The sequence below is a fragment of the Ursus maritimus genome, unplaced genomic scaffold, assembly GCF_017311325.1.
Source record: "Ursus maritimus isolate PB19 unplaced genomic scaffold, ASM1731132v1 scaffold_12, whole genome shotgun sequence".
Classification (NCBI taxonomy): Eukaryota; Metazoa; Chordata; class Mammalia; order Carnivora; family Ursidae; genus Ursus; species Ursus maritimus.
The window spans coordinates 49,313,984-49,386,072 of NW_024423564.1; the positions used below are offsets into that span (position 1 = coordinate 49,313,984).

The following is a 72,089-nucleotide window of genomic DNA, read 5'->3' on the forward strand; positions in this document are numbered from 1 at the left end:
CTGGCGTAGAGTCTGTTGCACTAATTCTCAGGTGTCTTTTCCCCAGGCAGAATTCACCACCCTTGCCAGGGGCCACGCTAAGTAATCTGCTCCAGTTTGCTCAATGTGGCTTTTGTTCCCTGAAAGCTTTCCACACTGCTTTAGAGGATAAGAATGAAAATTGTGGCCTCCCAATCTCCAGCCCTGCAGCCGAAAGCTCCAGGCCCCATTCCTTAGTGTGTCCTCAGGGAAAAGCTTTCAATCAGTCCTGTCTCCCTGGTCTCCATCTGCACTCGTGTTCACCCAGCCTGTGACCAAGCATTTCTATCTCAGGCATGCGGCCCTGCTATGAGTCTCCAAACCCTTCAGACTCCTGTGGCCCGCCCCCCATGCCGCTCCTCACAGGGAGTAGGGAGGGGAGTCTTGTCACAGTCCTTCCAGTTACTGGGCCCCTGCTCAGAGACCGGTTGCCCAGCCCAACTGTGCCCAGGTCATGGTTTATGGCAACACTGAGCTGAGAGCGCACTCCTGGGCTCACTGATTGCACCCGGCTTCCCCGTTCCAATGCTTGGGAACTCCACCACACTCAGGCAATCCCAGTCTTCCTAATACCCTGGGGATCCTGAGACCACACTGTCCCACCTAGGTTTCTTCTGCACTTTGCCACCTGAGCACCTTTCAGGCAGGGACATCCCTTTCCAGAGCAGACTTCTAAAAATTTTGATTTTGTGCTCCACTGCTATATCACTTTCCGATAGTCAGCTTTTGGAGGCTCCCTCCCCCTGTGGTTTATCTTCTAACATATCACCTTGGATTCACTTCTCTGCACCTCCTACCTTGCAGAAAGTGGTCGCTTTTCTACTTGTAGAATTGCAGCAATTCTTTTCTTTGATCTCCAGTTGAGTTCACAGGTGTTCAGAATGATTTGATACCTATCTAACTGAATTCCTGGGCCCAGACAAAACTAAGGTTTCCTACTCCTCTGCCATCTTGGAGCCAACCTCCATTGGAGGGTTTTAAATAGAGGAATGACAATGATTTGACTCTAGGGATTCTGGCCTAAGCAACTAGAAAGATTGGGTGGGGAGGCCATTGAGATGGGGTAAAACTTGAAGAGGAAAATATTTTGCAGAGGAATGGGAAAAGGAATTAGGAATTTGTTTTGGGACATATTAAGTTTAGAGTGCTTAATATGCCTCCAGACAGAGATGTTCAGTAGGCAGCTGGTCACATCAGGCTGAAATTCAGAGGAGAGAGAAACAGGTGCGATATAAAATTTTGAGTGTCACCTGCACATAGATGGAATTTAAAGCCACAAATATGAGTGAGATTACAAGAAAGTAGAAATAAACTAGAGATCGAAATGGGGGGAAGCTCTAGGACTGTGCCCAAAACATTACTATGCAAAGATATCAGGAAAAACAGACCAAGGCAAATTTTCTACCAACTATCCAAAGAAGATTACCAGGGAATGCATTTATTTATAGTTAGAAAAATAATTAACTGTCTATATCACAAAGCTAAAGAATCTTGATGCTAACATAGACCTTAACCTAAGGGATGATGACGTTCAACCTGTTGACATTTTGGCAATGAATACCTTGACCTTTAAAAAAACTAGCTGACTGAGTCATTCATCAAATTCTAACTTAGGGGTTTAATTTCAGTCAAATGATGAGCAATGATTGAAATATGAACTTCCTGTCTAAAGTAGGTGAATTAGAATAAATGGGCTTACTTCAACAACAACAACAAAAAGATCTAATTTTAACTCAGGGGTTTTGGGGGGGAACCACACAATTTCACAAATATTTATTCAGTGCCTGTTATCACTTGAAAGGGTAATTGGGGAAATACAGATAATTTAAATTAGACACTTTTTCTTTAGAAAGATTGCAACAGAAAAATGGACAATGAACTAAGTAAAACATGATAAGAGACATAGAGAGGCAAACACACTTCATGGAGGTTCATGCTCAAGAAGGTGATTCTCCATTGGGTGCATCTTAGAAGCTCCATAGAGGACATGGCATTTAAGATAGCCCCTAAAATATGGGTAGAATGGGATATTGACGGGTAGAAGATATAGTATGAGCAAAGGCCCTGAGGTGGGAAAGCTCAGGAGTATGTTTCACTGCTGGGTGGTCATGTCCCCAAACCATTTTTATTGTTATCCATATTTCTTTCATTTTTTTTCCTTCCAAAGTACAAAAGCAGAGATTGCATAAATAATTATTAGCTTGAATCCACTAAGAAAATAAGTGTGTATTTGCACACATATGTTCATTGCAGCATTATTCACAGTAGCCAAGAGGTAGAAGCAATCTAAATAGCCATCAATGGATGAATGAATAGGGAAATTGTGGCATATACATGTAATGGGGACATTTTGCAGTCTAAAGAGAAGAAAATTCCATCAGATGTTACAACATGGATGAACTTTGAGGACATGATGCTAAATGAAATAAACTGGCCACAAAAAGACAGATACTGAATGATTCCACTTCTATGAGGTATCTAAAGTAATTGAACTCATAGAAACTGAAAGTAGAATGGTAGTGCCAGGGGTAGAGAGGAGATAACAAAGAAGAATTGTTTCATGGATACAGCATTTCAGTTTTGCAAGACAAAAATGTTCGAGAGATCTCTTTTGCAATAACATGCATATAGTTAACACCACTGCACTCCATTCTTAAAAATGGTTAAGATGGTAAATTTTATGCTATGTGTCTTTTACCACAATAAAAAAAAGAAAAAATGTGTATGTGCCCATACTCCTTTGATTGTAATTAAACCCAACCCAGATAGTTTAGTCAAACAAAGGAGAATTTATTGGTTCAGAGAACCTAAGGAAGGGTAAGGATGCCACAGAGCCATAATAAAAACTGCCAACCAGGGACTTTAAAAAAGCTCCTAGGTGTCGCTCTTTGCCTCCTGACTCATTTTCTTTCTCTCTGCAAATGTACATTCTCTACAGGCTGATGATAACTCCCAGGTTTTACACCTTAGACTTTCTCCATAGAAAGAATGCCTGACGTTCTCCCTCTGAGTTCAGAATATTGAGAAGAGTTTTAAGTAGCCCAGTCAGTCTCTGGGCCAACCTATGACAGCATCTTGTAAAAAGATATTACAGATCTTATAAGAACTTGGTAAGTTTGGTGGGAACCATATGATTGGGAATGGAGTGGGGTGACAGGTGTATCACCTAGCTATTATCACTTTAATGCTGTATAACAAACATCTCAAACTAGTGGTTTAAAACAACTGTCATTTATTTCCATGATATGCTGTTTAGCTGGGGCAGCTCTACTTCAGGCCGTGGTAACCAGTATGTCTGTATTCCACACCTTGGTCATCCTCTCTGGGGCCAGTAAGCTAGCCAGGGCTCGTGGGAGGCCTCTGAAGTTTAGACTCAGAACCATCCTAGTGCTGCCACTTCTACTCGAATGCCGTTGGTCAATGTAAATCACATGGCTAAACAATAAGTCAAGGGGCAGAGAAATACTTTCTGCTCACAGTGAGGCTATAGTCAGAGTGGGATGTAGAGGAATGGGAAGGGTGAGATTGAATCATTTCATCCACCATAGTGGGTAAATGTGAGAAACAGCTCCCAGAGAAAGATTGGATGTTGGGCAAACAAGACAATAGGTATCTGATGTAGTATTATTACATAGATACAAACTTAGTAAAACCAAGTAGTAAATTTTACCAATCCCAAAATGCTAAAGGAGAGAGCAATTGGAAGAGAACTAGTTAGTCTTACAATGTAACAAGTACTATACTAAGAATTTTCCAGATAGAATCTCAAAGGAGAAACAGAAAAGCTATATTTAACCTGAAACAATGTCATTTGCCTATAAAATCTCTTAGGTTCCAAAGAAAGAGTCCTTGAGGATTCCAAGGTAATGTCTCTTTTTCTAGTTGCTGCTGCTTTAGGAGTAGGTCATACTTTGATCTGATCTTTATGTCTGTGAGAGAAAGGCACGAGCGTGGTGCTTCCTTTTTTTCCCCTTTCCCCATTTCCCCTTTTTTTCCTTTTGATTGGGAAATCAAAGTGTTCACACTCGTAAACACATCTAAAAAGGCAATGTCTAGTATAAGTTAGATTGTCAAACTCTTACTTTCTCATTTGACAGAATAAATCTTGGCTGATGAATTTAAGTAATTTGTCTTCTTTAGACACCTTTATACTTTACACATTTCATACAGCATTGTTTATAAGAACCTTTATATTTGGGTGAGATATCATTCTTCAGTTAATACTGATCGGTTGTTAGAAAAAAGAATGATTCAATGTGTTAGAGTTAAATCTTTGTTCATGTTTCATTCTAAAGTCAATAGAAAATTATTAAATCCAGAGCATAGTATTATTCAGTAGTAAAGAACTCTCAAAGAGTTTCATTACTTCATGTATACTATATTTCTTATTTTCTGGATGGCACAATTATAGATACATTCTTTTTTTTTTAAACCAAAATTTCAAATTGAAGTTGCAAGAGAAAATAGTAAAGCTGAGTAACTTTTAAAGTTGCCATTTTATTCCAAGAAACAAAGCACACATTTTCCATAATTTTTCCCATTACAAACAACTCTGAAAATCTAATTTCCTTTTCTTGTACAATCTGTGAATCACAAGATCATAGTAACCACAAGTTATATATCGCACATTGATCACTTATTAGATAACTCTAAATATGTGCAACTTTAGCTCTTTTTACTTTAAGTCATTTTCCTATTATGAATAAAAGGCAGATCATTTAAAAACAAAAGAGATATTTTATCACTTTGGCATGCTTGTATTTGCAATAGTCAGAATTTTTTTTCCTATACCTGACAGAAATCCAACTCAAACTCCCTAAGTAAAATATGAGAATTAATGGGAAAAGAATGGGGCATGTTGTAGAACTAATGGAATTTCTGTGGGGAGCAGATCACTTCAGGTATTTCAGGGAGAGAATTTCCAGCTTGAGATGACCAGGACTCATTCTCTTTCATATCATTCATCTCTCATCTGCTTAATTCTTCTAGACTTTCTTCTTTCCAAGTATCTTTCACATAGAAGCCCAGATTACAAACTTATTTTATACCTCAAGAATGAAGGAGTGGTCTTCCTGAAAAAAATCTCAAAGAAGAACTCTGATTGCCCTATTATGGGGCCTTTACTCATCCTTTAGAACAATCCCTTTTACCAGAGCAATGAAGTACTATGATTGACCAGAACAGGGTGGTGTTCCTATCCCTGTGGGCTAGTATCCCTGTACTATAATTGACAGTCCAACAACAGCTGATTGGGAAGAGGGAAGGGCAGTTTCCCTAAGCAGAAGGGTAGTGTTAGTAAATGAAGATGAGTAGAGGAGAGGTACTCTGCACTGATTAAACAAACAAACAAAAACTAATAAATGTCTCATCTTAATTCACTAGAATCTGAGCGTGTTGAACCTCTTAGTTTTGGCCTTCTCTAGATATGTCTGAAGGTCTGGTGAGCTTCTATCCTAGGATCTGTTTCCATGAAGGGCCTTGGTACCTCTCTGGGAAGATTCCAATCTAATGAAAGGGAATGTCATGGCACAGAAGTATGGTTTAAGGACAATGTCCAGGATAAGGGAAGAGAAATGATCATGAATGTAGCACTATTTCTGTCTGTCTCGCAGATTGGTTTTTGGCCATGCCCCCCTTGATTCATGCCTGAGCTCTAGAGTGAAAGAGGTACAATAAAAATGTGAGTCAATTAGAAGAGCTGTTTTACAGTGATCTCTGTGGGACACTGAAGCCAAGAAGTCAGCAGTATCCATGACAAAATTTCTGTAGTGACCTAAGACCACACCCCATTGTAGACATCTGCACTCTCAACATTAAGCAGCATTAGCAAAGACATTGGCAGGCACTGGTAATCAGTCTGGCATAGCAAGGACTTGGAAGGCAGCAGAATTTTTACTTTTGTCATTACTTGCATAGAAGACATGACCACATTAAGCCAGAATAAGAGAGAAACTGTTGAGAGGTTCTTCTGTCCCACATGATACTGATGGGGCATGCAGTCATCTTATTTCAATACGTCTGGAATATCAAAATGGCTCATGCATGGAGCTCATAGCTTGTGCTGGCTGGCATTTGGGAAATCAGCTGGGACTATTAAACAGAGTGCCTCAGTTTTCCTCCTTGTATCTTCTCCATGGCTTGGGCTGCTCAGAGTATGTTGCCGGGTTTCCAAAGAGGAGTCTCTGAAGCAGAGAAATTAGAAACTGCAGATATTTTAAGCCTAATCTTGAAAGCTTCAAGGTGTCACTTCTTCCACATTCTATTAACTACAACTAACCATAGGGCCAGTCCAGACTCAATGTAGGAATGGTTTACACAAGGTGTGAGTACTGGGAGGCATAGTTCATTAGGGGCTATTTCAGAAAACTGGCTACCACAGCGAGAGAATGCAGTTTTGGGGCTTTTGTAATGATCCTGCTTTTCCTACAAACTATGTAGGAAATACATTATAGCTAAAAATATTATTCACTTATTCACATATTCATTAATTCATTTAACAGATATTTAATTATCTAATATGTAATGAAGACATTAACATGAATCTGACAGTGAGATGAACACAGACATGGGAATAAAGAGCTACATGCCGTGCATAAGGGCTAGAAAAAAGAGGGCCATGGGAACACAAAAAAGAGGAGATGGAACAAAGTTTAGGGAGGATTTCTTTATAACAGGCAACAACTAAGTTGAATTTCTTTTTTTCCCCTAAGATTTTATTTATTTATTTTTTTAGAGAGAAAGAGTGCAAGCAGGGGGAGCGAAAGGGACACGCAGATTCTCCACTGAGCGTGGAGCCCAGCACAGGGCTTGATCCCACGACCCTGATCATGACCTGAGCTGAAATCAAGAGCTGGACACCTAACGGACCGAGCCACCCAGGTGCCCCCTAAGTTGAATTTCTAAAGATGCATAGAAGGGGCATTCCCAGGAGGAGCAACATATTAGAAAAGCAGAATAAGGTACCTTTGGGAACCTGAATGGGATGAATATGAAGCTGAGGGGAGTGGCCAGTGAGGTAAGTGTTATCAAGCTTGTCAAGGATCCCATAGCCCGTGCTGCAGAATTAGGGCATTATCTACTGGGGAATGGGAAGCCATTTAAAAATTTCAAGTGAGAACAGGACATTAATGTAATATTATTTTAGAAGGGTCACTCTGGGCTGCACTGTGGAGTATGGATTGGAGATGGCTGAGGATGGGGCAAGAAGATTGGTTATTTAGAGGGCTTTGGTAGCTGTCCAAACTAGAGAGACAATGAGGGCTTAGCCTCAGGCACTGTGGAAAGAACAGAGGGGAAGAAGAATTAGGGAGGAATGAGATTCGCTGATTGATTGAATGTGGAAATTAAAGGAGAGGGAGAAATTTATTGGCATAATGCCTGTATTAGTTAGGATAGGCTAGGATACACTGTGCTCACAACAAACCCTGAAATCTCCAGAGCTTACCAGATAGGTTTTATCCTTACTCATGTGGAGTCTCCTCCATCTTGTAGCCATGCCATCTGCAATTCATGGCCTCTAAGGTTGCCATAGCTGAGGAAAAAAGACATTGGGAGGAATACCAATTCTTAAATGCATTGGCCTGGAAGAGACATGCATCACTTCCATTCTTATTTCACTGGGCAGAACTAGATGGATGGCCCCAACCTAATTGCGAGGGAGGTGGGAAAAGGGATAGACACATCTGGATATTTGGTGCTGTTAGCATTACCAGTGTGGATTAGTAGTACAGACTCTGAAAACATACTGCCTGAGTTTAAATCCCAGTTCCTCTACTTACTAGCCATGTAGCTGTGGACAAGTCTTTGTTTCCTCATTTGTAAAATGATATTAACAATAGTACTTACCTCATAGCCTTGTTTTAAGCATTAAATAAGGTGATGCACATAAAACACTCAGTGCCTGGCACAAGGTAGGAACTCAATTAATAATATCAGGGTCCTGGGATCGAGCCCCACGTTGGGCTCCTTTCTCAGCTCGGAGCCTGCTTCTCCCTCTGCCTGATGCTTCCCCTGCTTGTGAGCACGCTTTCTCTCTGACAAATAAATAAATAAAATATTTTTTAAAATGATTTCAATATTTCATTCTCAATGACCAGGTGAAAGGGAAAAGGCTCTGGGATGGAACAAGTTTGGGAAGGGATATACATTACCTTCTGGGGGTGCCTCAGTGGCTCAGTCAGTTAAGTGTCTGCTTTCACTTCAGGTCAGGATCCCAGGGTCCTGGGATTGAGTCCTCCATCAGGCTCCCTGCTCAGAGGGGCGTGTGCTTCTCCCTCTCCTTGCACCCCCCCCCCTCCGTGCGTGCTCTCTTTCACTCTCTCTCTCTCAAATAAGTAAATAAAATCTTTTAAAAGAATAATAAATTACCTTCTGGACATGTTGAATTTGCGGTGTGTGGGACCTCTAGTGGAGATGTTTAATAGGCAATCACAAAATAAAACTGGAGCTTTGGGGACAGATGGGGCTAGGAATAAGTCCAGGAATTGTCAGTGCTGATGAACTTTAGACATGGGTGAGATTGCTTAGAGAAAGTGACTAGGTTGAGGGAAAATAGAAGTTTGAACACAGAATCCTGGATATCAACGTTTAAAAAGTGAGGAGAGAAAGAAGAGCCCACTATAGAAACAATCTAATTAGTAGGAGGAAACCAAAAGGGAAGTAGAAGGGGAATGTGAGAGTATATCAATCCTTTTAGAATTAATAACAATTTACCAATATTTAATTTTACATTTAGTTAAGAAACAATGATGGTATTTTATATAAGCTTTTAATTACATTTACTTAATAGGTTTTTAAATGAATCATTGTTAAGTAGCTTAAGAAGACATGAGTATAACACAGGAAGTGAATACAAAAATGGTTATCAGCATTTATGCTAATTCTCGGTCAGCATTTTGATTAGGAAAACAGCTCCTCTCTTACTGAAAAGAGCTTTCTGTTGCTATGAAGAATGCCAATATAAAGAGAAAAATCAAGGCCTCAAGTAGCAGCAAAGAATAAAGAGACATACAAAGAAAGTGGTTTAAGTATTAATTCAATAGTTTCGCTGCACTGTAATAGTAATTTCATGACTGTAATAATTGTAAAAATGGTCAGAGCCAGGGACAGAAGGGAAGCATTGAAGAACCCTTTCTGAAAACCCTACAGTATAGTAGTAGTAGCTTAATCTCCAACTGGAAAAGGGCACAATTTTGAGGAAGTTGTTTTGCAGCCATTATCATGGGATATTTGGTGTCATTTCAAGTCAGTCTTTCTTTTCAAGGCTGGCTTGCTTGCTTTCTTTCTTTTCTCCCTTCTAAACTTTGGTATACTGCCACCAAGTGGTAGGAGGATGTATGGATGTATACAAGTAAGAGACTATCCTTTTTCTTTTCGTTTTATTCTATTGAATCTACTTCTGAAACTGTGTTTTATTTACTAAAGTTACACACACATGCACAGACACACATGATATTATTTATTGGTCCCTATGGCCAACTCTGTCGATGTCCTGCCTATACTCCCTCAGTCGGCTCTTTAGGTCACCTGCAGCTTCATGGAGAATTCCTTTACATGCCAATGGCATCTTACCTCAAGCATACGTGTCTCTCTGCGTGGAGACTTTCTCTGGTTTCAAGAGTGAGCTCAGCCCATTTGTGGGCAGAGTGGAAGTGCCAGGGATATAATGACACAGAATAACCATTAATCAATGAGGATGAGTGTTGCGGTAAATACCCTAGCTTCCTTACCAATGGAAGAGACAATTCTGTTGTGTGTTCTGTATCAATTCCATCAACTCTCAGAGCTACCCAAGGGAACTGAGCCCCAGTTGCCAGGAGTGGTGACCCACTCATTAACATATTAACTTTTCTTCTTTGCTTGCCTTACTTCCTCATCACACTTTATAGGATTACTTGCTAAATAAATTCCTTATACCAAAATCCTTGTCTTCGCTTGTTCTGCTTTTGGGAGAACGCAAATAAGACGGTGGAATCCTTTATAATGATCTTTATATTTTCATTATCTATTCACCTTTAATTTTACTTTTGAAGCAAAAATTCTTCCCAGCACTGTATCCTAAGTTATGCTACTCATTTTCAAACTATCTAAAGATTATTTATCTCTTAGCAGACTGTCAAATTTGTCTTGAGTCACAGATAAGGTATTCACTCGGCTTAGGTTCTGCCCATGAAGCACACGTATAGCTTTTGATTTTGTTATGCTGTGGAGGGGAAATAGAAAGATCCTGGATTTGAAAGGAAAAGAAAAATTAACCTCTCACTACCTAAGTAACTTTCTCAAATTACTTAATCTGAGTGTCAGTTTTTTTCATCTGTAAAATGGGGATAATAATACCTCTTTCTTAAGCCTGTGGGGAGGTTGAATGAGCTTATGCCCTAACACAGTCCCATTAAAAGTGGTTTATTCCTTAATGAAATAATGGAGATAAAACGTCTAGCAACATACCTCACACATGCATCTTTACTCTTTCTCCCTACCCTCTTTCTCTTAAAGTTTTACCTTCTTTCCCTNNNAGTACCAAATTGAAATAAAAAAAGAGCTATCTAGGACATACGCTTATTTGTATCATAAAACCTTCCATGATTATTTTTTCTTATTTGTAAGTAATTTATTTGCTCTTTAATCCCCTCCCCCTCCCATTCAATTCATTCTGATTTCTCTCTTCTCTTCTTTCTACCTTACCTACCTACACTCCTCTGCCCAACTTTGAGTGTGGTTGTCATTGGTCTGTGAGGACTATATTAATAATATTTTTCTCATTTAGGTTTAAAGTATTTCTAAGTAGTTTAAAATACTAAGATTTCTGAGAACTTTTCAAAAAATTAACAGAATCCCTTTGCAAAATTTCAAAGAAAATGTATAAATTTATCTTTTTCTTTTTTAAAAAAAAAGATATTATTTATTTATTTGACAAAGAGAGAGAGAGAGAAAGAGCATAAGCAAGGGGAGTAGCAGGAGGGAGAGGGAGAGGGAGAAGCAGGCTCCCCGCTCAGCAGGGAGCCTGATGAAGGGCTTGATCCCAAGACTTTGGAATCATTACCTGAGCCGAAAGCAGACACTTGATGACTGAGCCATCCAGGTGCCCCCAAAATTTATAAATATTTCGAAATCATGTTAAACTGGCTTTCTATCATTGTTCTAGAAAAGTTGAAAACCTGATTTTGGAATTAGAATAAGGTTCCCAACGCTAAATTAATCTAAGGAGGAATTCTATGTTCAATTCAGCATTAGAGATTCTATTTTAATTCAATTGGTTGTGTCCTCACTAGTTTTTGCAATAAAAATACTTATATCTGATTTTGAGTCATAGGAACCACTTATCTATTATTTCCACTCTCGGATACAATCTATACTTAGGAGTCTTGAAGTCAAAATTAAAATGTCTTGCTCATTTCAGATTTTTCCAGCCTTAGAATTAAAACAGATTGTATTGTATTTGTAAACTATCTTGGAGAGCAGACTAATTGGTGAGGTTCCAACTCTTATTCACAGAAGTGTGTCTTGGTGCCTCCCTCAGGAAAAAGTGCCTCAGCCTGAAACAGAGAACAGAAGGTTTTTAAAGAGGTTTGCTCACAAATTATGAACAATCTTTCTTTTGTCTACTTTCAGCTTTTCTATTTTTCATTGGTTTATCCTTTACTTTTGAAATCATTAAGTTATTGTATTTAATTTTATGTACTTTTGTAAAAGCTTTTTTGGGTGTTAAATGGAAAGACATTTTAATTTTTTTATTTTAAAAAGGATTTGACTTTTCAAATATCACAAGAAGAGGCCACATTGTCCATATTGAGGTTTTTAAATAACTTTTTGGCTGCAGAAATAATACATATTCCTCTGTATTCTCTATGTGTTAGTCTTTGTGCATTTAGAAAATACAAGAGTATAAAGCAGTAAAAATATTCTAAGATATAATTTTACCACCCTAAGCTAACCATCTTCTAAGACGTTTTATCACAGATCTTCTTCTGTGAACAGAGAACCATACTTTATTTTGTTAAGAAGAAAATAATTCTATATGTAAAATCTTAAAAATTTTTTTCAACTAACAAAATATCATAAACATTTTCCTATTTCATTAATATTCCTTTATATCCCTTTTAAAATCTGCATTATATATAACATCATACGACTAGACAAGAATTTAGACAAGAAAATTAAAAAATTGTAGTAAAGATCATAGGTTTTGGAAACAAATATAACTGGGCTTCAATTCTGAACCTGCCACTTAATAGCTCTATAATTTTGACCAAGATGCTCAACGTCTTTGAATCCAATTTTTAAATCTATAAAGAATAAGTGAGACAATGTGTGTGAAATTGAGTATACCATTTGACAATAAGTAAATGAATAATAGATGCTATTATTCTATTTTTAATTTTTCACACTGTTATAAAGACCGTTGTTACATTTATATCATTATCTCTAATTCTTTGTGGATTTCTATGATTAATTTCTAAATATAAATTTTTGGAAGTAGAATTGTGGGGTCATATTTTTAAAGGTTTTCTGTAAATTGTAAGTTATCATCCTAACAATTTACTTTTGCACCAGCAGAACAAATGTGTAGATATTTCTCTGTTCCTTTCTCCAACTTACCAAGATAAGGGAGAAATTCATATCTTGTTGGTTTAACGCATTTATATACGTCTTTGAATAGTTTGTTGATATTAAAAATATAATTAAGAGTCATTTGTAGTTATTCTTTTGCAAATGGACAGTTGATATTCAATACATATTTTGTTTTCATTATGGCATTTGTCCTTTTCTTAATGATTCGTAGGATTTTTAAGATACTGTGTGTTTACACATGTTTGGCAGTTTCCCAAGTTCAGTATGTCTTAAAATTTTGTTATGATTTTTTTAACATGCAGAAATTTCAAATGTAAAGTCAGATCTAACAGTCTTTTACTTTAAATTTTGTGGTTTTGCATGATTAGCAGGCAAAACATTTTAAGATGTTATACAAAGGAATGTGTTTAAAGTTTTGGTCTTTAATAAGAGGAAAGAATTTATGGAGAAAAAGTCTAGGATTTAAGAACTGAAATATTTGAGAATATGTATTTTCTTAGTACTATAAAATCAAGTGCAGGTAGCAATTTTGAATTGTGTGGATTTTGTGGGGAAAGGGAGAAGGCTAGAGGCACAGAAACATAAGGAAAATTTTGAGTATCTGCCTTTTGCTAGGCATTGTGCTTGGTGCTTCGGACTGGTAAATCATTTAATTCTCAGCTCAGTCCTATGAGATCATTAATCTCCTAACTTTACCATTTCCATTTATTTGACAAATATTTGTTGAGCACAGTATCAGTTTTTAGACTTCCTCTTCTAGAAAGGGAAAAAATAAATCCAAACTAGTTTATGCACAGAGAGAATTTATTTCATCATGCAAGCTGACAAGGTCTAGCAGTAGCTCTAGCATCAGTGGTAGCTTCACCTTGGGCTCAGATGATACCACCAATATCCATCTGCCATTTGCTTCCTCTGGATCAGCTTCTTTCTCAGACTATTTGTGGTGGCCCCCACAGCCAAAACAGACGAGAAGTGAGAGAATCTGCTTTCCCAGAGGCTCCATGTCCTAGAATTGAGTTTTCTGGGTCCTAATTGACCTCCCCTGAGTCATTTGCCTCTTCCTGAGCCAATCATTGTGATCAGAGAGTTGTGGCCAGTAATCTCATTGGCACTGCACAGATAAAGTGCTCCTCCTTTGGAGCCACAGGGTTGAATAAGTTCTTTTAAAGTGCCTGTGCAGAGGGAGCAGCATGAACAAAGACATAGAGATAGGAAAAACCTGGAACATCTGAGGAATTTACATTAACTGATAAGGTTGTCACTTTGTGTACAATAGGTTGGCTGAGGCAAAGCTGGAAAGGAAATCAGAACTCAGTTCAACGTAGACAAGACTCAGATGATATAAGGTTCCATATTCTATGCTGTGGAATTTTGACTGTATTCTGAAGGCAATGTCAAGCCCAGGAAGGGAATGAAGGGAGAAGAAAACAGGAAAGAATTCCAAAGAGTGAGCAGAGAGATAAGAGTTCACAAAGGAGGGTAATAAGGAAATTGTCGGTAAAGCGGGAGAAGTAGGAGAGAGCGGGATCCTTGAAGCCAAGGGTTGGTAATGCTTCAAAGAACCAGAATTAAAGTGTTAAATTCAAAATAAAGATAAAATAACAGGGGGTCTGAAATATGTCCTTTGGGTTTGCAAATGAAAGAGATGGAATTAAGGGGTGATTAAGGGACCAAAGAGCCTATTATCTGGAAGGAAGAAAGGTAATGCACTAAAGGGATAAGAGGTTGTGATCAGAGATGACCTATCAGAGCTCAAGATTTTAGATTCATAGTTTTAGAGGATAAAGAAGTAAAAGTAACTTTAATGTGGGAGGTTAATAAGTTTAGAGGCAAAACTTTTGTCTTTATGGATTTAATATGGAAAGGAAGACTGAGAACATTTCCAAATTAGTACAAGTGGGAAATGGCTAGAAATTTGTTAATAAGTAGGTGTGGAAAGATGGTTGGCATGAACCTCATAAAAGGAGGCCTCTCCGAAGGAAGAGGAATAATAACAGTATGAAAGGGACAATAGGAAGGCTGAAGAATATTGACATGTCTCCCGGGTCTCATGGTTTGTGTGAGAGGTCAGAAGATGGGGGTGAGCAATCACAGGCTTTTCACCATTTCAAAATGGGTAAATAGAAATTTAGATACTTTCTAAACCAAATATAGTAGGTGTGTAGGAAAGAATTTATAGTAAAGTATCTCTTGCCCAAAGAGAAGTTCTGGCCTTTGCCCTTGGCTTCTAGGGGGTATCTTTGGGTCCTAGGGATGTTGTGCCTGATAGAATGTCTTTGTTTTCTTGGGGCCTTGGGTAATACTGAATAATCTAACAGTGTGATTTAGGGTGGAGGGCTGGCCATACCCATATGTCTTAAGGTGGGGTCTAGCCACTCCAGAAAGACCAACAATGTGACTTAAGGTGAATGCTTTGGATCAACATGGAAACTGAGATTAACCATGCAGGCAATCAGTCAAACATCCCTATATGATGAAGCCCCACTAAAAACTCTGGACACGAAGCTTAGATGAAGCCCCACTAAAAACTCTGGACATGAAGCTTAGGTGAGTTTCCCTCGTTGGCAGTACTCCTAATGTATTGTCATACATCCATATTGGGAGAGTAACCTGTCCTCATTCCACAGGAAGAGACAACAGAATCACTGCATTTAGTCCTTCTCCTAGACTCTGCCCTATGCACTTTTTTTCCTTGGCTGATCTGTATAGTTTCCCCATAATAAACCACAATCCTGAGTATAAGAGCTTTCAGTGAGTTCTGTGAGTCCTAGCTAATTATTGAACCAAGGGTTTGAACTTTGGGTCAGAAGTGGGAGTGGTCTTGGGAATGAGCCCTCTACCTTTGTGGTTGGTGTAAACTCCTTGCAGGAAAAAGTCTGCAGATATTACTTTCCTTGCTTTCCTATAGAATTCAGTTTATACTTCAAGAAATTGTATACTTTTGCCTTTTCTTTCCTTTTTTTAGAGAGAGTGCCCAGGGGGTGGGGCAGAGGGAGAGGGAGAGAGAGAATCTGAAGCAGGCTCCATGCTCAACTTTTAAAATAAAACATTCATTATACTCTGTGCATGGTATCTGTGTCCTAATCCCTTCTTTTTACATGCCACCAGTCAAATGAATTAAGGTTCGGTCTAATGACCCCATTTTCACTTAGTTACTTCTTAAAATGTCACTTAGGGCTTCCACATAGGAATTTTGGTGAGGCATAATTCAGCCCTTAAGTATGGGTCATTTATCAATGTTTTAGCCTTTTAAAAAAGGATTTCCTTGTGTCTGTACTTGGAATGTGAGATGGAGAAATTCAGTCTGTTACCTCATTATTAAGTAAAACATAATCATTGGACAGTGAGTTCAATGTGCTCAATACAGTGTTCAGTGGATGTGGAAGGTAGAAACATAAGACAGAGTCCTTGCCTTCAAGGAGTAAATGTTTGAACTGATAAAAGCAGATAATGGAAGTAAATTTTAATTTAAACTTCCATTTTCTAGAAAATTGTTTAGTCCTACTCTTTAGTTTGTGAGTTCGAGGCCATTTTGATTTTCCTGGGTTCTTCTTTCAATAGGAGATATTTAGAACCTGCTTCCAGAAGCTTGTTTAGCAGAGCCTATTATGTTGGAAGCACTGGGGTTTTTCTGTTTGTGTGCTTTTTGAATTTTTTTCAGTCCCAAATGTGCTAACTGTTAAAAATGAAGTAGTGCTCTTAAAAGCAACTTTTTAGTTTGATAATGTTATTTTTAGTATGACTCAGCCTCTGATGTGCTTATAACATTGGCCCTGCAACCTTGAAATTGTTCATTATGCTGCCAAGTCTTCACAGCAAGATCTGTGGGTGATTTACTGTAAGAGAGACTGAGAATTTCATTCTGTCCTAGTTGGCAAGTTCTCTGTTTCATTGTGTTCTTTTTCAAAAAACTGTCATTACTGACTCAGTAATTGAGAACATAAATCCAAGTCTCCTTTGAAAATAATTTTACTGAATTTAGATTTGGCAAGAACCACATTTTATAATCATTCACTCAACTTCATTCTTCATCCCCCAGTAAATTATTCTGAATTAACATCATCTATTACAGATAAACGGGGATTACTCTCCCTAAAGTGGTATAATCGGAGACATCTCCAAATTAAATTTGTAATTTTCAGATCCCAATTAGGTATAATATTCTTTACCTGGTGCTGAGATTTAGAGGTGGGTAATCATTGCTTTAAATGAACTTTCAACACAGTGAAGAGGCAATTTGTCAAAAGTGAATTTCTGTAGCACAATGTACCAAATTCTATGGTGCAGAACAAAGCATGATGGGAGTACACATGAGGAAGAGACTATCACTGAGACAAGGAATGCGAGGATGTCAAGGAAAATTTCACAGAAGACATAGCCTTCATACTAGGATTTGATAAAAAGTAGGCTTTAGACTGGAAGACATGAGGAGAGAACATTGCCGGGGAAAGGAAAAGCATGAGTGAAGAACACGCCTGGGAAAAAGGCAGGATGCACCCAGGGAATGAGAATTGTAGAGTTTGGCAGAAGAAAACTGGATATGGTGGGAGATTAACTCAAAAGGTGGACTGAGCCAGATCCTGAACTGTCTTTTCTTGAAACATCTCATATGTCATATGAAGAGTTTGCATGTTATTCTGTAGGTAATGGGGAGCTACTTAAGGTTTGTATCCTGGAGCTGGACTTGGTCAGCATTTCAGTATCATCAAAAAGCTCTGATGGAATTATGAAGAATCAGTGTTTGAGGGATGAGGAGGAAGATTGGGGCAGAAAAATTAGGGGCAGTAGAGGGCAGTAACCAATTGGAAGGAAAAGTGAAACCTGAAGGTCTGGGGAAGACAATGACAATGAAGTAAAACCAAGGAACAGAAAAGTCTTGTCCAATTGGTATCAGTGTTGCTTCACTGTTCATGGAATTATGTGAGAGACCATTGACACATTCTAACCCCAAGATTCTGTGAGTTAGGCTTCTGTGACCACATAAGAACTCTACATTCCATTGTAAGTACATATAAGATCACTTCAGATGTATCTATACATATGTCAGAAGTGAGATCATCTCTCCCACCCCAGTTAATGTATTGGTTGAAAGGAGGATGATTAGATTTATTTACTTGAACACAACCTAATTATGTGTTTTTGATGTGTATCCAGTATGGAGACATGGTAATGCTTATCAGGATTGTTTCCCTAAATAGTTGTTATGTGTTCAAGGCCTATACTTGTGCTTTATAGTTTTAGTTTCTGTTCACTGAACTCAGAATAAGATTTTAATAGAAAATTGAGAAATAAAACTATGAAAGAACTAAAGAAGGAAAGGAAACAATATAATCAGATGACATATAGAAGATACTAAATTGCTGGATTAAAATAGAAGATACTAAATTGCTGAATAAATTCTCATTGTTTATCAAGTTCCAAGGAGTGTGTGTAGGTATAATTAAAGAAATACACTGTGGAAGAAGTAAGCAGACAGTTAGACATATGGCAGGTACGGCAGAAAAAAATGAAATGGTATGCAGGTGGTTAACATGCATTCTGCAGCATTTATAGGTATCCCACGTAGCTTATCCCTAACAGGTAAGTGCATCATTACTTGTTTTTAATTATTTTATTTACCAAATATTATATGTCACTTATATTCATTCAGCTGAACCCTGTAACAACCCATGAAGTAGGGACTTGTCTTATTTACATTTTACAAATGGAACGACACAGAAAAGGGGCAACACAGAGAAGTTAAGCAATTAGACCACAGTCACACAGCTGGTAAGTAGCAGAGCCAAGGACTCCAGGCATTCTGACTCCAGAGTCCATGTTCTTAACCAACACGTTATGCTCCCTTTTTAAGTTTGAAGATGGGAGAGAAAGTAATGCTTTTAAATGCTATAGCTTGATCTAGAAGAATGTCAACAGGACCTTGACAATTATTTGTGCAAACTCATAAATGTAAATGACAACTGAAAGCTGTCATAGCATTTATAGCTGTCCATTTCCTTTATGGCTGATGATTAATTCATTCACATTGTTAGGTAACAGGGATGCAAAGATGAATTAGACATGGTTCCTGCTTTCAAGAAACACATAGCTCAGAGGAAAAATAAAACAAGAATATCAAATGTTAAATAGAGAGTGTTAATACTAGGTTAGCAATATACATAGGCTATCATGTAAGCACAGACATTGGACATTTAAATCATAGGTATCAGAGAAATCTTCCCCGCAGAGGTGTTATTTGTGTTAGGTCTTGAAGGATGAATAGAACTTAGAAATACAGGGAATGGAAGAACAACATGGCAGGCAAAGGGAACAGCAGAAGCCAAGCAACAAGTAAAGAAGAATACAACACATTTGAGGAACTGCAAGTTGTTCCTTAGGACGAGGGTATCATGTATACATGAGGAAGAAGCAGATGACGTTAAAGACTTGGGGGCCAAACTGTGATTCTTACATGATAAATCAAAGAGCTTGACTCTTTGTCCTGAAAGCTGTAGGGAGAGACTGAAGCCTTAATCAGGGAGGGGTGTGTGTGTGTGTGTGTGTGTGTGTGTGTGTTCTTGAGAAAATAAGTCAGACATGTGAAGGACAGAATGGAAGATAGAATGGATCAAATGTATAGACATATTTTGAAACTATAGCAATAATCCAGGCAACAAGCTATGGAACCCTAAACAGAAGCAATAACAATGTGAATGGATAAGAGGAGAAAAACGGATAGGTTATGTAGGATGTAGCAAAGATAAGATAAAGATTGTGTATATTTAGGGAGGGGATGAAAGGGAGTTTTCCAGCAGAGTGGTGACCAAATCCTGGTTTGAGGAATAGCTGCATCAGAATGGCTTTTGAAATAGATTCCTCATCTTCACCTCCATAAATTCTGTCTTAGCAGCAGGCCTAGGTAGCAACCGGAAATCTGTATTCCTTGGAAGTTTCTGAGTTCATTCTGCAGTAACAAGGATGGAGCATCGTTACAATGCCTAAGTTTATGCTCTGGATGCCTAAGAGATAACTAATGTGATAATAAATGCTGAAAGAGACTTTTGGCTGAGGGAGAAGGAGGATGTGGACAAGTTTACTTTTAGATCTAATTTGGGTTACCTGTGGGAAATCTGGGTTGAGCTAGGAATATAGGTTTGGAACTCAAAAGAGAGATTTTGTTTGAAAATAGTTGGTGGTAGATGAAGCTATGAGTTTGGGAGGTCATCCCAAAGAATGTATGGAATAATGAAAAAGATGGCCTGAGCCCTTAGAAACACTAAGGATGATGAACACTTCCTTTTTACAAGTATTTAGGGAGTGATTGGAGGAAGAAGGAATCTTCAGAGAGGGTAAGAAGATGTGACTGTTGTCATAGAAACCAACAGAGGGCAGAGTTTCCATAGAAAGGAGTGGTCAACATGAATTAGAGTTGTAGACATTCTAATTAAGTAAGAGCAGGAAAGGGCTCACTAGTTTATTAGATGGTGACCCTGGTGGCCTATGAGAGTAGATTTAGTACCAGAGTATAGAAGGAAGCCAAATGATGGTAAACTAGAAGGAAAAGAATTGTAAGAAATTAGAAATCCTAAGTAAAGTGAGCATTTTAAGAAATGTGTCAATCGGGGAAGATGAGAGAGAATAACAGCTAGTAGAGTTAGGGGAAGAATTTTTTTCTTTTTTAAAACTAGCAGAGGTGTGAGCATGCTAAGGCAAAGAAACTGGTGAAGAAAAAATATTGGCAGATACCAGAGAGAGGGTACAACCAATGGAAGTAATTCTTATAGGAGGACAGAGGTAATAGATTCTAGAGTACCCTGAGAAGGATTAACTATGGATGGGAGAGGCAACACTTTCATTAAAATTAAAATACAGGTGAGATGGGAATGGATGCAGATAAGACTTTGGCATGAGAGATAGAAGCTGAAGAAGTTCTTACTTGATGGTCTCTGTTTTCTTTTCTTTTTTTTTTCAAGATTTTATTTATTTATTTTATTATTTTAGAGAGAGAGAGAGAGAGGGCGCTTGCAAGCAGGGGGAGGGGGAGGAGGGGAGGGAGAGAATCTCAAGCAGAAGCTGTGCTGAGAGTGGAGCCCACATGGGGCTTGATCTCACAAACCCTGAGATCGTGACCTGAGCCATCTGATGATAATATATGCTCAGAAATAGAATAATGAAGAAGAATATGTGCTCATAGAAATGGAAGTATGAAGTAGAAGTATGAAACCAATATGCTGGTTTAAAATAGACATTAAAATGAAAAAGATTGAATCAAGAAAGGACTGAAACACAGACTCATATTGAGGAAATACAGTATTTTGCATTAAAGGGTTTTTAGTTTATGCAGAGCAGTTGGGATACACCATTGTATTAGATCTGCCTGATGTTCCTTTGCTCTCAGTGTTTGTTTGAAGAGATACAGCTAAGCCCTTGGTACCCTTGGTATAATAATGAAAGCAAGCAAGTTAGTCTGTAGTGTTTCCTTACCTCCATTTTGTCCGAGGGCCATTTATCCATAGAAACCACTGGCACACTGCCAAAGACCTATGAAAACATTTGCAAACTGAAGAAAAGTATAGGCTTCAAAATATGAAAATAAAACTACAAAACTAAATTTAATAACATTCTGTCAATTTCATTAATGGTCAAATTTAGTATTAATAAAACTGTCATTGACAATTAAAAATAATTTGTTGCTTAGGTTTTCTCATTTCAGGAAAACCACATGATATGCACAATGATTTGCTAGAAATCCTATCATAGTTAAGTAATTTACTATAGCAAAATAATTTTAAATAAACAATCCCTTCAAATTACAGCTCTGTGTGTGTGTGTGTGTGTGTGTGTGTGTGTGTGTGTGTGTGAAATGTGATGATATGGTGCATCCTAAAATGTCTGATGTGATGGTGAAGATGTGTGACAAGTGAGAGGTTCAGGACATCTTACTCTTTAAAAAGATCTGCTTTATATTCCCTCTCACAAGTAAGCTGTGTACCTCAGTTGTCGCTTGTGTAATTCATCCCTTCCCAAACTGGGAAACCCATTCACTTCAATATGCTGGTTCTTACAATCAATTGCCTTTCTATCCCTTCTTGAAAAATTGAAATCTTTGTCCCCAGTGAAAGAAATTTTGGTGAGAAATATGGGAGCCTTCTCCACCCTCTCGAACTCATATTATGCTTAAGGAATAAACAGAAACTAAGATTCCTTTAGTTGTTTTTAGGATATATGAGAGGACTCATTCCTGGACTGGAAAAGACAACACGTAGTGTTCAGATAATCTATAGTCTCTTCTAAAATCTGCCCCATACTCTCCAGTAGGAGACCCAGAAAGTCTGAGCTCACTCATAATTGTGCTAACAACCTTGCCTACATATCCCCACTCCAATCTGCAACTTCAGGTTATATGGTTTGTAACAAGGCAAACAATCCGCTTGCAGCCCCATGGCCCAGAAGAGTCCACGAGTAGAAAAGAGAGCTACAAGAAACCAAGTACTAAATAATGTGAGCTTTTGGCGTGGAATCCTTAATCCTTGCTTTTCATGCATTATTGTTGTGGGAGATACTGATTGAATAATATGCAATATGGGAGAAATAGCATAGATATTTTTGCGCTAGAAAGAACCTTAGTGTTGACATTAATAATCCTTAGAAATATTGATGAACTCGGTACTTTCTGTGAACCATACAATGTTTACATTTAAATGCCACTGGAGCACATTCAATTCACTGAGCAAAAATCTAGAGGGAGCTTTGGGTTAACATTCTGGTTTTTGCCTCTGCTCTGCTCCTAGCTATTTGTAATGCATTGAAAAGGTGCTTTGTGTCCTGATGTCTAACATTCAGGCCCCCAAGTCTAATATGGACTGCCTGACCCCAGATGTAATTTTCAACAGTATTAATTGAGTAAAGAATTTGAGGTATTAGGACAATAGGACTCAATCATCTTGGCAGCTGCTCCCGCTGTATGACTGATTACTTTCTAAGTGCTGTATTAACAGTCTTGGATCATTGACCAATTTAATTTGAATGCAATTAATTATACAAATGTGAACTCTTCACATACTTTCATTAAAATTATATCACAACAAAAAGAAAATAGATATAAATCAAGCCACATGCTCTTGCTTCAAATATGAGTCATATCATACATTTAAACATTCCTAAGGTCCACACGTATCTGGGAGTTCTGATCATGTGACTTCTGTCTAAAAAAAACCTTGGATACCTCTATAATCCCATGATTTATTCCATGATCTATACAGTTCTCTTTTGTACCCCGAACATTAATGTAAATGTGGGTCTCTTATGCCTAAATAATCAAATTACATGTTTAAATTTTAATTGTTTTGGAGAGTTCTTCTCTTTTCTCCTTTTTGAATAGGAACTTACTGACTGAAAATGGCAGAAAAAATCTTAGAGAAGTTAGATATTCTGGATGAGCAAGCAAAGATACTTTTGGCCAGAAGAGCAAAGGTTTGTAAATGAAAGCTAAAATTGAATTTTACCATTAAAATGTTATCATTTCAAATGTAAATGATTATCTTTACTTTTTAGTTAATGATGCATTATGGAGATATAAACTAATTTGTAAAAAGCAAATACATTAGTTCAAAAAGTAGTCTTTGTAAGTATATATTATAAAGAATTAATTAGATATACAAAGTAACTTCTGGATAGCTGCTATATTTTTTTTTCTTTCAAGATTTTATTTAAATTCAGGTTAGTTAACATATAGTGTATTACTAGTTTCAGGGTACAGTTCAGTGATTCATCAGTTGCATATAACACCCAGTGCTCATTACCACAAGTGCCCTCCTTAATGCCCATCACCAGTTGCCCCATCCCCCAACCACCTCCCCTCCAGCAACCCTCAGTTTGTTCCCTAAAATTAAGAGTCTCTTATTGTTTGCCTCCCTGTTTTCCTCTTATTTTATTTTTCCTTCCCTTCCCCTATGTTCATCTGTTTTGTTTCTTAAATTCCACATATGAGTGAAATTGTATGGTATTTGTCTTTCTCTGACTGACTTATTTTGCTTAGCATAATATTCACTCTAACTCCATTCGCAACACTGCAAATGGCAAGATTTCATTCTTTTTGATGGCCAAGTAATATTCTTTTGTGTGTATATGTCTCTCTCTCTCTCTCTCTCTCTCTCTATATATATATATATATATCTCCATTCATCAGTCGATGAACATTTGGGCTCTTTCCATATTTTGGCTATTGGTTAGTTGCCATATTACATTAGGTTATAATGTATATAAGGTGATTAAGATAAAAAAATCAAATAGGCAGTCAAATAGTAAATGTGACTACTGTAGTTCTCACCAATATTTTAAATACATAAAAAGTTATTTAACTAGTTTATTAAAAGGAAGAAAATATTTGGTATAGTTACCAAATTAAAAATAAAGTTCATAGGGGCGCCTGGGTGGCCAGTTGTTAAGTGTCTGCCTTTGGCTCAGGACATGATCCCAGTGTTCTGGGATCGAGCCCCTCATTGGGCTCCTTGCTTGGCGGGAAGCCTGCTTTTCCCTCTCCCACTCCCCCTGCCTGTGTTCCCTCTCTCGCTGCCTCTCTCTCTGTCAAATAAATGAATAAAATCTTAAAAATAAATAAATAAATAAATAAATAAATAAATAAATAAAATTCATAAAAATTAAAGTAAAAAAGGTGAGACTTTTATAAAATTCAATATAAAATATTAATAAAGAATATAGTTTTGGGGCCACCTGGGTGGCTCAGTTGACTGAGTGTCAGACTCTTGGTTTCAGCTCAGGTCATGACTCCCTGGTCCTGGAGGGAGCCCTGCATCTGGCTCCCGGCTCAGCAGGAGTCTGCTTCGCCTTTGCCCCTGCCCCTCCCAACCTTACGAGCTCTCTTTTTCTCTAAAATAAATAAATAAATCTTTTTGAGAAAGAATATAGTTTTAAAAAGCCAGATTCTTGGCACATATGAGCAATTTAATTTGGTTACACAAAAATTTTCAAAAAAATAAAACAAAGGCATAAAGAACATAGAGTCCAAGAAATCAAGGAAAACAGCACAGAGAGGAACTCTGAAGTGACTGAACATATTTGTGAATCTGAAAATGAAAATTTTGTCGGTTGAATAATAACTTGATTTTCTTTTTCCCACCATAATTGTCTCCTTTTATTCAGAAAATAAAGTAGAGAAATATTGGAAAAAACAATAAATTCATTCTGTTATCATTACCCAAATCTTGAAATAGCAAACCAGGAATAACTTACTAAAGCAACCATATTGGACTTAAGCACCCCAGAGTTCATTCCTTTTTAATTTTTTGTTTAAAATGAAACGTACTTTAGAAAATATAATCAGAGATAAATCTATTGAGTTTTCCTGAAATTCCCTTTTACATATGATTAGTCATAATAATTCCTGCCTTTTAATAAGAGCTTCCTTTGTGCAAAGCATTTCAATGCATTTTCTCATTTTGTGTTACTATGCCTACTTTATGTGTTACTGACAGAGGATTCTCTAAAAATTCTTCTGAAAGTATATATAATCAAAATTTAAAACTTTTCTTATTTCTTAAAGTATAAAATTAAAACATACTTTTAGAAATAAGCAATATACAGATATATATAAAAATTATACTTAAAGAGGGGCGCCTGAATGGCTCGGTTGGTTAAGCGTCTGCCTTCGGTTCAGGTCATGATCCTAGGGTCCTGGCATCGAGCCCTGCATAGGGCTCCCTGCTCAATGGGAAGCCTGCTTATCCCTCTCCCTCTATCCCTGCTTGTGTACATGCTCTCTCGCTCTCTCTGTCAAATAAATAAATAAAATCTTTTAAAAAATTAGAGAAAATTACATAAAGAAAAATTGTCTTTGGCCTCTTCAACCGTTTCTTCTTGAGGCAAACAACACTTAGCAGTTTGGGTTTACCCATCCACATTTTCTTTTGTGCTCTTATAAAGATATACAAATATTATATATGTATGTATAAATCCATTTATCTTTACATATACTCCTAAAAATGCAGTTACACATACACACACATACATTTATGAAGGTAAATTGTCTCTCTTTTCTTTTTTAATGACCTAATGATGAGATAACAATATATAAATCACTTTGGTAATTGCTTCTTTATTTCTTTCAACTTTTTATTTTGAAATAATTATCAACTCATAGCAAGTTTCAGAAGTACTATAGAGAGTTCCATGTTCCTTTCACCCAGTTGCCCCCAGTAGTGACATCTTATATGGGTTGTGTATGCTATCAAAACTGGAATGCGTCCCAACTCATGTTAACGTTGGTATATTGCTGTTAATCAGGCTACAGATTTTATTTAGTTCTCACCATTTTTAACCTGCATTCATTTGTGTGTATAGTTTTATTGATTTTATCCCATAATAGATTTGTGTGATCACTATCACAATACCACAATCAAGGGAATCAGCACATTCCCATCACTATAAAAGAACTCCCTCATGTTACTTCTCTGTATTTGTATCTATACCCCACCCCATTCCCCATCTATCCCTGGCAATGACTGATCTGTTCTCCATCTCTATAACAGTAATTTTGAGGATGTTATATAAATGGAATCATTCAGTATGTGAAATTTTAAGATGGACTTTTCACTAAACATAATGCCCTTGAGGCCCGTCTAAGTTTTTGCATGGATCAATAGATTTATTATTGTAAATAATATATAAATTTTATTGCTGAGTAGTATGCCATTATATGGATGTACAGAGTTTCAACCACTCACCCATTGAAGGACATCTGGGTTGTTTTCAGTATTTTGCATTTAAAAATAAAGCTGCTTTAAAAAAAAAAGATTAAAGAGAGCTACTTTGAATACTTGTGTAGAGGTTTTTGTGTGAACATAAGTTTTCATTTCTCTGGGGTGAACGCCAAAGAATGTAATTGTTCGTGAAATTTCTGTCTCTTAAATTCAACAAGGTTAAGGCCCAAGGTTTGATGTGAGTTCCCCTCCCTGCATCTCAGTGTGGAAACTGCCTCCAGTAAGTAAGCTGAGCTATTGTGGCATTTACCTCATTTGTTTCCCTTTTCTTGAGGATTATGGTTGCCCGGCCCCTGCCTGTTTTCTAATGCCTGATTACAGTTGTTTTCATATGTTTTGTCTGGTTTTCTAGTTACTTACAGCAGGAGAGCAATTCCTGTAGTGCTTAATCCTTCATTGGCAGAAGCAGAAGTTCCTATCCTTTGACTTGCTTTCAGATTTTTCACCACTTTATTCCTCTGTGCAGTCCTGAGAGAGTTTTTAGAAAAGACTTTTGGCTCCTTAACTAACTCGTTAGCTATATCCTTTTCTCTCTTTGGTCCATCTATATAAATATTTGAACAAAATCTTTTGATTGCTTTCTTAACTCTATTTCTGGCTCACGCAACTAGACAAGTGTTGGAGTGATTCACCACGTTCGTGGGGACAGCAAGAGCAGCAGGCTGGAGACCATGTTGCTCTCCTTCCAATAACCCTATGTATGAGGATTGTCTTTGCTTAGTTTATAGGTCGTTCTTAAATTCTAAATTTCAGAATTAGGAGGGAGCCTTCATGATCATCTAGTCCGAAGTCCCCTCATTTCATGGATGAGAAAAGAGCAGCTCAGGTCACACATAAAAAATGTTGGTATACAAGGCCCTTAGTTTTCAATCTGTAAAATTTCTCCATTATTGACTGGCACATAAATTCTGTGTGTGTTCATAAAGTGAGGCTAATTTCATTCCTTTCCACACAGGATTTTCCCTTTATGAAAAGTGCTCATTTTGTCACAATGTTGTACTTTGGCTTTCCTGCAGAAAAACAGGCTTCAGAGTCAAGGAAAGAAAAAGACTTCAGTTACACCCCTGACGTTTGACTTTCAGTTACAATTTGAAGAGGATATTGTTCCATCCATATCTAAGAAAGTACCCAGGATCACAGAAGACAAATCATACAGTATTAAAAAAACAAAAAGGTAACCATCCTAACTACCTCAGACTTTCATTTTAGAGTTTTAAAGCACTACTGTAGATTTGTTTTAGATTATGTAATCTGTATTAAATGTGAACTTTGTCAAACACAGGTATGTTTCATAGTGTTTATGAGTTACAACATACTCGATCAGCATTCTGAATATTCTTCGTTTATAAAATATTTATTAAAATATTTTACTATTACAGATGATAATTAGGTACTAATTACAATTTTGAATTTTTAAAGAAAGACATGTCTTGAATTCTATTACATTGCCCCAAATTAATGTCAGGATTTATTTCAAACTTTAGACCAACAGACTGCCAAAACAAGTCCACCTAGAAAATCAAGTCAGTTTCTCTATGTACTTACAAGGGGTAGCCTGAGTATATCATACTTGGTTTTTCACTGGCATTCTATATGTGCATTATGCTATATAATTTTTCTAGGCATCAGAAATGTAGAGGAGAGCCCAGACAAAAGAAATAATAAGATACAGAATCAACAGAACTTCAATCGTACCTTGGTGGGCGGGGGGGAGAGGACACTGTTCTTACCTCATTTATTCTGTGTAACCATTCAGTGTGTTCAGTGCAGTTTTAGAGATGAAAAGTCTGTCTCAGTGAGGTTAAATAACTTGCCCAAGATCACAACAGGTAAGTGGTCCAAGCTGGATTTAAATTCTAGCAGTCCGATTTCAGAGCCTGTGCTCTGTATCACCACCACCCTGTTCTGAATGTAGAATGACTTGCATCTTTCGGGCTTGGTAACTAGGTACATAATGACAGTTTGTACTTAGGAGGAGAGCATATGATACAAAGCAGATTGGGGTGGATATGAGGATTAGAGTGAGAAGAGCTGAGTTTTATTTTGGATATATGAAGTTTTAGATGTCTGTGGGGTATTCTGGAGGGGGGCATTCTTCTTCCAGGAAGCAACCCATTCTTGCAGTGAGTCCTCTTTAGCTGTAACAAAATGATTGCTTAAATAACAGAGCACGAGGCAGAAAGTTTCTGTCCTCATATCAACAATGATATCCTGGTTTCATTGGTTATATTGGACAGATTCTGTTCCTCCATCCCTTGAGATGTCTTATAAGTTATGGTAATTATATTTAGGATACCAGTTTCCACCAGTGCTTGCAAACCTTGCTCCTACACTGAGCCAAGATGTCAGATCTAATTCACACAGCTTTCAGCTTAACCTAAACTTTATGTCATAACTGCCCCCACCTGGACCAGTGACTTTCTGGTCACTGCAGGCTTCTTTCATTTTTGACCTCTAGCCCCTTTGCTATTCAAAGTGTAGTCTTCCATCCAGCAGCATCCTATCACCCCAGAACTTTTTGGAAATGCAGAATGTCTGACCGCCTCCCAGACAGAAGCTGCAATTAACAAGATCCTCTAGGTGATTCCTGTGAACACTAACGATAGAGACGCACTGCTCTCGCCCAGTGGGTCTCAAACATGGACGGCTCCTTAAAACACGGATTGCTGGGCTGCACCTGCAGAGTTTTTGATTCAGTAGGTCCGGCTGGGGCCTGATCATTTGCACATCTAGTAGGTCTCAGGGTAGTGCTGGTGCTGCTTGTCCGGGAACCATCCTTTGAGTCTCTGCTCTAGCTTATGTGCTACTCTAATCTTGCCACCCAGCACCAACATCTGTTCATTTGGTTTTTTTCCATGATTTGCTGAATATTGTAGCAACTCTCAATCTGGTGTTGTGGTCACCTAATTGGTGAAATCTGCACAGGTTTATTTGTAGCTGAGCTTTGCTGTCAGAGTAGTAGTTTTAAACCCATCTGCACATTAGTATTACCTGGCGAACTTTAAAATAATTGGATTCTACTTTAATTAGTTTGGAGTGATGCCCAGGCATTACTATTCTTTTTAAGGTTTTATTTATTTATTTATTTGACAGAGAGAGAGACAGCCAGTGAGAGAGGGAACAGAAGCGGGGGGGGGGTGGAGAAGAAGAAGCAGGCTCCCAGTGGAGCAGGGAGCCCAAAGCGGGGCTCAATCCCAGGGACATGGGATCATGGCTCGTGGGATCACGCCCTGAGCCAAAGGCAGACACTTAACGACTGAGCCACCCAGGTGCCCCCAGGCATTACTATTCTTAAAATTCCCCAGATGATTCTTACATAAAGCTGAGATTGAGAGCCATTCAAATTCTTAGGGCTTCTTTCTCACTTACTCCCAGAGAGAGACATGTTTTCCATGTTACTACTAGTTCAGGATTTCTGCATTTTTTTCTTGGATAAATGGGAATTGATAAAATATTTAAAATACCTTTTGATTAATCTGTATACAGTCTATAAGATTTCTCAATAAACACCAAACCTACTCTTCTCTGCAACTTCTCATAATTGGATGTTTTACAAAAGAGTCATACTCATTTTAGCAAAAATCCCTTTAAAAAATTACCTGGACCTGGACCCCTGAAACAAATAATATGTTATATGCTAATTTATTGAATTTAAATTTTAAAAAATTAAAAAAATTAAAAAATTAAAAATAACCTGAAATAGGAATTTTTAAAGGAGAGACAAAGTGATTTCTCCATTACCTAAGCATTTAGTACTGGATTATCAGCTAAAAATGGCAAATTTACCACTTATAAAGTGGTAAGAAATAGAAAACAAGTTAGGGGCAAAAAGGCAGATTAAGAGTATTTAAATTGTCACTGAAAATTACAAGACTACTGAGGTTACAACAAAAAATAATATTTTTTCTTTGGATTAATAGATTAATAGGGGCTTCTCATTAGAAGAATTATTTTCTTAAAACTAAATCTACACTGAGACCTGTCAAAAGAATATTCCTTTTAGAAATAGTTTTATGACAATAGATATAAAAAAAGATAATTAAAATATAATGTATAAGGGGCGCCTGGGTAGCGCAGTCGTTAAAGCGTCTGCCTTCGGCTCAGGGCGTGATCCCGGCATTCCGGGATCGAGTCCCACATCGGGCTCCTCCGCTGGGAGCCTGCTTCTTCCTCTCTCACTCGCCTGCTGTGTTCCCTCTCTCGCTGGCTGTCTCTCTGTCACATAAATAAATAAAATCTTTAAAAAATATATATATATAATGTATAAAAAAGATAATTCCATATAAAAAAAAGATAATTAAACATGAATAGAGCATTCAGTTGCAGCCTATAGTGAAATTTAATTGGCCAAATTCCTTGTTCCTTTAGTTTAATTCTCTGTGTGATACTAGCCTGGCATAGAGATGAAGAGAATGAGGTTTATAGGCCAGTTGCCAGGTTTGTACTTAGCTTTATTTCCTACTAGTTGTGACTTTGGACAAGTTATATAACTCTTTGTGCCTCAGTCTCTCTTTGAGCCTCAGTCTCTTCATCTCCTCATCGTTATCCTGTGGATAATAATAGTATGTAGTCCATAGGGTTGTTGTGTGAGTTAAATGGATTAAAATATTGAAAGAGTTAAAAATTCTCCAACATACAGTAGGCACTTAAAAAAACAAAAACAAAACCCAGCTAATACAAACATAAGCTCTATTTTTGAAATATACAGTCATATATTCCAGTCATTAAAAATAATGAGATACAGAAGTCATGTTTACATATGGCAATGATTTCTAGAATCTTATGTAAAGTAGGACTTGCAGGTAAGTAGGGTAGGGTGAGGTGGGAGCTGGAAAGATAGGGAACAGAGAGAGAGACTTTTATGTGAGTGGAAACAGAGATTCATGCCTTGCTTGCCACTGCCCACACCATTTCTCGGTTATGTGGGCATAGGCTCTTTCAAGGCCCCACGAGGATTCTGGGAAGGTAACAGCCTCAACTCTAGCTCTCTGTGGGCAGAGTGTCACTACTGGGCTGAACATTCCTCTTCTGTTTAGCTGGAAGAGGACTCCTGTTATTGCTTATACCTGGAGAAACATGATATTCTAGAACAGGGCTTCTCAATAGTGACTGCCCACTTGAGAGCTTTTGGAAAATATGCTGAGCCCTGCCGAGAGGTCATGATTTAACTACTAGGGAAAAGTCTGGGTATCAATGTACCCTAGATGATTCTAATATACAGCTAGAAATTTGAGAAACAATTCTAGAGGCCTCTTCATTTGTCACTCCCTCTGTTACCCTCTAATAACAGCTTGTTTGCAGCTGATACATGGCAAAAGAATCTTATCTCTCCCTGACTGATATTACCTGAGTTTCAAATAGCCTGACCTTAATAGGTGTTGAAGGAACCCACATTCACTGAAATGAGAAGTCAAGAGAAATCACAGGTCACTCATATGAAGGAGGGAGACAAAAATAATCAGAACAGGTGACTCCTAATAAGGCAGATTATGGAAGAAACAGAAGAGAACTTAAGAAAATATGTATCTTAAGGACACATATAATCAGGGATTTAAAAATAAATGAAGGAATTTAAAAATATTTCTAAAGTTAAAAGGGATTTAAAAAATATTTTGGGGGGCTCCTGGGTGGCTCAGTCAGTTAAACATCCAACACTTGATTTTGGCTCAGGTTGTGATCTCAAGGTTGTGAGATCAAGCCCCGTGTCAGGCTCTGTGCTCAGCACAGTCTACTTAGGATTCTCTCTTCCTCTCCCTTTGCCCCTCCCTCTGTTCTCTCTCTCAAATAAATAGATCTTAAAAATATATATGTATTTCTAAATCAAAAATTGAGTAGGAATGAAAATAAAATACAGATGAAAACTGGATTGGTAATCTAGAAGGTTAAGTAGAGAGGCACAATCAGGATATTTGACCTGTAAATATATACTTAATACATAAATCAGGAAAGTAAGAAACATGGTAAGGAAATAGAAAAATATTAGGAAAAAATGCACTTTTTTGAAGTGCAAAATCAAGGCCCTTAGCTCTATTCCCTTTAACTCAACTAAAACAGGATATAATTTCACAGGGAATTTTCCTAAATATAACATCAAAAAAGGGAGAGGTGTAGGGGGATGAATTAAAAAATTTAAAAAATTAAAAATTTTTAAAAATATATATATAAGTAGCTCAAAACCAATACAATTTATAGAAAACAGATTTATGATTTTATGACAGTGAATTAACCCACCAAATTTATAATCCAAGCTTCATTCTTCATATTGTATGAGAACCTAGTGCTAGGAACTCAATTTTTATTCCTAGGTTCCTAGCCTCCCATTCCTTCTTGGCTGTTGGAAAAAATTCTCCATGGATCTCTTGTATTTCTGTACATCTTGTGAGCAGAGGCACTGGTTGCCTTTGTTCCTTCCTTCTCAAGGATTTTTGTAAAACAAACAGCCTTGAAAGAGATAGTGCTTTCCTCTGAGCAAGAGCAGACATTACTGTCCATTATAAAAAATTTGGGTTCCATAAGTTCAGGGTTCCACTCTTGTAACATAACTCACTGTATTATTGCTATTCCTATCAGTGTGAGCAACAATTAGACTTTTGTCTCTGACCCAGGAGTCTACTTCTTCACAAGCATAGATGAAACTATAGTAGGCTAACTCGTTAGCTTGTAAGTAGGGTCAAATCTTAGACCTTTCAGCACCTACTTTTAGGAAAGAAGCTTGGAAGTAGAATGACAAAAACTGTGACAACCCTCCCCCCTGTTCCAAACTGAGTGGTAAAAATAGTTTGGGCTCATTTTTCAGTGAGAAAGAGAGCACCCTTATCCAGGTCCCTGTGAACTTAGAAGGACTCTGTGTATATACCCATTTTGTCTACACCATAAGTCTATCTGTTTCTAGGTAGCAGGATTTATAATTTAGGCTATTCCTCAACTAAATTCACAAAAAAATTAATCCATGTAACAATGTTTTTAAAAAGAAATAAAACAATACGACAAGGGACTATGTAAACTAGAAAAGAAAGTCATGATCACTTGAGGACAGAGTTCATGTATAATTAATCTTATAAACCAAATATCTAGCATTAGGCTCAATTTATTTCTTATAAATCATGTTAAGTATGCATTTACTGAAAGACAAAAAATAAAAATAAAAAAACCATCATTTCCTAGTACTTCCACCAAGTTTTGACTTTCCTCTCATAAGCATACTGAACCTTTAAAAGCATTTTACAAAATTAGCATGTCTAACACCTCCCAGAAGAATGTTAAAATGACCATAATTTGAGAAATTGAAGAGAAAAAATAGGCAAAATAAAGGCACAATATCAGTAATGAGGAAGGAGCTACAACTGTGAATATAGAAGAAATTAAATAATTATAATGAGTATTAGTATAACTATGCTGCTTTGAAACATGGGTGTGTGTAATAATGAATAATCTTCTGGAAAAGTATAAATGGGGAAAGTAGTCTCAACCAGAAAATGAAAACATAAATAACTGTAGAAAATTTTGAGAAAGTAGTCAAGTAACTGTCTTTTACAAAAGTACCACCTTGAAGCTGTGTCAGAGGTCAGTTTCTTCAAGGTTTCAAAGAACTATTTAAATGGTTTCTGATCATAGACAAAGATGGAATAGTTTCAGTTCTTTTTTTTTTTTCTTTTTTTTAGAGGGAACACAAGCAAGGGGAGTGTGAGAGGGAGAAGCAGGCTTCCTGCCGATTGGGGAGCCCAATGCCGGGCTCGATCCCAGGACCCTGGGATCATGACCTGAGCTGAAGGCAGACACTTAATGGCTGAGCCACCCAGGCACCCCAGTTTCAGTTCTTTTTAAACAGATGTCTTTGATCCACAAGCCTGACCACAAGAACATAAAACCATTGCTGAGTCTCCCAAATACAGATTCCTTTTAAACCTAAAATAAAACATTAGCTTAATTGTTTCATTTGCCTGTTCTTGACTCAGGAACACATAACATAAAACAGTTTTATATTTCTCCAATTTCACTCTGATCACTTTTGGTTATTAAAAGCCTATCCAATTTAGTATTTTGATCCCACATACCAATTGAGGCTTTCCCTTCTCCTGTCTAGCCAGTCTACTAACACTACAGGAGCTGAAGTGGCAAAGGAGTATGGCCAGTGAGTGGGAGGTAGGTGTAGTCTTCCTAGCACACCTCCCCTTCTTCCTTCTTCTAATCTTTTTTTGCTTCTGGTATGAGACAGGTGTTGTGCTAGAGCCAGCTCCTACCAATTTGTTAGAACTGACTGTTGAATTTTCAGGAATTTTATGAGATGGTTAAGTTATTTTTAAAAATTAAACTATGTAAGCTAAAAATTCAATGACAACAAAAACAAAGACAATAAAAAACTCATCCCTTTCAAATTATTTTACTACATTTTACTATTATCTGTGGTTGAAATCATTTACATCTATTGTATCCATATGGTGGAACTATTATATAATATCATGTTACTACACATTTCTTTTCAATTCCTCATTCAGTGATGTCCAGCAGTAGCTTGAAATCAACCATGGGTGTATTTACACCACAGAAATTGGCAAACACTACAAACAGGGGGCTCGATTTGTTATTTGTCTAGACTTAAGAAAGTGGGGGAGAAAATGTTAATGAAGATTAAACTTAAAATTTGTCTTGCCTGTAACCATTATTACTCTGAATAACACACAAAATTGAGGATATAGTCTAGTAGTCAAAAATTATTATCTGGCTCAGCAAAAAAGTAGCTTATGTCATTGATGAATGGGTGAAGTTCCAACATATGTCTTTGTCGTTTCACTTTCATGTTATTCTTTAAGGTAAATGAAAATGTCAATCAACATTCGTGTTGGAACTACACTTGGAGAAAAGGTGATTAAATATTTACCAGCACCACACCCCCCTGCCTCCACCCCTGTATGGGAGTAAGAGAGGAGGGAGAAGGAAAGGACAATGCTTCTTACTTACCTAGCTAGTGCTACCACCTTCTTTCTCATTTGTCATCTTCTAGCCAACTCTAGTCAAAAAGAGCCTTCCTGGTGAAATGGGTGAAGATGGTCATAAGATAGAAACTTCAGGTTTATAAGATAAATAAGTCCTGCAGATGTAATGTACAGCATGATGACTACAGTCAACAATATTGCATTGCATACTTGAAAGTTGCTAAGGGAGTAGTTCTTTAAAGTTCTTATCATAAGAAAGAAAAGCTTGTAACTATATATGGTGATGGATATTAACTAGACTTATTGTGGTGATCATTTCACAATATATACATATATCAAATAATTATATTGTACACATAAATACAATGTTATAGGTCAAATATATCTCAATTAAAAAAAAAGCTTTTGCTGTGTGCTTATATAGTAAGCACTGTGTTAGGCATTTAGTGGTGGTGTGGGAGGTGGTGTTTATCCCAAGGGAGGAGGAGCCTCAGAATTTCTTTATTTGACATAGTGCTTGCCCTCAAAAAATTGCAATCCTTACAGTTGCAAGAAGAAGAAGACAAAAAAGAACCTAACTTTAAGGAGGTCCAGGTGACAGTTCTTCAGACAGACCAGTTCCCTAACCAAGGAGAGCCTCCTTCAGGCACACCTCTTCAATTCATCCTCAACTCTTCCACTCTCCAGTATATGTCACAATCTCATTTGCGAAGGATCACTAGCTTGGCAGTCATCAATCTTCGTGGGGTACCGGCAAAATGGCCCAAGCCTAGTTACAACCTCAATGTCCATTTTCTCCCTCAGAATTTCAAGCTTCCTTGCCGTGCCAAACAATGGGATGCAGTGTGCTCACATTTCTCCTCCCTGCCTCACCCTCCAAATTTGTTTTTATATGGCCAGACATAGGGCAAATCAGCAAGTGTGCTAACAGGTGTGCAGCTGAGGAATGAGATGGCAGACTTTACCTTTTGTAGGAGTCAGTCTTTATAAGTGATTCCTTAGGAAACCCCAAGCATCCCTGCTCCCTTCAACACTGAAAAGAGAAGGAAAAGCCACAGCAGACCCTATAAGGTCAGTGACATAATTCTGATATGGCCCTCTACCCCACTACATTTTTCTGCTACTTGGGAGAAGAGGGGAATGTCTAGACCCAAATATTGGTGGGTCTTTGTAGAATACAAGCTATTTATTGTTCCTTTTTACTTAGCTGTGGGTAAAAAATCATCTGGTCACCCACTCTAAAACAACCGAATAAGTGCCTTTCAATAACTTCCTGTATTAACAAAGTAGAATCTAACACTATATTAAATCAATATTACTCTACTATGACTAAGTGGAGTAAATTTCAGGAATAATAAAAAGTACTACTCATTGACCTCTCACTATGTTACAAACATTTGCTAAGCACTTTCTAAACTTTATTTTATGTAATTCTTATACTAACCCTATAAGGTAGATATTACCGACATTTAGTCTATTAAGGACTGAGATTCAGAGGAAATCAATATTCTGCAGAAGTTCACGTAGAGTCAAATGCAAGGTAAGATCCAACTCCAAAGCCTACGCTCTTTAGTTCACCATAAGGAAATTCATATCCAAACACCTCTATATATTCTGCAAGTGTATTTGAAAAATGACTTAGTAAGATAAGGCTAAAAAAATGATCTCCTTAACAAGACTGTAGAGCCACCATCATCCTTAGGGTGGAACACTTGACACATTCCCACTTAAATTAGAAGCAGAAGGATGCCCATTCTCACTATACTGCACTATCCTAGAAGTGCTTGCCAATGATATTAAATAAGAACATAAGACAAAAATATAAATGTTTTGAAAAGAACAGATAAATTATTATATGAATGATTGTCTACTGAAAACCCCAAAAAGAATATACTAAAATCTCATTGGAAATTTTAAGATTATAAGAAAGTTTAACAAAAGTTTCCCAGAACAATTTGTGCGTTCAACATGTTTATTACACATGTGCCATGTGCCAGTCACTGTTCTAGGTACTGGGTATACAACAGTGAACAAAACAAACTCTGCCCTCAATTTACATTTTAGGATAAGGTGAGGAGAAAATATTAAACTAAATGAACAAATGAATATATAATATAAATCCATTAGTGATAAATACTATGAAGAAAAATATATTACATTAAAGGAATTAAGATTGATAGGGATTACTATTTTAGATAGAGAAGGGGACAGAAAAGACCTTTCTAGAGAAAAGGAAATTTGAGTAGAGTCTTAACAAAATTCTCTTATAACTTAAGGAAGTAACCCTTGGCAGTAGCGGGGGGAAGAATATTACAGGCAGAGGGATGAGCAAAAACCAAGGTCCTTAAGTGGGAGCTTAAGCTCCTTTCTCCTTAAACCAAAGAGCTGGAAAATTCACTCTGCTTTTATGTGGAGGTGAGGGGGTGGGTGCACAGAGAGAGCCCTGGAGGGGCATTCAATGGAAGTTCCTCTACTTAGAACCATGAGCAATGGGGAGGCAGTTTCTGTCTTGGAGTGGGAATTTTGAACTTTATTTGAGTCTAGTAGGAAACAATTGGAGGGACATGCTAATCACATTTATATTTTATGGGTGCCACCATGGTTGTACTGGGAATAGACTGTAGGGGATGAGTGATAACAAAGAGAGCCAATAGAAGGCAAGAGATACATGGAAGTAGCTCAGATGGGAGATGAAGTTGTCTTGGACTGGGGTAGAAGTAACAAGGAAAGAAGTAGTTGGATTTGGGACGTGTTTCAAAGAAAGATCCAGTGCGATCTGGCAACAGTTGGGAATGAAGAATGAGAGAAAGAGAAATCAAAGATATTGTCAAGTTTTTGGCCTAAGCCTCTGGTTAAATGGAGTTGGAGAAGCCTCAAAGAGGAACAGATTGGGAAGGAAACAAAAGCAAGGATTTGGTTTTGAACGTGTTAAGTTTGAGATGCCTATAATATACCTAACTGCAGAAGACATGTAGCAGTTGGATATATAAATCTGGAGCTCAGGGAAGAGTTTGAGGGATTATAAATTATAAATTATAATTATAAACCCGGGAGACATCAGTCTATAGATAATATGTAAAGATGTGAGATTAGATATCAACTGAAGGTGAGTGTCTGAGGTTGGATGAATGAGTCACAGGTTATTCCAGCATTTAGTGGTCAGAAATATGAATTATGTAATATTTTATTATTATTTGTTAATTACTTTATTAACTTTATTACATACCATCAATGTCAGTTAAAGGATTTAGTGGATGAAATTTCCTTTACAATAAATAAATGCTGTCATCCTATCTGGTCTACTATTTTGGTATCTGAACTGACTGTAACTCTGTGTCCCATGACTTTAACTCAGGTCTGACAATGTCGTCAATATCTCATTTAATGAATTTCCAGCATATTTTTAAAGGGTTAATCAGCTTGTGAATTATAGTTTCCTAGAGTGCCCTCAATCCTATGACAATACAGCTTCCTGTCTGTACTTCAAGTGATTATCACTAATATTTTCAGCTCTGGCTTAGTCCCATCCTTTTACACTTTGTATTGTAATATTATTAACACAACATCTATTCTATATAACTGGGACTTAACCACATTTGTCTGAATTTATTTTTTAGATTAGTTTCATAGATTTTTTTCTGATTATTTTGATTTGGATTAATTTTATTTTTTCTAGATATGTCTGCTTCAAAAATGAACCTGAACCTAGTAAGAGTGATTTTGAAAAGTTAAATTTAAGACTACACTTTGCACCAACAAATATAAAAAATCAAGAAAGCAAGTCAACAGGTAATGCTTTGTGTAACATATTTACTTCTCCTTTAATTTATTAATGAGTGCTTTTATTATAGACTTTATTATTTATTAATACGTATTTTAAAAGTTCTTGATGATTTGATGTCTCTGTTGAAAGAAATTGCTTGAAAGTATAGGGCTTATAACTATAGTGTGAAAGATTTCAGTGAGCCAAAAAGAAGAATTTCCTAAGAGGAAGAAGTGTTCAATATCAAAATGGGCAATTTATACAAATTATGCAAATTTATACAAATCATGAGATCATGACCAGAGCCAGGGTCAGATGCTCAACTGACTGAGCCACCCATGTGCCCCTTATTAGCTCATTTTAAAAGTAGGTTTTTGTCCTTTTCTGATTGATTTCTTTATATATTCTGGTCACTAATTTTTTGTTGGTTTTATGTATTGTGAATATCTTCCCTTTTCTCCTGTTTTGTTTTGTTTTGTTTTTCACTCTATGGTGTCTTTTTGATGAACAGAAATTCTTTGACTTTAATAAAGTCAAATATACCAAATCTTTCCCCATTTGATTAGTACTTTTTGTTCCATATTTAAGAAATGTTTCCCTACTCTGTGGTCATGAAGACCTTCTCCTATTTATCTTATAAAAGACTTTAGTTCTTCCTTTTACATTTAGGAATTAAATTTTGAGAGAGGTAAGGGTCAAATTTAATTTTTTAATGTGGATATAGTTATCTCAGCAAGTAATTTAAAAGGCTATTCTTTCCCTAATTCTCTGGACTCTTTGCTCTGGAGCTCTTATTCTATTTCATTATCTATTTATCATTAATACTATACCACATTAGTTTATGTAGCTTAAAATAACCCTTGAATCTGGTAGAGCAAGTCTTCCAGCTTTCTTCTCCAAGAATATCTTGGATATTTTATATTTTCCAGTATGATTTTTTCTCTTATCCATTGGTTATTTAGAAGTATATGTTTCCACTCAAGAAATTTAAGGTTTTTCTTTTTCTTTTTTTTAAAGATTTTATTTATTTGTCAGAGAGAGCAAGCGCAAGCAGGAGGAGCAGTAGGCAGAGGGAGAAGCAGGGTCCCTGCTGAGCAGGCAGCCTGATGGGGAACTCGATCCCAGGATCCTGGGATCATTACCTGAGCTCAAGGCAGGCTTATAACCTATTGAGCCATCTAGGCATCCCTATTTGAGGCTCTTCCAATTATCTTTTGACTATAGCTTTTTAGCACAATTACATGGTTGAGGATACACTCCACATGATTTCAGTCCTATGTAATTAGTTAATGTGTGTTATCACTCAATATATGGTTAATTGTTGTAAATGCTCTGTATGTGCTTGAAAATAATGTATGTCCTGCAGTACTTGAGTACAGTCTTCTGCATATGGCTTTTAGGTCAAATTTGTTCCCTGTATTTTTCCATTCTTTTATATCCTTATTGATTTTTCTGTTTGCTCTTCTGTCAGTTAGTGAGAAATTTCAGACTTGTATTCTTCCTTGTAGTGTCAAATTTTGCTTTATAGATTTTTAATATAGTTTAGGTGATGTTATCAATTACATAAAATTTAAAATCATTATGTTTCTCAAACTGAGGGCCTCAGAGGGGAGGGGGGGTGGGGGAATGGGATAGGCTGGTGATGGGTAGTAAGGAGGGCACGTATTGCATGGTGCACTGGGTGTTATACACAACTAATGAATCATCGAGCCTTACATCGGAAACCGGGGATGTACTGTATGGTGACTAACATAATATAATAAAAAATCATTAAAAAAATAAATAAATAAAATCATTATGTTTCTAGTGAATTGAACCCTTTTTCATTATAAAGGGATTGTCTTAGCTATCCAATATTACTGTAGTTGTCCCAGGTTTCTTTTGGCTACCATTGCATAGTATATCCTTTTCCATCATTTTATTACCTTCTTACAACATTGTAATCTAGATTTATCTCTTATAAATATCATATTATTAAATTTAAAAATACCGTGGTAAGCTTTGTCCCTGAAATGGAGCACTTAGTCCATTTACACTTAATGTAATTACTGATATCTTTGGATTTGATTTTGCCATCTTATTTTGTTCTTTATTTGCCCTGTTGATTCTATACTTCTTTTTCTGTCTTCTTATGTTTTCTCTATGATTGAATTATTTTAAGTTTCACTTTTCCCCTTTATTAATTTGGAAGTTATATACTCTGTTTTTATTCTTTAAATGATTACCCTATGTAACCTTTTAAAATCTATTATTACCCTCATTCTGGACAATAAAAAGATCTTAGAAACCTTCAATTATTTCACTGACATCTGACTTTTTATTTTATTGTTAAAATCCAGAGTCTTAACTAAATATTATCTAAATCAGACATGGGTAAGACTCACCTCCCAATGCAAAATTCCTCTCTACCTGTAAACTTCTGGAACCAAACAATATATGTACTTGCAAAATGCAAAGTTCAGACAAACACAGGATAGGCGTTCTCATTCCAAAAGGGAGAAATAGAAAAGAAAGACCTTTCTTGCTAAGGTCTAAAACTTAGCAAGGTGAACTTCATAAGATTTTAAGGCTCAGGAATACTTCTCTTTGGCTCCATACTCTGCCTTCTGGACCCACTGGGGCAGAGGTCCTGCCTCCACAGCTGTGCCATGTAGGGGTCATGCCTCCAAGGCTCTGGGATGCCCCATCCCAAAGGCTTTTAGTGAAGGTTGTCTGGCCTGTTGACACTGAGACAATGGCAACCCCATTTGAAACTGAGGAGGTAGCTCTGATGATTTTTGAATTGCCTTCAGGGTCATTCTTCCTTTGTCTTGAAGAATAGCATATATTTGCAGTGAATAGCTCTGTGGCCCTATTCTGTAACCCCAAGAAGTCAAACAGACTTCATTCATTTTGTCCCATCTCTATCCCCTTCAGTTCAAACTGACAGTGTCACTGTTGGGATATCTGATTAGGTCTGTGATTCACACCCATACCAATCTCCTTATCAAATAGTCATTCTACCACACTCCTAGTATTCTCTTTTGAACATGAACACGCTGAAAAGTTTCTTATTTTTAGTAATATGAACAGGCTGAAAAATTTCCAAATCCTTAAGCTCTGATTTCTTTTTTTGCTTAACAGTTCAGTCTTCCAATTCACTTCTCTCTTCTTGCATTTTACTACAAGCAGTCAGGAGGAACACACCACTCCTTCCATGCTTTGCTAAGAATTGTCAGCTAAATATCCAGTTTCATCACTCATAAGTTCTACCTTTCACAAAACACTAGAATACAAACATAATTCAGCCAAGTTCTTTGTCACTTTATAGTGAGGATAGCCTTTTCTCCATTGTTTTACAATAATTTCCTAATTTCTGTGAGACCTCATCAGAATGGCTTTTACCATCCATATGTGTACCAACATTTCTGTACCCAAATGTGTATTCTCTAAGAAGATGGAAGAATCTTAGGAAATTCTCACCAGAGCCCCCTTTAAAATCCCTTCATGGAAATAGTGGCCTTTTCTACTATGTACCTCGAAACCCTTCCAGCTTCTACTTATTACCCAGTTGCAAAGCCACTTCCCTATTTTTTAGTTACAGCAGCACCCCATTCTCTGTGTCAATTTCTTTCTTAGTCAGTTCAGGCTGCTATAACTAATTACTATAGATTGGGTGGTTTAAACAACAAATATCTCACAATTCTGGAGGCTAGGAGTCTGAGATCAGGGTGCTAGTATGGTCAGGTTCTGGTTAGAACCCTCTTCCTGATTTGCAAACAGCTGTTTTCTTGCCTGTGTCCTTACATGGTGTAGAGAGAGATTATCTCTTTCATGTCTTTTCCTGTGAGAGCATTAATCCCATCACAGGGGCTTCACTCTCATTACCTCATCTAAACTCATTACCTCCCAAAGGCCTTACCTCCAAATATCATCACACTGAGGATTAGAGCTTCAACATATAAATTTCGGGAGGAAAACAAACATTCAGCCCACAGCAACTACCCTATCTAAATTATACCTCCCTCTGTTATTCTCCCTCACCAAAATCTATTCATTTCTGTCATAGCATGTATCTTAATTTATAATTATTCACTCCTTTGTTTCACATGTTTATTTTCTCTATTATCCACTAAAATGTATGCATCATTGGGCAGGAATCACAATTACAGAGTCCAACACCAGTGCTTAGCATATAATAGGTGATCAGTAAATAATTGTTGATTGAATGAATGCCAGATACTATTGTTTCATCTATCATCTCATTTAACCCTCACAGCATTCCTCTAAGGTAAGTACCATTATTTCCCCTTAACAGATGAGAAAACTAAGGCTCACAGAAGTTAAAGAACTTAACCTAAGACTACAGGACTTACAAACACAGAAGTTAAAGAACTTAACCTAAGACTACAGGACTTACAAAAGCAGGTTTTGGTCCCAGGCTACCCAAATCCAAAATTTGTATGCTTGAGCTGACACCATACCTACCTTAAGAAATTCCATTAGAGAATAATCCAGATTAATAAAGAATTAGAGCTGGGGGGGATTCAGGTTGAGGGGAATATTTCTCTCTTCAAAGGAATGATGAAGGAAAAGATCCCTTTAATTATTGTGATTCCATTTTATTTAGAAATCCATTTTCCCCCTGAAGGTACATACCACTTTGTTGTGTGTTCTGAGGTCATAGTTTCCTGTGAAGTAGCCAGAAGTAAATAATCAAAAGTTGTATTCTGTTAATAGAAACTCACTTTTAAAGCAAATTAGAATATATTTAGCTCTGAAAATGTAAATGTAATGCATACGTAAGCACCTAAGTTTATCAAATTACATTTCTAAAAAGTTTACTACAAGTAGAAAAATAGTTTAATAGTTAAATTAGAAGTAATCTAATAGTATGGAAATATCATTTATGTTTGGATTTGTTTCTTTAGAGCCAGTGAAAGAAAATCTGAAATCAAGATCTTTTAGACCTTTTCTTTATCTTAAGGATACAGTTAAGGTAGGTTTAATTTGTCCATTTAACAATTACTTGATAGAAATTCAGATTAGCATTAGCAATTCTATAAGTCCCAAATTCAAATGTATTTTAGGGTTCAAAACATAAAATTTTAAAGCGATTTCATCTTTGATATTACTAAAACTTTATGTACAGAGATAATACAGAAAATAACATATTTGCTTGACAGTCCATATAGCAGAAATTATTTATTGAGTGTGATAAGGAAAAGCGGTTATCGTAAAGTCAGTTAAAACAGGACATCATAAAAAACTCTGCATGCATAACTTAAATATTTAATTTTAATTTAAAATATGAAAATATGCACCCATTTGTAATATTTTCATGTGTAGCCAAGACAATTTTTTTTAGCATGCTGTGGTTATAATTACAGTAACAATTACCATAAACACGCTTGGGACCAACAATACTGACTCTTTTTTGTTGTTGTTGAAGTATAATTGAAGTATTGAAGTGTAATACATAATGTTACATTAGCTTTGGGTGTACAACATAGTGATTTGACAACAGTATTGACTCTTGATAACCATTTGAGCAGAGGTTCATGGGCATCCTGAAAAGTAGTTGACTAGCCTTGAGCATTGAGCATGCCTTGGATATTATTCATTAAGTTTTATCAGGAGAATAGAAAGAGAAGTTAACCAGAGAATCAGCTAGGGAAAGTCATTAAAAGAGTTTCTTAGGTATTAATTAATTTATTATTAGCCCTGATTATTGCTAACATGAAGAATGAAACATGAAGAAATATATACTTTTGACCATAACTAATGACATTATAATTTTTGTTGCATATTGCCACCTTTTATAATTTTAAAGAAGATTTACAGCATCCACTGTCCGGACTCTTTTATCCTCAACTACATGTTTGTTTAGGTTCATGTTTACTAAAAATCTTTCAAGAAATATATATTGTAATATTACAAGTTTACTCATAATAATAAATTTATTAGCATCTTTTAGAAAAACATGCAACATTTTAATTTTCAAAAAACAAATTAAAATATTCATATGAATTTTAAAAATTAAATAATACAGAAAAGTTAATAAGAACACAAAGCACTTCCATCCCATACTTATTGTTCTAATTTCCCCTTTTCAAAGGTAACCACATTTAACTTTTAGGGAGTTTTAATTTCTCTTATGATTAACTCTATAATTTTAAAGAATGAGTTTCTACTACTATTTTTTATTTATCCACTTTAAATATTATCTACTGAATAATCAGAAAACATATTTGAATTAGCTTATTTACACTGCTCTACACTTCACTTCTCCTGGTTTTTTCTTCTGAATCTTTGATAGTTACTTTTTTGCTTTCTCTATTGTTAACTTTTGTACCTATAAATTCAATACCTAAATGTTTTTTCTTCTGTATCAACTTTAATCACTAACTCCTGATTCCCGTTTACGTAAGATGAAGATTTTAACAGTCCTTTTCTCCCACTCTCCTCCACATCTTCTTCCCCAAATCAAGTATATCTTTACTTTACAATTACATTATTGACCTCAATAATGTAATTCATATTCAATATGAATGTATATTCAACTTTGCAACTCTGATTAAGCCCTTATGTTTTGTCTATAGCTTAATTCTAAAACCCAAAACTATAAATAGTATCTATGTTACTATAACGTTGTAAATAATCATTCATTGTAGAACAAAGTAATGTGCTAGGATTATAGTTCTTCTCAATGGGTAAAATGTAAAAACAATGGCTCCCTTTTCTTATTCTCCATCAGTTACTCAAAAAGTAATTGCCATAGGTTTGTCTGCCTCATATTGAGACCTTGACTGTCTTGTACACTTTTGTATTTTTTCCTGAATATTCTAGTTGCCTTCCTTTTTTTCTTGTGGAGAAGGATAATAATAGCAAACATCTATATAGTACTTACAGTACTTCTATAGTATGCAAATGCATATATATGTGTATATATATGTGTGTGTGTATAATTTACATCCCCAACAACTCAATGAAGTAAGTACTATTTTTATTTCTATTTTATAGATGAGAAAATGGAGGTACAAAGAAGACAAGTAATTTGGCTGAGATCAAATTATAAAAAACAGAGCTAGGAAGAACCCAATAGGCTGATACATGCTCTTTACCTCTAAGATATGCAGCCTCTGAAAAAGAGGCATGTAACTTTCTCATTATATGTGGATATGGTCAAGCTTCCTTATTTGTTTTCTCTATTGAGTAGAATCCATTCCAGTCTTCTTGGAGGAATTGTTCTTTGGAGCTCAGTGACTTTTTGTTCTAAATTTGACCATTACCTTTAAGCCTGCTCTGCAGTTGTCACTGGGTCATTCCATTCCTGCTGTAGTTGCCAGATTCTAGTAGTCCATGTCTTATTTCTTCTTGGATTTCATCTTTATTTTCCTAGAATGTGTCTTCAAGAAACTTCCCTAGAAATGGCATGTATTTATTTTTCCCATATGAATGGTAGTTTAGCTGAGTAGAATTATATGTTTAAAAGCATTTTTTCCCTAAACTTTGATGACATTGCTCCACTGTCCTATGCCATCCAATGGTGCTAATGAAAAGCTCTCAGTCTTCTGTAAGTGATCTTACCTTTTTCCTCTGGAAACTTCTACGATCTTCTCTTTATTAATGTTGTTTTGTTTTTTTTTCAAAGATTTTATTTATTTATTCGACAGAGATAGAAACAGCCAGCGAGAGAGGGAACACAAGCAGGGGGAGTGGGAGAGGAAGAAACAGGCTCATAGCGGAGGAGCCTGATGTGGGGCTCGATCCCACAACGCCGGGATCACGCCCTGAGCCGAAGGCAGACGCTTAACCGCTGTGCCACCCAGGCGCCCCTATTAATGTTGTTTTGAAATGTTTTGAGGATATGTCTGAGTGTGGCAATTTACTTCAATTCATCCTGTTCAGTGTTCAATAGACTCCACCGTAAAGTCAAATATCTTTCTTTAGTTCTTAAAAAATGTCTTTCTGTTATTTCTTTTCCAATTTCCTTTCCACTATTTTCTCTGTTCTCTAGTGGTCAGATACTAGATTTCTTCGGCTAATCGTCTATATTGCTATTCTCTATTATTTTTTTTTTGTCTCTGAAAATTTCCCCTTTATTCTGGTCCTTTTACTTCATTTTGGTTTGGTAATGATATTTTAAATTTCTTTCTTGTTCTTAGTTGTTGTTTTTCTCTTTTCATAGTCTCCCGTTATATTTGTTCTCAACATTTCTGAGGTTATTAGAGTTCATTTTCTTCAGCTATTTTCTGTTTCTTAAATTATCTCTTTTCTGGTGTCAGTGTTCCTTTTGTTTATCATTATAGATATTTTTGAAGTTATTGATTTTTATTATATCTGATAAACCTTCACTTGTTCATATTTAAGAATGGAGATACAGGTTAATCTTTCAATGAAACTGCCATTAATTTTATAAATAAGTATCTCTCTAGAATTGAGAGCCAACTCTTCTGTGTATACATCAGAATTCTCAACCAGCTCTCTTTACTTTAGCATAAGAGGGCAAATGAGCAGGTAATTTGTCTGGTAGTTTGTCTTTCGGATGCTAACCTGAAGAGAGTTTCACTCTGGGAATGACACTCACATTAGCAATAAGTTTATTAGCAGGAGAGCACTTATTTTATCCTGGGATTAATTAAATACAATTTCCTATAACTTTGTATATGGGCTAGGCTGAGTAAGAAAGGGGGGAAGTGGCAACTGGTTCAGAAATTCCATAGAATTTCAGTTAACCTGCCTCTTTACAGCTTTTGTTTTTGTTCTCACTCTAAATATCTGCCAACTCTAAGCCTGGAGTTTCATCAGAAAATTATTTTAATAGCTGCAAGATTTAAAATACAATTGAGAAATTCAATAACCATCATTGATAAAACTACAGAAAATACTTGCTGAATATGATAAAGAATATCAGCATAGTTTTAAAAATTATACCTATATAAAACCAATAACCAATTTCATATTAATGATAATACATTAGTCTATGGCATGGCAAGAGTGACACTTATCACCATTATTATTTATAAATAATATTGTATTGTTACAATGCAGTATTGAGCAATGCAATAGGAAAAGATAATGAAAGTAGTAAAAGCTCTGAAGAATTCTGATGCGGTATGGCTGAGTAAGCCCCTATTATACCACCTTGTCTCAGACAATGACTATATACTCTAGACATGATACTCAGAACACACACACACACATACACACACACAAATTACCTGAAGACCCTAGAGAGTAAACAAAAGAAGGTGACAAAGAAAAAGCATAGAAACTTGTAATAACTGACTTGCATGGAGCAAAGTTGCTATTTTTATGGCTTTTAGCTTGAAGGGTGGATAAAGTTGGCACTATATGGGGCATCTAAAACTCCAATAGAAAGCTTAAGTATTTTTCTATCCAGAAGAGCCAGAGAGCAATGTTCAGGGCAACCCAAGCTTCTAGAAAGTGAGGGTTTACTAATAGAAGAGAGCCAAAGATGGTAGCCCCTATCCAAGTCTCTCATTAACCCCTAAACCATGCATGTTTAGCAAGACTGCGATCAGCCCAGCTAAGGATACAACAACTGAACTGAAATTGGAGCTGCTGCTCCAGAGACAGAGTGTATTTGGAACCTGACCAGGTTAATTGTTAAAATAACAACATCAGTAATCTTGTAGGGATAGAGTAGATTCACCAAAGTCTCCCTCTACATTAGAGCCAATCTGAGACACTAACCTAGGAAAAGCAAGATCACTTTTTCCAGTTCTCCCCTTTTACTCAGAAATATTCTACTGTATCTTCTCTATGTATGAGTAAAGTTTCTGCTTAAACCAAGAGGGCTTTTTTTTTTTTGGCTCGGTATTTGAACTTTAGACCTTCCCTGCATTTGGAGAAATAAATTTTATATGTGAATATAATGGAGACAAAGAAAATAAAAGGTAGCAAAAAGTGTGAACATAGTCCAATTTTTTAATTTCTGTAGATTCGTTTCCTCCTCTATAAAGTGTTATTAACATCCACATCATAGGGGTTTTTTTGAGGATTAAGTAAACATTATGTTTGGAAGTATTTAAAGAACAAGCCAGCTGTTAGTTATCATAATTAGATATGCCAAGGGTGAATAATCAAATTTAAATTGTTTATCAATATACCTGGAAAGGAATAATTTCTAAGATAGTTTTCCATTTTTCCTGATGTTCAGATGAAGAGTGCTAACCCTTTGCATGGTCTATACCTATAGAATACACAAGCATGTAGAAGAACACTGGGTCCTACAATCATTTCTCCTGCACCCAGGATTCAGTCCAGTGCATACAAGAAGGAAAAAGACTCTGCTTCATTTGCAGGTATATATTTTGCGGTTTTATATTGAAATAGCTGAAAATTAACTGCATCGAACTTTAAGATATAAGCATTAAGAAATACTTTAACCAAAGAATATCAGTATCTGATCATATTACCACATTATTTCTCCACTTAATAACATCTGAATAATCTCTATTACAAAAATGGTAAAATCTAGATTCGTTGGTATGGTATATAAGATGTTTCCAGCCTTTTATTCTGTCTCTTTATCCTTACTGATTCTAGTCACAATCTGTTCCAACTACTGTGTAATTTGATCCATTCTGGTCTCTATGCTCAGAACATACTTCTCCACCTGATAGATTCTTATTCATTTTTAATATTTGGGACACTTACAGCTGTAATTAAAATAAAATCTGACTATATATGGCTCAAACCTCAAAGATATTTATTTATTTATTTAAAAGATTTTATTCATTTATTTGACAGAGAGAGAGAGAGGAAGAGAGGGAACAAGCAGGGAGAGTGGGAGAGGGAGAAGCAGGGCAGGGAGCCTGATGCTGGGCTCGATGTGGGGCTCTATCCCAGGATCCTGTGATCATGACCTGAGCCAAAGGCAGACGCTTAAATGACTGAGCCACGCAGGCATCCCAAAGTTACTTATAATCTGAAATAACAAGACGTCTATCAGTAAGGCAGTTCCAGGCTTGGTTAATTCAGGGCTTGATGAGATATATCCAGTCCCTCCATCTTTCCTCAAGTTTCTTAAAAAGTAGCCTGTCCTTCCAGCCCTACTCTATGGTATGGTGCCTACTATTCAAGATAACTTGTATGGGTAACAACATCCACCGAAGAAGAGAAAAGCTCTTTGGCCCTTTGTAAAATGAGGACAATGCCCCCCAAAGCACTCCAGCAGACAACCCCTGGTGTCTCCTTGGCTAGAATAGCTTAATGCACCCATATCTAAACCAGTATATCATTATCAGCTTAGATAAGTTTTTCCAACTTTTAACATGATACATATAAGATATATAATAATATATAGAGTAATGTATTAATAATTAATATGATATAGAAATATTTTATTATAATTATATATAACCATATATATGATATATAGGGAGAGCAGAAGATTCAGCTTCATGGTGTCCTAATTGTCTTTTTCTCTGTTAGCTGAACTTGATTGGAGTATTTTAGTGTTTTGTACAGTTACTACGAAGGACACATGTAATACACTGCATTCTATTCTATTTCATATTTTTAAATGTTGGTCAAAAGATGCTAAATTAATTTAGTGTCTAAATGGATGGGTTATAGCTCACATTTTGAAAAGCACAGGCTGGGGGCGCCTGGGTGGCACAGCGGTTAAGCGTCTGCCTTCGGCTCAGGGCGTGATCCTGGCGTTATGGGATCGAGCCCCATGTCAGGCTCCTCTGTTATGAGCCTGCTTCTTCCTCTCCCACTCCCCCTGCTTGTGTTCCCTCTCTCGCTGGCTGTCTCTCTCTCTGTCAAATAAATAAATAAAATCTTTAAAAAAAAAAAAAGAAAAGCACAGGCTGAGATCATTTAAAGATTCACTTCCTTGAGTTAGGAAGGAGCCCAGCCTCCTGTGAAAGACATGGTTCTTTGGAGAAAGATGAATAAAATCAAAGTTCTATTAGCATAAAAGGGGGAAAGGAGACTGTTAAGTAGGCAACCCTCAGGCTGAACCAGATTTTAGAGTTGTGAATGGGGCTCCCCTGCCAGGGAAATACTGGGCATATGGCAGTCCAGTCATCATGCCCTGAAGTGGTTTAACTTAGTTCCTGGCTACCCAGTTGGCCCTGGGAAGGAGTGATTTTTCACAAGCCAGCGAACCTCAGCCCAGCCCCTTGTTTCAAGCAGTGGACCTGTCTCTTACTTGCCTTTCCCATTTCTGTAAGTGGCATCTACCCAATCACCGAGGTTAAAACCTAGAAATAATTCTTGATTACTCTATTTCTCATATCCATCCACCAGTCAGTATAGTTGGATCAACCTCCAAAATATAATGTGAAGCCAGCCCTTACCCAGCCCTCCCTCTGCTACAATCCTTGTCTAACCCACCAACATGTCTCACCTTGAGAACAGCAACAACCTTCTAATTGGTCACTCCATTGCTACTATTGCCATCCACATGCCTCCATACCCCCACAGACTATCCATCTCAGAACAGGCAGAGTGATGTTCCTAAAGCATAAATCAAACTTCTTTCTTATTCTGCTTAAAACCCTCTAAATGATTTCTGTTATAACCAGAATAATGTCTTAAGTTATCTCTATGGCTTATGTGCCTTTATATGATTTGGCCCCTGCTACCTGTCTCGTCTCATCTTTCTCCACTCTCCTCCTCATTCACTACACTCCAGCAATATTGGCCTTTCAGTTCCTTCACCATTCCCAGCTGATTTCACACTGAGACCTTAACACTTGCTGTTTCTCTGCCTAGTAGTCTGCCCAAAGCTTCAACTGGTTACGTCTTTCTCAGACTTCAACTCAAATACCCTTCCTGAGAGAGGTCTCTATAGCCACCATAGGTGAGGTACCGTGTTTATTTGTTTTCATAATACTTACAAGTGGTTGCAATTATTTTATGTATTTATTTGTTGGCTTATTTGCTGGTTTATTGACTGTTTCCTTTTGCTGGAATAGAGCTTCTATGGTAAACTGTTATGCTGAAATATTGATCCTTCAGCTTTCAAGACTGCTGGGTTGGCCTTATGTCAGTCTGGCTACAGAGTGTACTCAAGTGTTCATCCCAGTGTACTACATAAGAATATTAATTAAAATGTTTGCCATGGGGCACCTGGGTGACTCAGTCAGTTAAGCATCTGACTTCAGGTCAGGTCATGATCTTGAGGTCCTGGGATTGAGCCCTGAGTCAAGTCAGGCTCCCTGCTCAGTGGGGAGTCTGCTCCTCTCTCTTTATCCGTCTCCCTCTGCCCCCCACCTCTGCACACTCTCTCTTTGAAATAAATGAATAAAATCTTTAAATAAAAATAAAAAATAAAATGTTTGCCATAATGTGGAAAATGTTGGGAAGCACTGAACTAAAATACAAACTACTTGAGAACAAGAGAAAAGTTGAATTTACTGCTAATAGTATATGTATCTGGAAATAGTAAGAAAGTAGGGAAATGCTGGAGTGTCCACTGAGCATATTTGGAAGAGTTCAACCCTGGATATCTCCTTCATGCCAGATGGCAAGATCTGCTTGACCTTTGCTAACTATAACCTCCCTCTATCAACGGTGTTTAACCATCTGAGGCTTTCTACTGGCTAATAATGACTTCACATGTTGAAAAGATTTAAAAATTTGGGAATGTCTGTCTTCCACAAAAATCTCCAAGGCCAGTTTTATGTTTGATTTGTCTTAGCCAAACATTAGATCCTTGACCTCAGTCTTTTCCAGTTCTGTCTTGTTCACTTAAGTTCTTACTTAAAAGAAAGAAGTTCTTATTGAATAGCTACTACAGATCAAGCACTAAACCAGGTGCTTTCCATTGTTATTTTACATTGTAAAATATTTTATACAAGATATTTTCTAAATGCCATGATATGTGTGTGCCTTTTATGAAAATCTTTTATAATTTCAGCTCAAACAGAAAAAAAACCTGGGGAATCATTTGATTTGGCTGGTCACTTAGAAGATTATGTCAATAAAAGGTAATTTATTTTAACATTTTCATATTTTATTGTGTTCAATGATGTTTCTAATAGGAAGAGTTCTGCCTTTTATTTTTTAGTAGACCAGAATGGATTTCTTCGGCACATTATTACCATTTAGGCTGGTACTACACTCCAGTGACTGGTCTAAGAGTGCTCTACTAGTCAGCAACCCATTCATACCTTGCACTCATACTCTATCTGTTTCAAGTTCACAGGCAAATGGAAAGAAGGACATGAAAAAATGAATGGAGAGATTAGAACTGTGTTTTTCTAGTAGAGACAAGTTTAAATACACTACAATATGGATGTAAGAAAAGTAGCTTTGTAGTTTTATAAAGTTCTGATCTTCCCATTAGATCCTCAGGACTGAGTAAAATCATGTTAACCAAGTGTGTTTCACACTTTGGAGCAAAAATGTACGGCCTCTCTAAATTTATCTCAGTCATTCTGTTTCTTTCTAAGACAATATCTGAGTATATGAAAGAGATGCTCACTGGACTTTGTGACATTGAGGAAAAGGTACTTGAGTAAGTATCTTGGTCAATGCCCTTGTACTGCTGGTCTCATTTCTAGGTGTTCTGTGGCTGCTGACATCTGTGGTTCATGAATATATGGTCTATTCTCCCTGAACTTGGATTGGGTCTACTCTCAACTCTCATTAGTGTGGTAGAACCCTCTGAGCCTCTGTCATGACCTTCATCTGTCCTTAGACTATCCATACCTCAATCATGCCAGGCCTTTGATATGGGCTACCTCACCCCTGAAATGGCAACCACCTTGGTAAGCCTAAGCTCAGTGTCCATGTCCTATGTGAACCAAAGGAAATCTGGAATGAAAACTATATCCTCTTTTCTCCTATAACCATACCATACCACTGCATTCTGTTAACAAAGGTGGGGCCATCCTATGTTGTCGGGAAGCTGCCTTGTGAGACACTTTTTTCCCCAGAATCTCAATGAAGGTTATGGCAAATACCTCTCTACCTTTAGTGTTTTCCTCACCCTACATCATATATCTCCTCCACACTCAAAAGCCAAAGAGGCATATATATTATTGTATTGCTACCACCACTGCTTTTGCTATTTCCCTTCCACAAGGCAGGAAGGAATGGTCTTGTCATGTTGAATGGTCTGGTCATGTCAGTGTGTGGCTGAGGATTTGGGGGAAATGCTGGCAGTGACTTTGAGGGATCGGGAAGACAGACAAGAACTGACAAACTGAAATCAACCCTATCATTATTTACGCTGAACTTGTGCTCATTTTCAGAAGAAAATCTCCCCCACAGATAGATGTTAGCACAGAAGAAAACAAAACCATCAAAAAAGATCAATTAAGTGAATATTGTTCCATAAGGAAGAAAAGCTTGCTTCCCCTGTGCTTTGAGGATGAATTGAAAAAGCCAAATGCCAAGATAATCAACATTAGTCCACCAAAGACAGTAACTTCTCACGTGGTATTAATATCTACTGTTGTTCGTAAATATGTGTATAATTACTACTTGTAGGAATCTTATATTCTAGTGACTGGAATCTTTGATAAATGTTTTTACTTTTCAGTTTTGCATTGCAAAGTGACAACAGATTCTTTTTTTTTTACATTCATATGTTTATTGAACTCATTTCAATTTTTTTATAATAATTTTTTATTATGTTATGTTAGTCACCATACAGTACATCCTTAGTTTTGGATGTAATGTTCCATGATTCATTATTTGAGTATAACACCCAGTGCTCCATGTAATATGTGCCCTCCTTAATACCCACCACTGGCCTATCCCAATCCCCCATCCTCCTCCCCTCTGAAGCCCTCAGTTTGTTTCCCAGAGTCCATAGTTTCTCAAGGTTCATTCCCTCTTCTGTTTACCCCTCCCTTCATTTTTCCCTTCCTTCTCCTACCGATCTTCCTATTATGTTCCATAAATGAGTGAAACCGTATGATAACTGTCTTTCTCTGCTTGACTTATTTCACTTAGCATAATCTCCTCCAGTCCCGTCCATGTTGCTGCAAATGTTGGGTAATCGTTCTTTCTGATGGCTGAGTAATATTCCATTGTGTATATGGACCACATCTTCTTAATCCAGTCATTTGTTGAAGGGCACCTCGGCTCCTTCCACAATTTAGCTATTGTGGACAATGCTGCTATGAACATTGGGGTGCATATGGCCCTTCTCTCCACTACGTCTGTATCTTTGGGGTAAATACCCAGTAGTGCAATTGCTGGATCATAGGACAGCTCTATTTTTAACTTTTTAAGGGACCTCCACACTGTTTTCCAAAGTGGCTGTACCAACTTGCATTCCCAGCAACAGTGTAAGAGGGATCCCCTTTCTCTACATCCCCTCCAACACCCATTGTTTCTTGCCCTGTCAATTTTTGCCATTCTAACTGGCGTAAGGTGGTATCTCAATTTGCCGTGATGGCTAATGATTTTGAACATTTTTTATGTGTCTGTTAGCCATTCGTATGTCTTCATTGAAAAAGTGTCTGTTCATATCTTCTGTCCATTTTTTGATTTGATTATTTGTTTCTCATGTATTGAGTTTGAGAAGTTCTTTGTAGATCTTGGATACCAGTCTTTTATCTGCAGTGTCATTTGCAAATATCTTCTCCCATTCCGTGGGCTGCCTCTTAGTTTTTTTGACTGTTTCCTTGGCTGTGCAGAAGCTTTTTATCTTGATGAAGTCCCACAAATTCATTTTCTCTTTTGTTTCTCTTGCTTTTGTAGATGTGTCATAAAAAAGTTGCTGTGGCCGATGTCAAAGAGGTTGCAGCCTATGTTCTCCTCTATGATTTTGATGGATTCCTGTCTCTCATTGAGGTCTTTCGTCCATTTGGAGTTTATCTTTGTGTATGGTGTGAGAGAGTGGCCAAGTTTCACTCTTTTGCATATAGCTGTCCAATTTTCCCAGCACCATTTATTGAAGAGACTGTCTTTTTTCCACTGGATGTTTTTTCCTGCTTTGTCAAAGATTAGTTGCCCATAGAGCCGAGGGTCCAACACTTAGATTCTTAATGCTCTTTTTAGAACTGCCACCCCAAAGGTGGGGATTCCTTTGCATCAACTGAAAGTTTTGTGTTTTTCTTTATGAAGAAGGCTTTCTCATATTTTCTTGATTATAAGAAAAATATAAAACAAAAATGGTATTTTCAAAAGTGACTGCATTATGTTTCACTTTTCTGTCTATTTTAGCTATTTGAACCAGAAAATATATACATTAAAGGCTATTTGGTAGCTCACAGAATGTCTAGGAAGGGTAGACAATCTGGCTTGAAAGCTATACAGTCAGGGGTCACCCAGTTACAAACCCAGACTGCTCCACCAGGACCCATGCTTTTGTTATGGAGTTAATGACTTTGATTCTGGGCAGGAGATACTATTTCTAAGATCTTTGCCACTGCTGACTTTCAAAACAGGTATATCTGCTACCATTCTCACTAGAGTGGTTTTTACAATGTCCAACTTTTCCCAGTGCTTGCTTTCTCTGAACTGAAGACTATCTCAGGTGTATCTGATTGGCAGAGCCTAGGTCACACGCCTATGCCCTAACCTCAAGGGAGGCTAATAAAGCTAATTTCTGCCTCCATGTAAGAGTACATAGATTTGTAAGGTGGAAAATACCCATGGGCATTGGACAGACCAAAAACATGACAAATTTCCACTACTGCGGCTAAATAGGTAACATTGACATCCCAGTGGATTGCAAAACTAGATCTTTCATCATCTTTTTAGTAATTATAGGCAATAATATACCTTGCTCACTAAGCATACTGATGTACAATTAGATGATCCTGGTTTCTTACTTCATTAATTATATTTCTAAAGGAAAGGTAGCAATCATTGACTTAAAGTTTGCAAAGTAAAAACTGGTAATATGCATATTTGAGCAGTTTCTTTGGAGTTAATCTTTTTACTCTATAATGGAAATATGGGGAAGAGTGTAGTGAGTAGTTCATACATACAAATTTTGCTATTACTGTGACAAAAATAGTCTATTTTTTAAGTCAATCTATTACTTTGGCTCTTTTGTTCTACAGATATATATTGAGTGCTTTTTATGTGCTAAGTAAGGATTGGAGTACGAGAATAAGTATAATATTGTAAAAGATACTTTTATATTCTTGGAATTATTAATTAAGATATCCAATCAATTCATTTTTTTGGTATGCTTCTTATTTCTGAACATGGGAACCTGAGAAATGCCAGAGCAATGTTCCATCCCACCAACTATCCTATTTTCCAGTGACAATATCTCACACATCTAAGAAATGTATTTATTTTGTCATATCTCACTTTATTCAAAAAGGAGTTTAGTAGGCCAAAAGCTCAGATTTTACCCCTAACATCTCAACAGAATATTAAGAGAAGGAAGTGTGTCACATACATCTTTTTTGTGTATTTGAATACCATTATTGTTCATATTAAAAATGTCTCTGTAGTCATTTTTAGAATATTTTACCGTTTTATTTTCATGTTTAAAAATATAGATAGCCTTGTCTCACTAGACTGATGACTAAGTACTCTTTTCTTTAATCCACAGGAACAAAATGACACAAATCCCATAATTTTCCATGAGACTGGATATGTACAAATGTTTCTTTTGACAAAAAATAGGCTTCCTCTCCATCCTATGGAAAAAGAAAACATTTACCCATACAAAAAAGCAGATTTCGTTTTAGAAAGAAATTGTGAAATCCTCAAATCTTTAATTAGTGATCAATTTATCATTCCTTCCAAACCTAAAAGAATTACACCTACAACATGGAAAAGAGATATACAAGCACTATCTTTTGAAGTGGGCCGTAGAGTTGTAGAGGGTAAACTAAGGAAGAAAACTAATAAGCAGACACTTGAAAACATACCCTGGAGTAAACTCTATAATTTCTCACAGACTTTTTCCAGCCTAACAAAAAAATTTGTTGGCTTCTTTGATAAAAGTGTTATTCAAGAAAAGAGTGCTAGACATGGCAACATTGAAAGAATGTTTTCTACAGTAAAACCAAGGAGCAAATTCAGTCCCTTACCTGTCAAACATTACTCAAAGCCTTTAAAAAATATACTCAAAGTCCATAAATTAAATAATGTAACACCAATGGATGATTTGTTAAACTAATCAAATGATGACTCAAAAATATTGTTTATACAACAGTATTTAGGTAACAAAAAGCAAATAACAAAGTTCCAAGAGCATAGAAGAAATTCTTACCAAAATAATGTTCGAATGGATGGTATAAGAAAGCAAAGCATTGATTTGGAATTACAAGTCAACAGTCATCTGCTCAAGAAAAGTCAACATTTTTAGTAAATAAAAGGGCAAAGTTAGGAAATAATTATCAACAAGATGAACTAGTTCATGAATTTTTATGATCTCAATTAGATTTCTCAATCATCAGCATTTCTATGGTAAAGTCTGATTTGGGACCAAGAATGGCACAGACTGTTTCTGGAAATTTTCTTTTGGAAGCCAAATAACATCAATAACCTTGCTTAATAATTGAGTATCAAATAAGACAAATGTACCATTAACTTGATGCATGTGGAATTAATCGTATATCAGCATTTCGGATAATCATCGGAAAATAGTATTACATTAGCAATTCATGCAATTAAAAAGACTGTAAAATTTAAAATAGCTTTTTGTTTGTAGACACTGGAACTTCATTGCTATAGAATGCCTTCTCCAAGTATAACTTTGACTTTTTTCAGAACTGTTACATAATTTAAAAGAATAACTTATCCTTAATAAGCTAAAAAATTTTGATAGCAAGTCCTATAAAGTATTGAACATTACATATATTATTATATTGCTATTTTACTGTTTCTCATTAACCCAAACAGTATAAAGGCAGAAGTCAAATTAGAAACAATTCTATTTCAAAAGTTCATTTTTAATCCATTTGTTTAAAGATTTTTTAAAAATCTGAACTGTTAGTATATGAGGAGAAGTAGGGTTAATTAGAAGCATTTCTGTTAGGGGAAGGCTTTGCGGGCCTTTGGCAACTTTCAAAGGTGAGGACATAAATTTGTTCAGGTTCCTGTTTCTGCTTCACATTGGAGGTTTTCTTTACCGTGTGCCAAGGCTCCTCTTGGGCACCTCTTCCCAAGGAGAGTCAGGTTTTGGCTCTAAAACAGAATGACAAGGGGAGAACATGTGGATGGGGGAGGGGTTGGAGAAGAGGGGTGCAACTGGAAACTCTAAGTAAGGAAAGAGCAAGGTAAAAGGTTTTAAGATAAGATGATGGGCGCAGGTACGGAAGAGGTTGAGGAGGAGCATACAAGCTTTCCTGGCTCTTTACCTTTCTTCTCGTTACTGGAGAAGCCGCAGCAGCAGCAGCTCAAAGTTACAAAGTCATCTTTCTCTTTTCAAGCAAATAGGGATTGATCCTCTCATTCTCTTGGCTTGCCGTAATCCATTCTCTTCACTCCCCACTGCCCCCATCACCCTTTTCCCTCCTCCCAGGCTCACTGCAAACCAAAACAGTTTCCCTAACTACCCTGCTGGCTTGGAAGATAAAATGCAAACTCTTTTCAATCACTAACTATAAAAATAACAAGAAATAGAAAACATATCTAATAATATCACAAGTAACGATGGTAGTTTTTCCTGATACTCTGTAAGATAATGACATGTGGACCTTGGATATGGGCATATATGAGTAAACATGGGGAAAGAATGTAAACAGTCTGAGCTTTAGGTTACTATAGCCCCTTGAGCTGGGACAATAATACCTTATCACAGTATTATTATTTTCAGTGTTAAAAAAAATAATGTGGGATACCTGAGCACTTGACTGTAGTAAACATTCATTAAAAATTCCCTTCCTATTTCCCTGCTCTTAATATAACATCTTAAAAGATGTCCCCCAAAGTCTCTTAGTCCAGTCTTTCCTAAATTAAATGCTGGACCTAACTACAGTGTTTGAACTTTAGCCCAAAACAGATGCAAATTAGAACTAAGGATTTCTGTATTCACTGTTTTTGGAAGTTTCTGCTGGAACTTGTGAGCTTTATCTTTCAGGAAGGCACTAAATCAACTTAAAAATTCCATTTGGCTGAGAATTCTCCTTTAAAACAGCTGGACAGCTGGGAGCAGTGGACTCTGGAAAGGTAGCGACCTACACTCAGCACCTTTCTCTTCTACTCTCAGCTTCCATCTTTCATCTTCTAAGCCAAACAGCTGCTGAAATCGTCAAACAGTGGGGTGCAAGGATAGACATGGTTTCTATTCTGATGCTGAGATTGGAGTATGGCCCTGGAGACCAGACTCTGAGTCATAAGTCGATGGAGGTTGTGCTGTGTCCCAAGACCAGCTGGCTGTTGGGAGCTGTGGATTATCCAAGGGGAAGATTGTCTTTGGTCCTATGTAAGTGTTTCTGGTCTCATTGGCCCCAAGAGGCCAGGAAGGAACAACTAAGCCTGTGAGAAAGCTGGGAAGTCAGAGATCTGTGAATTTTCCCTTGGATGCCTCACCAGGGCATTGTGGTCTGCTTGCTTCTATAGCCCCACTCCATAGCGGGCAAGACTTTACCTTCACGGTACTGTAGTCACTAGATACTGCCCTAAACACACCTGCTCTTCCCTGAGCCAACTAAGAAAATAGCAACCCATCTAAAGGGGCCCTGCAAGCCCTGGGTGTTATATGCAACTAATGAATCATTGACCACTATGTCAAGAATTAATGATGTACTATACAGTGGCCAACTGAACATAATAAAAAAATATATAAATAAATAAAGGGGCCCTGCAGCAGACAGTGCCAGGCAGGCAGGACTGTAACAGAGAAGAGGGCAAAATTATGAAAATTGCCAGAGATCTCATTCAGGGATGGAGAGGAAGAAGTAAACACAGTAATTCTGTAGGATTAGTAGTGAGAAAAATAATTAGAAAAAATAAAGTTGTTTCCTGTTTGCTAACCCTGCCAAATCCAACTCTTTCAGTTACCAGCTGTAAAATAAACAGAATGCACAGGCTGCTAGAGGAGACAAGGATCAATTTGATAACAAAAATAGTACAAACACTTGAGACTCAAGTGCAGCACACTATACACACACACACTTGCACACTTACTATACTATTTTCTTTAGGATACTGATGTGATTTGTTATTCCCTTCAAGCGTAATCTTGATAGAAGAGTTAATGATTAATTGAATACACTATATCATAAGACTTACAAATAAAAGGAGAAATAGGATTAATATAAAAAAATAAGGAAAATGAAAAAGAACAAATATAAAATAAATCATTAAAATATTGAAATCAAGTATCATTATACTATATTTATATATTGTATAGGTTGAATTTTCCCATTAAAAGACAGAGACTCTCAGACTGAGTTAAAAAAAATAGCACTTAACTGTATATTGTTTATAAGAAATATAGTTAAAGCAATAAAGAAATCTTGAAAATGGAAAGAGCTACCAGACCAATGAAACAAAAAGAAGTGGGAGTGCCATTATTAATATCAGAGAAACTAAAATTACGGTTATCTTTTCTACCAGAGGGAAATCAATTATATCTCAACAGATAAAATTTAACTGTGCTATAGACAAGAGTCATTTGCATCACAAGCGGTTTTCTACAAGATAACTTTTCTATTAGAAAACCAATCAAATGTGCGTACCCTTATAAGAATTAATTAATACATTAAGAATGCATCTGAAAATTCCCAGCACTCCACTAAAAGAATATCCAATAATCACCTTTCTTTTTTCTAATATTGGATACCTTTAAAAAACATTTCTCCTTCAGCCTGGAAGCCATTGAAATAGTTAAAGAGATCAGAGATATCTCATTTTTCTCCAGGAGTCAGGTGCCCAGGATTAGACCCAGGTTTGGTATGAGCAGGAAGGTGTTTTGTTTCAGTCCCCAAAGGGAGAATCAAAACCAATCATTATTAAAGCTGAGGGGATATTATTAAATGGAAATCCTATTTACTGCCTCTATCACTCTAAAGAAAACTTTCGTTTTATGTGGTCTCTGCCCAGAAAGGAGGTAGGGCACTGCATTTATAGCTATAGCAGTGGGAGGACAACTAGAAAAAGACAAAGAACTAGTCAGACAAGTAGCCACAGTGTAGATTCCCAAGTGGCATTTAGTTTGTCAACATACTTAGTTAAGTTTAGTCAACAGTTAATTTGATCCAAACAGTACACTTTTTTGTGAACCAGAATCAAAATATGGGCTCTCTGTTTCAGTTATGAATTATACATGTTTAGTGGCAATAACTGGTAGTTGATGCCTCTAAAGACAGTTCTATTCATTCTACTGCCTTTTTCTTTTTTTTTTTTTTCCTCCCAGCATTCTTAGTATCTTGCCCTTTTCCTCTTTTCTCTCACTGATTTGCTTAGGACCTCAGCGGTAAAAAAGACCTTGAAAATCTTCTGGACCAGAGCTGTCCAGTATGATGTTCTGCAATGATGGAGATGTTCTATATTTGTGCTGTTCAATATAGTAACTGCTAGCCACATGTGGCCATTATACACTTAAAATGTTTCTAGGGCAGGGTTTCTCAAACTCAGCACTATTGACATTTTGGGATGAATAATTCTTTAGAGCTGACAACATTGCTGAGAAAATTCATCCACTGTGCTGAGTAGGTCCACACACAGTCATCCTATTTAATGTCAGCCCCATTCTCTCAGCTCTCAACAATCTTTTTAACTCCTGTTGACTTCCTTTCACACATTCATGGTGGCTGTTCCAAACTCTCCCACTCTGCTCAAACTCATGACTTTACCCTGCCCACCAGTTCCAAGAATAGGAGGGAAGCAAAACCAGCTGCAGCTGTAATATGAGATTTCTTCCTCATGTAATCCTGGAGCTTACTTAAATCTTCCAGTTCCCATGTGGGTGACAGAACTGATCATCTCTGAATTTCTCTGTGCTATGAGAAATTCAAAGTAGGATTACCTAATTCCTTGGATTTAAGAGAGACGGCTCAGTGTAGTGAAAAGATTGGATGGAGATACAAAAGGCCAGGCTTCTACAACCAGCTCTGTTAACAACTCATGGTTATTTGATAAGATCTCCAACCTGTCAAGCCTCAGATTCCCCCCTTGAATACCAGGGAAAACTTTCAATGATCTTTTTCCCTAAGATTTTAGATCATCTTTCCAGATCTAAATCTTTCAGATTCTACTTTCTTTCTTACTGTTTATCTTTTAATCAAAAAAATGTTTATTGAGTACTTACTATGTGCCATCACTGTACTAGTTGCTGGAAATCTTACAGTGACTGGAACAGACTTGACTTTTGCCCTTTACGTAGTTTGATGGGGAAGCTGACTACCTGTCCAGTGCTTCACCCTGGGAAAGCTCAACTTTAGGGAAAACAATCTAAGCAATAAGGTTGTAGTATTCTATTCTTAAATTAACCCACAGGGTACCCAGAGGGTGAAACTATGCCTCCTCCCAGATCACGATATCTCCCATGCAGCTATGTTGATTGCTTCATAGAACCAAGGATTATATGCAAAATATTTAATAATGAACACAGTATAGGCATGAAACAGTATAGCCAATGCAACTTATGGCTGAAGCAGGATGTCACTCCTAGACTTATTCCTTTGGTTGCTAGTTTGTGGGGAGGCCTGGGGGATTCCAAAGGAGGGACTAGGGTGACCATGGTCAAGTCTCAGAGAAACTGGGGAAGTTACTGTTCACTAGTGTTTATAGAAATATACCTGTATTCTAACTACAGAGTGGCCATACTGGTCAGACTGGTCAGTGGCTACTGAATATTAACCCTAAGAAGAATTGAGGAGGCAATGTGGACACACAGCTATGTGACTTATCAACAACATTGGCTTTTCCAGAGTCATTAGAAGAAGCCTGCAGTACGTCAGCATTTTTTAGAGATGTCTGCTTGGATGAACATATGTATGTAAACCCTCCATGGTAACTTCAGTTTCCTCTTTTGACCCTACCCAAATTTCTATGCAGAACCTTTCTGTCCTGGGCCATCTCATAGTTCTTACTTCTGAGTCCAGATACTTCTGAGTCCAAATTACCTCCTTGTATTGACATGTCATCTTAACATGTGGAGTTTAGGATCCTAGACTACCTCATTTGACCCAATTGCATTTTCCTTCCTTGGAAATAACTCTAATGAGTTATTTTCTGCCATGTATGAGGAAACCACATAATGCTTCTGTAATGAAATTATGTGAACTACTCCTCTTCTCCTCTCTTCTGTCCTTTCTTCCTTCTTTCCTTTCTTCCTTCCTCTCTTTTAACATATACTTACTGAATGCTTACAATATGCCTTTGTGTAAGGCAGTATTCTAGGTATCAAGAATACAGCTGTAAACAAAAACGAAGTCCTCCATTCTTACAGACAGGGAGTATGAAGTTAATGAAACTTAAGCTTCATGGTCCTCACTTGTATGAACTTTTTCTAAGGCCCCAAGGGGCCCTAGAAATATGTTATTCTGCTTTATATATCTTATAAATTTTATAAAATTTGCAGAAGATATTTTAGCTATAACTGGTTAAGCTATAACTGCCATCTCAATTTTCCACCATCATACTTCCCTTCGTATCAGATGACATTTGAATGGCAGAAAATATTTTGCGAATCCTTGTACAGAGAAATTGAGTTAGGAATATATGATCTGGGCTTTAGTAGGATGTATATAGATGGTATGCAGTCACTTCTGTATAGAGTTACTTAGCTGTTTTAATGTAGGAATGGCTTCCTTGAATACTTCTATTACCCACTGTGCTATTTTATCTACCATGTGACACAAAGTTACAGGTCCAGAGGACATATCATGAAACAAAATGTGTCCTACAGTGACCAGTACCAAACATTTGTGACTAGATGAGGAGAAACAAGATCTGAAACATACAAGGTCAGAAACTATGAAACCTTTCTCCAATCATCAGACAAATAAAATTATTGTCAGGGTATTTGGGTCTCATCAATACTTGGTCATAACAGAAGTTCTGGGGTGCCTGGGTGGCTCAGTCGTTAAGTGTCTGCCTTCAGCTCAGGGCGTAATACTGGAGTTCTGGGATCGAGCCCCACATCAGGCCCCTCCGCTGGGAGCCTGATTCTTCCTCTCCCACTCCCCTGCTTGTGTTCCCTCTCTTGCTGGCTGTCTCTATCTCTGTCAAATGAATAAATAAAATCTTTAAAAAAAAAACAGAAGTTCTCTCTTGTTGACAAATATTCAATAATGTGTATACTAATAAGAAGGCACTATACATTTTTTTTCTGTTTTGATGGAAATCATGCAAAATAGAACTTACCAGAATTTATATATTTATAGGGTAAATATTTGTAGCGGTACTACAATGAGTTTGTCTGGGTGTGAGGATGCATGTTTTATAAATCCCAAATATCAATAATAAAAAAATCTAGTCAAACCATGCTAGAAGAAAGACTGAATTATTTTTCTATTATCTCAATAATTACAGAATTTTTGTTACATACAGAAGCAGTCAAATAAGTATGCAGCCAAAAATATAGAAAAAAATGTATAGAAATGTGACAGGCACTTAATTAATAAAAACATGAATTTTCTATTTCTCAGATTTAAAAAGATTTATTATATTAAGTAGATATTCATTTTTGTGCTTTATTGTACATTATTAATTTTGCATTTTTTTTTCTTAAAAAGGGCTCACAAAAACTTCAGGTCTTATAAAACTTGGATCCATGCCTGTTCATGGGGCTAATATTTTATTGGGAATAGAAAGACAAGAACTAATATAACATAGTCAAAAAGTTGTACAACTATGAAGAAAGATAAGGTATTTGCAATGGTGATGAAAGACATGTACACTGAAAAATATAAAACACCACTGAAAGAAATTAAAGAAGACAAAATTTAATGGGAAGATATCCCATGTGTATAGATTGGAAGAGTTCATATTATTAAAATGTCCATACCACCCAAAGTAATCTACAGATTCAGTGCAATCTTTATCAAAATTACATGGCTATTTTTTTTTTTTAGAAAATAGGAAAAACAATCCAAAAATTCATATGCAACCATGAAGAACCCTGAATAGCCAAAGCGATCTTGAGAAAGAAGAACAAAGCCTTACACTGCCTGACTTCAAAACACATTTCAAAGCTACAGTAACCAAAATAGTATGATACTGGCATAAAAACAGACATGTTTCCTCTGGAACGAAATAGAGAGCCCAGAAATAAAACCATGTATATGGTCAAATGATCTTCAACAGGGGTGCCAAGACTACACAATGGGGGAAAAGAGTCTCTTCAACAAATTGTTCTAGGAGAAATGAATATCCATATGCAAAAGAGTGAAATTAGACTTTGATATTTCATCATATGAAAAAATCAACTCAAAATGGATTAAAGTCTAGAAGTTCAGACTAAGATTCTCAGAAGAAAATAAGGATAAAGCTTCATAAGATTAGTCTTGGCAATGATATCCTGCATATGACACCAAAAGCACAGGCAACAAAAACAAAAATAGACAAGTGAGACTATATCAAACTAAAAAGCTTCTGCACAGCAAGGGAAACAGAGTGATTATTGATGTGATTTTTTAATTTTCTTAAGTTTCTATTTAAATTCCAGTTAATATACAGTGTCATATTAGTTTTGGGTGTACAATATAGTGATTCAGCACTTCCATACAACACCCAGTGCTCATCATAAGTGCTCTCCTTGATCCCTATCACCTATTTCACACATCCACCCTCTAGTAACTATCAGTTTTCTCTCTACAGTTAAGAGTCTGTTACTTGGTTTGTGTCTCTCTGATTCTCCCTATGCCTGTTTTGTTTCTTAAATTCCATATACGAGTGAAATCATATGGTATTTGTCTTTATCTGACTGACTTATTTCGCTTAACATAATGTTCTCTAGTTGCAACAATATGGGTATTTATTATCAAAGAATTTAAAACAGAATTTCAAAGAGATATTTGCACTCCCATGTTCATTGTAGCATTATTCACAATAGCTAATATATAGAATCAATATAAATGTTCTTCAGTGGATTAAAAAAATATATATACCTACAATGGAATGTTATTACATTAATTACAGGAATCACATTAAACCTGTAGATAAATTTGGAAAGAACTAACATCTTAACAATATTGAATTTTCCGATCTATAAACACAGTATAGCTCTTCATTTATTCAGCTGTCCTTTCCTTTCTTTCTCCAGTTGAGAAGTCTACTTTATTAAGATGACATTTGAGTTAAGACCTGAATTAAGCTATAGCATGAAACATGAGGGTATCTGGAGGAACAGTATTCCAGGAAGAGTACAATAAGCACAAGGGTCCTGAGGTACAGTGTGCCTCGAGTGTTCTAAGAACAGCAAGGAGGCCACTGTGGCTGAGTGGAATGAGATGGAACAATGAGGGGCAGAGGATGAAATCACAAAGGTAACAAGAGGCCAGGTCAGGTAAGACCTTGTAGGCCATTGTAAAGTTTTGGATTTTATTTAAAGTAAGATGAGAAGTGATTGAACAGTTTTGAGCAGAGGTGTGATATTTGATTTATTTTTTCAGGTCACTTTGGGTGTTTTGGTGAGAAAGGATTAATAGGGAAAGGTAAATCCAAAATAGAAGCAGAAAATCCATCGTGGAAAAATGTACAATATTTTAGCAAGACCATATGGTGTCTTGGACTAGGATGCCAGTAGAAGTAATAGATGTCAGAATATAGATCTATTTTAAAGATAGAGTTGATGGGATTGGCTGAAAGTTAGATGTGGGCTGTGAAAAAAGATAGGAGTCAAAGATGGCTGCAAGGTTTTGAGCCTAAACAATTGGAAGACTCGAGTTTTCATCAATTCAATTGGGGACATCTCTGAGGGGAGATGTTTTGGAAGGTGTTTATCTGGCTTACAAGGGGTAAGAAGGGGAAAAGGATTTTTCCTAAAATTTTTATGCACCATTCAATTTTAAGCACAGAATTTAAGAATTTACAGTCTATGTTCTGAGTATATTTCGATAGCAACTACCTGTGGTAAACAACAGCCTATGTGTTATGGTCTGAGCATGAGTTGGTAAGGAGAAGGCAACACGCAAAAAGTAGGAAAAGAATATTTCGGTTAGTAACTAAAGTTATTATGCTTCTTCAGGAGCATGCAAGAATGGGTTTTAATCAGTCTATGGGTAGGGAAGACTCCTCTGAAGATTATCTATTTTATTTGAGACTTGAGAAGTTAACCAGCAGAGGAAGGTGGGGTTTGTGGGGATGGAAGATTAATCTACAGTAAGTCAAGTGATGAGCAGGTGCAAAGATCCAGAAATGAGAAGATGTGTTTGAAGAGCACATTAAATTTAGAAAATCAAGTATGAGTGTACACCAGGAAGAACCAAAAGGAGAAAATTGTGAAATAAGACAAGAGATAGGTTTAATCCAACAATTAGATCTACAGTTTTACAAAACCACTGTGGCTTACTGTGGGGTTCCTGTGTAGAGAATGAACTGGAGGAGCACAGATGCTAGTTATAAGAAGAGAGGAGCCCTAAGTATGACTAGTTACTAGGTTTCTAAGGTGAGCGACTTGGTGGATGGTGGCTCCTTTTACTAACATTAGAGTGCCAATTATTAAGTTATTGTCTCTCAGCTCCAAACCTTGGGATAAATTTAGACTATCTGTCTCTCTTCTGCTTTGTGAAGCTGATGCTTGTATTTTGCAAACCACATTCCTGCTTTGCCAGCTGGCTCTTTGTGAGGCTCTGCCATTGGCGGTGCTAAAGAGACCGCAAAGCTGGAGGAGAAAGAAAGAAATGTCCCTTACTGTCTGCTTCCTGTTAGCATCTCTTCAGCAATGATTCTTCACCCCGGAAGCAGCAAGCTTCCCACATAAGTAGCTGAATGCAGTTTGCAGTTTTCCCTGCATTTGCAAAGTCAGTCTAATCACGCTCCTCAGAGCCAGCAGCACCTACCAGATGGTGCTCCCTCTTCAAAGCCTGAATCCCAGCCTTATTATGGGGAGCCTCCTCTGAACACAAAGATTCTACTGTCAGTTGAGTAGCATCTCTTCCTTAGAGGTCTGAGTTTTGGCTATTGGAGGGACCTCCTCGGTTTCTAGGTTTAATAATTCTAGTCTCTCCCCTTTATTCCTTCTGCCTTTCCTGCAGTTGCTACCTCCATGATTCCTTAGAGAATTTTTTTAAAACCTTTCATTTACCTAGTTAGTATTTCTTTATATTAAATTCTCTTGAAGCAAATAACCAATGTGGTTTCTGTCTCCTAACTGGACTATGATTGGTACAGAAATTGTTGCTAGGAATAGTCCCAGGAAACAGACCTAAAAGATGGTATCTGAGCATTAGCTTGGTTTTTGCTTGGGCTTGACTGTAGTGCTGAGCTCCTTGGTAATAGGAAATGAATGCTGGTAACTCATGTATGCAGCAGTATCATGATTAATTTAGTCATCACCTATAGTTGGTTGTGATATAATGCCTACTGAAACAAGTGCCTTGGAGCATGTACCTGCTGCATTTGACTGTTATAACAGTAATGATGACTATGACGACTGGTGGGAAATAGATTCTTCTGAGTACACCAAAGCACTTACAGAAGGTACCAACCTCAGGTCCTTACACTCTCTGCTCAGGTCTCATCAGAGAGGCAGAGAGATTCCATGGCGGCCCTAAAAGAATCTCTTATTTCTTACAGCCATGGGGCTGCCTTTGCTAAAAATGAACAAACATTCAATTGTCCAGTTCACAGATTTTACATCAGTTGAATCTATAGCCTTGCCAGGTCTCTCTTGTAGAAGTTAGGAAAATGATAGGGAAGGAGAGGGGACTCCAAAACTTGGATTGGGGGTACATCTGGTTGGACTTAGACCAAGTGGAGAATTTTGAAATCTCAAGTCACTTTGAACCTCTTCTGTCAGAGGAAGCAGCTTGTCCCTCTGTGTCTGAGGATATTAGCCTTTCCTTGCTTGAAAACTATCCACTATCCCGATAACTAGGGTCAGATGTCAACATGCTCCAGGGAAACAAGTACAAAGTCCAACCCAGGAGGAAGCGGCTTATAAACCAAAAAAAAAATTGCAAGATTTTCCTAATCTATATCAATATAAACCTGGGGACTAGGTATAGGAATGAATTTTAAGGAAGATGGAATATAACACTGGATTAGGCCAAATGTATTGATATGAGTGCACTTACCAAAGGTTCTGGATTTAGTGTGTTAGCTCATGCAGGTACAAATATTCTAACAATTTCATCCGACAGGACAGCAAACAAAATGAATGGCATATCTTCAGGGAAATTGCAAAGATTAATGTCTATCACCAAGAATTGGAAAGATGCATGAGTGGTGATACCTATCACATTCCCACTTAAGTGGCCTGTTTGTCCAATGTAGAAGGCAAATCTTTTTTTTTTTAAGATTTTACTTATTTATATGACAGAGAGAGAGAGACACCCAGCAAGAGAGGGAACACGAGCAGGGCGAGTGGGAGAGGAAGAAGCAGGCTTCCAGGGTAGGAGCCTGATGTGGGGCTGGATCCCAGAACACCAGGATCACCCAAGGGCAGACGCTTAACGACTGAGCCACCCAGGTGCCCCCAGAAGGCAAATCTTGACAAATATCTGAAGGTGATCCTAAACTTAATCAGGAGGTGACTTCAATTGTAGTTAATGTTCTACATGTAGTATTTTTACTGAAGCTGATTAACACTCTAGCTCCTGACACCTAGTATTCAGCTAATTGATATGGCAAATGCTTTTTTCCCCCTCTATATCTGTTTATAAGGACCAACTAGAAGCAGTTTACTACTTATATAGCAGGGCCAGGAGTACATGATCACAGTCTTACCTCAAATCTCCTATTCTCTGCCATAATATAGTCTACAGATATCTTGATCATCTTAACATGCAAAACCAACTGATTCAATATAGTGATTGAATTATGCTGATTGGACCTGATAAACAGAATGTAGTAACTACACGGGATGGCTAAGTGAAAAGCCTGGATATCAGCTGGTCAGGATTCATTACTTGATACAACAGGGGCAATGGAGAAGAAGCAGTTTGCAGAGATTGAGAGGATAATGATGGGTTTAGTTTTACACATGTTGAGAAGTCTCAGAGTCATTCAGGTGAAGATGTTCGGGAGATAATTGTATACACTAATCTAGAGTTCAAAAGAACAAACGTTGTACGGATTTGGGAAGTGTTGGCAAAATTATAAATCATAAGTGAAGCTATGAGGTGGGATGAAATTCTTTTGTAAGAATATATAGAATGAAAAGAGAAGACCTGAGACCAAGCCCTGAAGAATGTGAAACTTTCCTTTAAAAATCAGGAAGAGGAAGAGCCAGTAAAGCATAATGAGAAAGAGCATCTGGAAGACTAGGAATTCCAGAGGGTGTGGCATCCAAGAAGTATAGGGAAGTGTGCGTAGCTAAGGGAGGGGAGAGATCAGTAGTGCAAAGGCTGTGGAATGGTGGAACAAGAGAAGGACCGAGTGTCTGCAGAGTTTACTTCCGTGGAGGTCATCAGTGACTTAGGGATGAATAGCTTCAGTGTGGTGGAGGTAGTAAAACTAGTTTGGAGTGGGTTGAAGAGTAACGGGGGCTGGTTATAGAGAGGATAGAGCCATGATCAGTCGGTGGTTAGTAAGGCCAAGTTCAGTGAGATAGGAGGATCAAAGCAGCCGATTTATGACAGATTTGTATGGAGTTCGGTTGTAAACACATTGAGTTTGAAATGTCTTTGTATTTTCCAACGCCTAATTTGATGACTGGTACGGTATTTGTGAATGGGTCATGTTTGACTATGACTTCAATAAATTGTCATTTCTTTATCCTAGTTATTCTTCTCCATACAGTTGATAAATACTAAACTTGGTAATTGAAGGAGGAAATGGTATTGCCAGACTTCTTATAAAAGCAAGTTTGTTCACCTACCCCAAATGAGGCAGGACTGTGTAGTTTTAGGAGCGCAGACTAAATGCTCAATATACTGGGGCCAAATCTGTGCATAGTCTCTTAGAGCTGTAGGACTCAGGGCATGCCTAAGACTCCCCTTTGGCCTTTGTTTTCCTGTTTATAAGTTGTTTTATCCTACCTACTTCATAGAGTGGTAACGATGAAATAAAATAATAAATTACAATAGCACATCGCCATGCTCA

At 37.0% G+C, this 72,089-nt stretch overlaps 1 protein-coding gene across 1 annotated transcript; it reads left to right on the forward strand.

Annotated features, from left to right (window-relative positions):
• The first annotated feature begins 22,965 nt into the window (after positions 1–22,965).
• CUNH1orf141 (chromosome unknown C1orf141 homolog) lies at positions 22,966–58,287 on the forward strand. The gene is made up of 6 exons (XM_008690742.2): positions 22,966–23,040; positions 27,362–27,519; positions 38,955–39,067; positions 52,924–52,993; positions 54,263–54,449; positions 57,535–58,287. Exons 1-6 carry the CDS (start codon positions 22,966–22,968, stop codon positions 58,105–58,107), a joined length of 1,176 nt encoding a protein of 391 aa, XP_008688964.1. The 3' UTR covers positions 58,108–58,287.
• Positions 58,288–72,089: the final 13,802 nt, after the last annotated feature.

Bases quoted from the DNA above. Each gene is read 5' to 3' on its own strand.
- CUNH1orf141 (XM_008690742.2), top strand. From the start codon at position 22,966: ATGGCAGAAAAAATCTTAGAGAAGTTAGATATTCTGGATGAGCAAGCA. The intron at 27,520-38,954 runs GTAACCATCCTA...TATTTTTTCTAG, and splicing joins AGTATTAAAAAAACAAAAAG to ATATGTCTGCTTCAAAAATG. The intron at 54,450-57,534 runs GTATTAATATCT...TTTAATCCACAG, and splicing joins AGACAGTAACTTCTCACGTG to GAACAAAATGACACAAATCC.